At 40.5% G+C, this 72,089-nt stretch overlaps 1 protein-coding gene and 2 long non-coding RNA genes across 3 annotated transcripts in view; all 3 read right to left on the reverse strand.

The window, feature by feature from the left end:
• LOC111855298 (uncharacterized) overlaps positions 1 to 4,316 on the reverse strand; it is a 12,510-nt gene extending 8,194 nt beyond the window's left edge. The window contains exons 1-4 of the mRNA XM_072702380.1: positions 4,248 to 4,316; positions 1,365 to 1,389; positions 1,158 to 1,201; positions 1 to 523 (exon numbers count right to left, since the gene is read on the reverse strand). The exon at positions 1 to 523 is cut by the window's left edge and continues 704 nt beyond it. Of these exons, the coding sequence (XP_072558481.1) occupies positions 1 to 523 (523 nt within the window). The 5' untranslated portion in view covers positions 1,158 to 1,201; positions 1,365 to 1,389; positions 4,248 to 4,316. The remainder of the gene's footprint in view (positions 524 to 1,157; positions 1,202 to 1,364; positions 1,390 to 4,247) is intronic.
• Positions 4,317 to 32,133: 27,817 nt separating this feature from the next.
• Positions 32,134 to 33,167, reverse strand: LOC140579392 (uncharacterized). Its single transcript, XR_011983455.1, has 4 exons — positions 33,108 to 33,167; positions 32,805 to 32,913; positions 32,385 to 32,643; positions 32,134 to 32,282 (listed from the first exon to the last, which is right to left on the reverse strand). It is a non-coding gene; the product is annotated as an uncharacterized lncRNA (long non-coding RNA).
• A 7,882-nt stretch (positions 33,168 to 41,049) lies between these two features.
• Positions 41,050 to 42,773, reverse strand: LOC140579762 (uncharacterized). The gene is made up of 3 exons (XR_011983626.1): positions 42,722 to 42,773; positions 42,515 to 42,558; positions 41,050 to 41,918 (listed from the first exon to the last, which is right to left on the reverse strand). It is a non-coding gene; the product is annotated as an uncharacterized lncRNA (long non-coding RNA).
• Between the last annotated feature and the right edge of the window lie 29,316 nt (positions 42,774 to 72,089).

A 72,089-nucleotide genomic window follows, 5' to 3' on the forward strand; every position in this document is an offset into this window, starting at 1 on the left:
GCAAAACCTCGTCATCAGTCAAAGCCTTTTCTTTATAAAGAGAAGGCACAAACAACTCGTCATCAGTCCTACAAATGGCACCCAGGGTGGGAACCCGGTGGTCATGGCTTATCGGGAGAGTCACAGTCAGGATCTTTTTGGTATTCCAGTAGGGGGGAAAAGACGTAACCCCGTCATCAGTCGCAGCCATGACAGACACAGGCCGCAGCTGTGCGGCCTGGTCGGGTTGTTGGTCGTGGCTAGTCGGGAAAGTCACAGTCGGGATCTTTTTGCTATTCCGGTAGGGGGGAAAAGACATAACCCCGTCATCAGTCATAGCCACGACATGGAGGGCAGCAGCAGCGGGGTCAGGCTGTTGGTTGTGGCTCGTCAGATTAGTCACGGTCAGCTCCTTTTTGGGTTGGGGAATAGAAGTAACCCCGTCAACAGTCTCAGCCACAACATCACCAGCAGTAGCTCGACGCCTATCCATTAGCCTCTTCTTCGCTGCTGCTGAACGGCGGGATGCCTTGGTGCGAGGCATCTGCAGATGAACAGGAGGGAGAAAAAAAAAGAAGAAAAAATACAAAACACCTCATTCCAACTTTACTTTGCAGTCATAATGTCAAATGCATATACATGGATGTGTTTTGTCAGGAGCGGTTCCAATGGTGGTCTTCTGTGAGACTCTACACCAACAACGTTCTGCCCTGTTTACACTCCTTAACCTATAATACATCTGTCTCACATGACTTGATTTTTTAAAACAGAGACAGTAAACACTACAACAGGTAAGTCACACTGCCAAACATCCATATCACACACATCAGCAAGTTTTGCCTCAACACCCAGTGACCTAAATGTTTCACATGTATGCCGATTTGTCCCGTCAGTCTAATAGAATTTATTGAAAGACCTACAGATTTCTAATCCCATCGATACAAATACACTTTGGCTGCTTAAAATTAGTATTGTGGCCATTTCTCATATTGTGTGACAGCTTCTCTCTCACTACACATCCAATGTCTATGCAACACACAATGGCACAGCTGTTTCGTGTTAAGCAGTAAGATAATTACCATTAGAATAATACATTTCTACTGCTATAGCAAATCTATGCAGTTAAATAGTATGACATGAACAAGCAATGCAGGGTTCTCCAAGTGGACAAAGCATACCGCCTATCACTTTGTCTTCTCTAGTGTGTTAGTCCACCAGAAATCTGCAGAGAAAAAAAGACAACCAAGTTTCTTTGCGTCAACATTTCCCAACAGTCATCTTTGTTGAAAACATGTAAACTTGATATGCCTTTTAAGGTCATTCAAGCTGATTGACCTAAGCTAAAACATAATTGGTGATAAAGACATAGGCTTCAAAATATTCACCTTTGATGCGACAGCTCTTCAAAGTCTACAAAGACAACATGCATCAGTTAATGACTGACGTGCATTTATTGTACAAGCATTTCATTAGTATACGCAGCAGTGTGATAAACTTCACATACACATACAGAAACATTTTCCACTGTAACAATCATAGCCGTGTGGTTGGTATGAACTTTATCAACTTGCATAACTAGTAACAAAAATAAAAAAAGGATAAATTAGGTTCTCACTTTAAGATCCAGCCACAGCAGTCAAATTGACAAAAATACAGTGAAAAAACATGGCTGGGACGTTATGCAGCCACACAGATTTGTTTCATGCTGGTTAGGGTTGCACAATATTGCAGGGGAAAGAAAAAAAAACACATTACAATATTTATTATTTCTGCGATGTATATTGCGACACTATGATAAAAAAAAAAATCTAATTAGTTCAACAGCTCTTTTGGTGTGATTAACCATTATAGAAAGATTTAACTGATTTTGCCCAAATATAATGGTAATAACCGAATCAGTACTAAAAGCGCGAGCATTAAACTAAGGAAGCTTATTGCATATAGGAGTTAACATAAGTGACAAATTAGATCAAACAGAACATTTTAATGTCCAATTAAACCTTTTTTATAGCCATGGTGAACATAATGGTCATTCCATGTCAAATCATCAGACATTCGGACCTTGTCGTCACTGATTTCAACGACACTTGGCATGGTGATTTGGTCAGATAATCAAGTCATGAAACTGAAATTGGGCATGTCTTTGATCAATATTGAGGGACAGAAAGTTTTAACTTTGCTCTCTGTATTGTGCATGGCGGACTTCTGCTCTGATGCGCACGCACAGACACATGCGCGGACATACACAAGCACATTCCCACCAGCGGACAGAGAGCGCACATCGGAAAATATGTTGCATCAACCACCTGAAAAGCAGACAAACATATCTCATAAAATAAATGTTCTGGTGATTAGTTCAGTTGTTATATTGACTGCTGTCCATGAACACCATGAATCCTGACGGTGTCCCACCCCCCAAAGCTAACAGCATTGTGAGGAATTGTGGTTTTGATACACATTTCAGATAAGTAATCGTATCTCAGCAACAACTCAAAATCCAAATTTTTTTATGAGCTAACTGTAGGAAAAAAATAACCACTTTTGAAATAGAAATTCAACACCAAAAAAACCTACCATTTTAATCAGTTATTACACAGCAATTATTCATATGGGGATGGCATATAAATTTGTTCAATCTATACAGCTGGACAATAGCTTTAAAACAATATGAGTACCATTTCTGTGCAGCTTACATTAAGGTAAATATATGCAGTCATACTCCACCGCCCCCCCCACAAAAAAGTTAAAACTGTTTGCTTAAATCTCCCTCCCTCTGATCTAAGACACGCTAAATTTCAGTTTCATGAGTTACTCATCTGACCAAATCAGCATTCATTACAATCCGTGATGAGGTGGTCCAAAACTGATGATTTGACATGGAATGACCAATAACAAAGAATAAACAACTTAAAAATACAAACTTAAAAATTATCACCAAATAATGACCATTGTTCCACACACTTAAATTAACTTTTACATATGTTCATTTTGGAAAACATACTTGCAAAACAAGCAACCAGTATGTCTCAAATAAAAAATACAGACGTTTAGCATGATAATTTAATTAATGAAGTTAATGAAACTGCCATTTTCAGAAAACCAGTCTATTTCCACTCATGTCTATATGCAAGTCTTTATGCACTTCAATAAATACAGATATTTCAAAAGCAGGCTAATGTCGACACATCTGCATTCAGTACTATTTTCTCTTTTAAAGTAAGAATAAAACACACAAAAAAAACTTGACTGTAAGATGCGTTTACTGTTGGTCACAAACCAACAACTTGTACCAAGAATGCGTATCTAACACATATTTCCCAACGGTAGTCGCTTATGCATCTCAGCAACTATCGCATTTATAAATCTACCACTGATAAGGTGACCACCCAATCCATGTCATGAGGGACACTACGAGCTATGACAGGATTTGCAAACTACCATTTTAACCATTTCAATTAAAAAGACCTGGATCTCAGTTAAGCACCGAGTTCTTGCTGTGTGTTGATTGGTCAGTCTCCTATAATCATGCATGTGTCACTAATGTTAAAGTGAAACAGCTGGATGAGTCTTTCAATCAAAGAAACCAACTAGTAAAAGTACAAGGCAAACCAAACAATTTAGCATAGTAGGGGGAGCCTTTCATTAAAGTAGTTATCCTTAATATGGATACATGTAGGGTGACCACCTAATCCATGTCAGGAGAGAAAGTAGGAGCCAATTCAGGTTTTAAAAACTACTTCAATATAATACGTCTACCGTAGTTATAAATGTTAAAAACATAAAACTACGACATGCCACAGACACACAGCGTTTAAAACACACTCTGCGCTTCTGCACCAAAATTAATTTGGTCACTTGCACGTGATTTACTGCTGCCAAATCCATCGGCTGCATTACAAAATATATTACTTTAAAACATAGGCCTATATGAACAGGGATAATGTAAAGCGCCTTCAGACAATTTAAAATTCTGACAGTGCGCTATACAAACAAAATTAAACTGAATAAAAGTATATTTTACTGAAAGACCGTATATGTGAAGATGCTTAGCAAATACAAGACACCTAAAATGGCTGCCACAGCTCTTCGTGGCGCATTTAACACTACAGAAACAAACGCTTACATTAGTGCTCAAACACTACTGCCTAAGACCGAACTAAAAATATTTTTTTAAAACCTTACCACAAAATAAACCAACTACAATTAAAAACCAGCAAAGCATCAACAAACGAATAAAAACATAACATTACACATATGTAGCTTCTTACCTGTTGCAAGACTAGAAGTCAAATGTGAGGCAGGAGCCTTCCTATGACTGAGACCTGGGAGTGGTCACGTACGTCAGCCAATCAAAACTGTAAATACAGCTCCCTGCCTATTTGTCAACCTACCTCAGAGAAACCAAGAAACAAAATGGCCGCCACTAAAACGCCTCTTCACGGCTATTCTGAATTAATGCTTAATCAGCTTACCACTTTATGAAATTATTTCTTTACGCTAAATTATACAGACCTAACTATTGAAACATACAGCAGCAAACCTTCAACATACAATTAAAAACAAATTTCGCTGACAAAAAACTTAACCAAACTCTTAAAATGTAAAGTAATGAATTACTACAGTGACACTGACTAATTAGTATAACAGTAATCTTTTGTTCCCCGAAACGCTTTTTTTAATGTTAAAAATTGTCAAATTTTAACAGAAGCATTTCAAGCATCAGCTGCCTCTTTCAAAAGATCGTTTTCACAGAGGTCAACATATAACATACATAGTCTTTAGAAACTTTAGTGAATAAATCTTGTTACTATTAAGGGTCCAAAGCACGTAGTGCTATGGAACCTTATTGTTTTTAAGGTTATTTTTTTTATTATTAAGGGTCCAAAGCACATAGTGCTATGGAACCTTATTGTTTTTGTTAAGATTATTATTGTTATTAAGGGTCCAAAGCACATAGTGCTATGGAACCTTATTGTTTTTGTTAATTAAGGGTCCAAAGCACGTAGTGCTATGGAACCTTATTGTTTTTGTAAATTAAGGGTCCAAAGCATGTAGTGCTTTGTAACCTTATTGTTTTTGTTAAGATTATTAAGGGTCCAAAGCAGCCACTGGTTATATATGTCTAAGACCAACCTAGGCTAATTCAGCTAAAACGAGTTACCAGATCAGGTAGCAAGGTGTCTACCGATCCCACCAATCTTACCCAAAGCAGCGTGTGGTGCAGTGGGTTAAGTCCATGTGCCTGTAATCAGAGGGTCGCCGGTTCAAACCCAGCTTCGGTGGGTACTTGAGCTAGGCAGCCCGATGTGCACAGCATGCTCTCCGTAAAGCAAGCTGTGGAGATGTAAAGGCGTTTTCCACATGACGGTCAATGAAGCTTCAATTTTTGTTATTAACCAAGCCATTCAGATGGGCTCAGGCACTCCTCCGGAGGGTTCGATTATAATTATTTTTCTTCCATAAAACTGAATGCCCAGCCTAAACCGTAAGTCCTAGGCCGACCAAATTTGGCAGTAAGATTCCTATTGCTACCCACTACTCAGCCTCTCCGACCCATCCCAGTCAGTCAGAGGGGGGCGCCGTTGCGCCCCACAACACGTTTTGGTCGATATCTCCTGTCCTACTTGTCCTACACTTAAATTTTATTGCCAGTCAAATTCACTATGTCGTGCCAAATCCAGTAACATATATAGTCATATCTCATTAGACCTACGCTGATTATGCATCCTGTTATGGCTGACTAATTCTGTCTAAATTTCTACTACCATGGCCGCCGGATCTCTGCCCTTATTCCTCTACTGTCCTACCAGTCCGATTGTCCTACGCTTTGGACCCTTTAGTAACTGCTTGCAGTTTCTAGTTATTATTATTTTTCTGCCCTAAAACTGAATGCCCAGCCTAAACCGTAAGTCCTAGGCCTACCAAATTTGGTAGGATGATTGGAATTCCTACCCACTACTCAGCGTGTCCGACGCGTCCGACTCAGCCAGAGGGGGGCGCCGTAGGGCCCCCCAACACGTTTTGGACGATATCTCCTGTCCAATTTGTCCTACCTTCGAAATTCTTTTTTCTCCTGATACAGACAGCCATGCCCTACCAAAAAGTCAATGGGACCATGAAGCTCCGCCTACTTAGATTTTTTGCTAATTTGCATAATTTGCAAATCCTACTTTTTCCTTCAAGTCCTGGCTTGTCCTACCAAATCAGACAAATGAGGTGTCAGACGAATCAGAATTCTCAGCTGATCAAGAATCATTAAGAAAATTCAGACATTTTTATATCCTATGGCCATTAGCCACGCCCAAACAATGTCCAAATTTGGCCCGTTTTGGTCTGACGGCTATAACTTGGCCGTGCCTTGGCCTACCTTGACCAAATTTGAAATGCTACCTCCCTACACCATTCTGGGGACACGGTCCGAGGCGGGCCGCATTTCGCCCATAGGGGGCGCTACAACTAAAAACTGGCAATATCTCCTGACTGCCTTGGCCAATCTGACTGAAATTTGGTAGATATGTGCTTGGACCCAGCCTGAGGTCAGCCACATACAATGGCAGTCATTAGTCCTTAGATCGTGGCCGCCATCGGCCAATCAAGATCAAGCAGCCATTTGACAGTCTTATCAATGACCAATCTAGACCAAATTTTGGTGGTATATTTGTCCTCCGACCCCCAGCCCAACATGCAAAGGACACCTCACTCGGCCACATGGGGGCGCTACAGTGACAACTTTTGTGTTTCTGCCTATTTCTCGAGAACGGTGAAGCCTACAATCGACATTTATTGCCAGGTCAATTCAGTACGACATGCCAAATCAAACAACATGTAGAACTTGCTTATGCATCTTTGCGTTTTTGCATAATTGTTATTGTTCTGAAAACAAGACATTTCATTAACCTCCTATGATTTTCACCAAACCTACCCAAATCTGATATCATTTAAATCAGGAGACAGTCATAATAAATAATTCATAAAAAAATCATAAACTTTCCATGAGGTATAGTCAACAGCCACACACAAACCATACAGGTGCCATGCCCAATTCAATCAGACAGCTATATCTCAGGCCTGCCTCAGCCAATCATCACCAAACTTTAATATATCCTGTAGAATAGTAGTCCGGAAGGGCCCTCCAAATTTGGTGCCGATCAATCAAACGGGGGCGCTACAACAATATAACATGTCTGTATAAACCTTGAAAATCAGTTCAACTTACATTTATCTCATTTCTGTTCTAGTGACATATTACTGGTTAAAATATTTTGTACTGCCAGTTCTGTGAGTCATGCCAAATCAAGACACATGCAATGCCGAATGATAGTAATTTTCATTCCCTTGTGATGTTTAAAAACTTAATAAATAACATATTACTGTAACTTCTACAATGTCCAGCCCAAGTAGGTCATTCTGGTAGTACATCAATCAGGACATTGCCCTTATGGATAATTCATAAAAATATTTTGACGTGTATGCTATGGCCACCAGCTACAACAAACCTGCACCATATCCATGCTGATTTCAATCAACCATCTAAATCTCAGCCGTGCTTCAGCCAATCCTCATCAAATTTGACGGCCTAATGTAGTAAGGGACCTCAGACAGACCCTCCAATTTTGGTGCCAATCGGTCAAACGGGGGCGCTACAGCCACTGTCCATATATGTCTAAGACCAACCTTAGCAAATTGAGCTGAAATGTCCTTTTTTCTCATAAAACCTTGAAATAATTGGTACCTTTCCCTTCACCTCAGTCCATATTTTTTTATTAACTTTCATTTTTCACCGATTTAACTCATACATCATTATCAGACTTAATTTACACATAATAAGGCCTGAAAGTATTCAATACAATTTCTAAAATGGAGCGCTGACTCCACCTGCTGGCCACACTATTTCCATGCCCATTTCATTCAAATAGCTATATCTCTGGCATGCTTCATCCAATCCTCACAAAATTTGACGCACATCTGTGTTACTAGACTTCAGAAAGACCTTCCAAGTTTGGTGGCAATCGGTCAAACGGGGGCACTACAGCCACTGTCATAATATGTCTAAGACCACCCTTGGTTAATGCAGCTGAAATCTGCTTATTGTTTATTTAAAAATTAAAATATTAATCACCTTTCCCTTCATCTAAGTCCATATATTTAATCTGCTTATATTTTCCTGCAATTTGACTTTTACAAATCTTTCAAACTTCAATCTTTCTTCAGGCTGTGTACACTGCAGCAATTACAATTTTATAATAAATTGGCCAGCAGGTGGAGTCAGCGCTCCATTTCAATAATGCCTTCAATACTTTTAGCCTTTCTCCTGTCTAAATGTATAACCTAGAATATGATACAGCATGATATTCCTGCTGGTACATGTCACACTATGCAACTCAGCACTTTGTTAAGAATATGCAACACAGCCTGTTTACACAGGCAGTATAAAAAAGCAACTCTGTAATATCTAGACTTACCAGACCAGGTATGAAGGTCCCTAAATCTACCAACTAGTCAGGCCATCTGACCAAAACCATGCATTCAGTCAGGCTAAGGCACTACACCACAGGGTTCTACATTCTGTCCTACATTTGCTGACCTGTTAGTCCGATACTAACTAATCTATATCATGATTTCTACCTACTACTCAGACCATCTGACCAAAACAATGCATTCAGTCAGGTTCAGGCACTACACCACAGGGTTCTACATTATGTCCTACATTTACTGACCTGTTAGACCGACACTAAACAATCTGCATCCTGATTTCTACCTTCTACTAAAACCATCTGACCTGAACAAGTTCTGTTCTGTCTGACATCTGCTGACCTGTAGTTCTGTCTGACTTGTTAGTACCCTCCTCTACGGTTTGCCCTACATCTCCTGTCGCATTAGAGCTACGCTAAATCTTCATCCTGTTATGGCAGTCTAATTTTGTCTGACTTTCTACTACCCTGGCCGCTGGTTCTCTGCCGTTATTCCTCTACTGTCCTACCAGTCCGATCGTCCTACGCTTTGGACCCTTTCGTAACTGCTTGCAGTTTCTAGTTAAGGGTCCAAAGGACGAAGTCCTTATGGACCATTATTGTTTTTCTTAGGATTATTATTATTATTATTATTATTATTATTTTTCTGCCCTAAAACTGAATGTACAGCCTAAACTGTAAGAGCTAGACCAACCAAACTTGGTCAGATGATGTCAATTCCTACCCACTACTCAGGTTGTCCTACCCAGTCCTGCCAGCCAGATGGGGGCGCCTTAGCGCCCCCCAACACGTTTCGGTCGATATCTCCTGTCCTGTTAGACCTACAATCGAAATTCTTTGTTCTACATATACAGACAGCAAAGCCCTACCAACTTGCCATTTGGACTATGAAGCTCCGCCTACTTAGATTTTTTGCTAATTTGCATAATTTGCCAATCCTACTTTTTCCTTAAAGTCCTGGCTTGTCCTACCAAATCAGACAAATGAGGTGTCAGACGAATCAGAATTCTCTGCTGATCAAGAATTATCCACAAAATTCAGACATTTTTATATCCTACGGCCATTAGCCACGCCCAAACAATGTCCAAATTTGGCCCGTTTTGGTCTGACGGCTATAACTTGGCCGTGCCTTGGCCTACCTTGACCAAATTTGAAATGCTACCTCCCTACACCATTCTGGGGACACGGTCCGAGGCGGGCCGCATTTCGTCAATAGGGGGCGCTACAACTAAAAACTGGCAATATCTCCTGACTGCCTTTGCCAATCTAACTGAAATTTGGTAGATATGTACTAGGAAGCAGCCTGTGGTCAGTCACCTACAATGGCAGTAATTATTCCTTAAAGAGTGGCCGCCATCAGCCAATCAAAATCAAGCAGGCATTTCACAGGCTTCTCAATGACCAATCTAAATCAAATTTGGGTGATACATTTGTGCTCTGACCCTCTGCCTAAACTGTAAAGGACACCTCACTCGGCCAGATGGGGGCGCAACAGTGACAACTTTTGCATTTCTGCCTATTTCTCGAGAACGGTGAAGCCTACAATCGACATTTCTTGCCAGGTCAATTCAGTACGACATGCCAAATCAAACAACATGTAGAACTTGCTTCTGCATCTTTGCGTTTTTGCATAATTCATATTGGTCTGAAAACAAGACATTTCGTTAACCTCCTAGGATTTTCACCAAACCTACACAAATCTGGTATCATTTAAATCAGGAGACAGTCATAATAAATAATTCATAAAAAAATCATAAACTTTCCATGAGGTATAGTCACCAGCCACACACAAACCATACAGGTGCCATGCCCAATTCAATCAGACAGCTATATCTCAGGCCTGCCTCAGCCAATCATCACCAAACTTTAATATATCCTGTAGAATAGTAGTCCGGAAGGGCCCTCCAAATTTGGTGCCGATCGGTCAAACGGGGGCGCTACAACAACATAACATGTCTGTATAAACCTTGAAAATCAGTTCAACTTACATTTATCTCATTTCTGTTCTAGTGACATGTTACTGGTTAAAATATTTTGTACTGCCAGTTCTGTGAGTCATGCCAAATCAAGACATATGCAATGCCCAATGATAGTCATTTTCATTCCCTTGTGATGTTTAAAAACTTAATAAATAACATATTACTGTAACTTCTACAATGTTCAGCCCAAGTAGGTCATTCTGGTAGTACATCAATCAGGACATTGCCCTTATGGATAATTCATAAAAATATCTTGACCTGTACGCTATGGCCACCAGCTACAACAAACCTGCACCATATCCATGCTCATTTCAATCAACCATCTAAAGCTCAGCTGTGCTTCAGCCAATCCTCATCAAATTTGACGGCCTAATGTAGTAAGGGACCTCAGACAGACCCTCCAATTTTGGTTCCAATCGGTCAAATGGGGGCGCTACAGCCACTGTCCATATATTTCTAAGACCCACCTTAGCAAATTCAGCTGAAATGTCCTTATTTCTCATAAAACCTTGAAAGAATTGTTACCTTTCCCTTCACCTGAGTCCATATTTCTTATTCACTTTCATTTTTCACCGATTTGCCTCATAGAACATTATCAGACTTAATTTACACATAAGAAGGCCTGAAAGTATTGAATACAATTTCTAAAATGGAGCGCTGACTCCACCTGCTGGCCACACTGTTTCCATGCCCATTTTATTAAAATAGCTATATCTCTGGCATGCTTCATCCAATCCTCACAAAATTTGACGCACATCTGTGTTACTAGACTTCAGAAAGACCTTCCAAGTTTGGTGGCAATCGGTCAAACGGGGGCACTACAGCCACTGTCCTAATATGTCTAAGACCAACCTTGGTTAATGCAGCTGAAATCTGCTTATCGTTTATTTAAAAATTAAAAAATTAATCACCTTTCCCTTCATCTAAGTCCATATTTTTAATCTGCTTATATTTTCCTGCCATTTGACTTTTACAAATCTTTCAAACTTCAATCTTTCTTCAGGCTGTGTACACTGCAGCAATTACAATTTTATAATAAATTGGCCAGCAGGTGGAGTCAGCGCTCCATTTCAATAATGCCTTCAATACTTTTAGCCTTTCTCCTGTCTAAATGTATAACCTAGAATATGATACAGCATGATATTACTGCTGTTACATGTCACAATACGCAACTCAGCACTTTGTTAAGAATATGCAACACAGCCTATGTTTACACAGGCAGTATAAAAAAGAAAACTCTGTAATATCTAGACTTACCAGACCAGGTATGAAGGTCCCTAAATCTACCAACTAGTCAGGCCATCTGACCCAAACCATGCATTCAGTCAGGCTAAGGCACTCCACCACAGGGTTCTACATTCTGTCCTACATTTGCTGACCTGTTAGACCGATACTAACTAATCTATATCCTGATTTCTACCTACTACTGAGACCATCTGACCAAAACAATGCATTCAGTCAGGTTCAGGCACTACACCACAGGGTTCTACATTCTGTCCTACATTTCCTGACCTGTTAGACCGACACTCAACAATCTACATCATGATTTCTACCTTCTACTCAAACCATCTGACCTAAACAAGTTCTGTTCTGTCTGACATCTGCTGACCTGTAGTTCTGTCTGACTTTTTAGTATCCTCCTCTACGGTTTGCCCTACATCTCCTGTCACATTAGAGCTACGCTAAATCTCCATCCTGTTATGGCAGTCTAATTGTTGCCCGGTCAATTAAGTACGACATGCCAAATCAAACAACATGTAGAACTTGCTTCTGCATCTTTGCGTTTTTGCATAATTCATATTGGTCTGAAAACAAGACATTTCGTTAACCTCCTAGGATTTTCACCAAACCTACACAAATCTGGTATCATTTAAATCAGGAGACAGTCATAATAAATAATTCATAAAAAAATCATAAACTTTCCATGAGGTATAGTCACCAGCCACACACAAACCATACAGGTGCCATGCCCAATTCAATCAGACAGCTATATCTCAGGCCTGCCTCAGCCAATCATCACCAAACTTTAATATATCCTGTAGAATAGTAGTCCGGAAGGGCCCTCCAAATTTGGTGCCGATCGGTCAAACGGGGGCGCTACAACAATATAACATGTCTGTATAAACCTTGAAAATCAGTTCAACTTACATTTATCTCATTTCTGTTCTAGTGACATATTACTGGTTAAAATATTTTGTACTGCCAGTTCTGTGAGTCATGCCAAATCAAGACATATGCAATGCCCAATGATAGTCATTTTCATTCCCTTGTGATGTTTAATAACTTAATAAATAACATATTACTGTAACTTCTACAATATCCAGCCCAAGTAGGTCATACTGGTAGTACATCAATCAGGACATTGCCCTTATGGATAATTCATAAAAATATCTTGACCTGTATGCTATGGCCACCAGCTACAACAAACCTGCACCATATCCATGCTCATTTCAATCAACCATCTAAATCTCAGCCGTGCTTCAGCCAATCCTCATCAAATTTGACAGCCTAATGTAGTAAGGGACCTCAGACAGACCCTCCAATATTGGTGCCAATCGGTCAAACAGGGGCGCTACAGCCACTGTCCATATATGTCTAAGACCCACCTTAGCAAATTCAGCTGAAATGTCCTTATTTCTCATAAAACCTTGAAAGAATTGTTACCTTTCCCTTCACCTGAGTCCATATTTTTTATTCACTTTCATTTTTCACCAATTTGCCTCATAGAACATTATCAGACTTAATTTACACATAAGAAGGCCTGAAAGTATTGAATACAATTTCTAAAATGGAGCGCTGACTCCACCTGCTGGCCACACTGTTTCCATGCCTATTTCATTCAAATAGCTATATCTCTGGCATGCTTCATCCAATCCTCACAAAATTTGATGCACGGCTGTGTTACTAGACTGCCTCAGCCAAGCTGCAAAAGACCTTCCAAGTTTGGTGGCAATCAGTCAAACGGGGGCACTACAGCCACTGTCATAATATGTCTAAGACCAACCTTGGTTAATGCAGCTGAAATCTGCTTATTGTTTATTTAAAAATTAAAATATTAATCACCTTTCCCTTCATCTAAGTCCATATTTTTAATCTGCTTATATTCTCCTGCCATTTGACTTTTACAAATCTTTCAAACTTTAATCTTTCTTCAGGCTGTGTACACTACAGCAATTACAATTTTATAATAAATTGGCCAGCAGGTGGAGTCAGCGCTCCATTTCAATAATGCCTTCAATACTTTTAGCCTTTCTCCTGTCTAAATATACATCCTAGAATAGCATACAGCATGATATTACTGCTGTTACATGTCACACTCCCGCAACTCAGCACTTTGTTAAGAATATGCAACACAGCCTATGTTTACACAGGCAGTATAAAAAAGCAACTATGTAATATCTACACTTACCAGACCAGGTATGAAGGTCCCTAAATCTACCAACTAGTCAGGCCATCTGACCCAAAACATGTATTAAGTCAGGCTAAGGCACTCCACCACAGGGTTCTACATTCTGTCCTGCATTTGCTGACCTGTTAGACCGATACTAACTAGTCTATATCCTGATTTCTACCTACTACTCAGACTATCTCACCAAAACATTGCATTCAGTCAGGTTCAGGCACTACACCACAGGGTCCTACATTCTGTCCTACATTTCCTGACCTGTTAGACGGACACTCAACAATCTCCATCCTGATTTCTACCTTCTACTCAAACCATCTGTTGTCCTACCTGTCCTACCTGTCCTACTTGTCATACCCTTTGGACCCTTCAGTAACTGCCTGCAGTTTCTAGTTATTATTATTATTATTATTATTTTTCTGCCCTAAAACTGAATGTACAGCCTAAACTGTAAGAGCTAGACCAACCAAACTTGGTCAGATGATGTCAATTCCTACCCACTACTCAGGTTGTCCTACCCAGTCCTGCCAGCCAGATGGGGGCGCCTTAGCGCCCCCCAACACGTTTCGGTCGATATCTCCTGTCCTGTTAGACCTACAATCGAAATTCTTTGTTCTACATATACAGACAGCAAAGCCCTACCAACTTGCCATTTGGACTATGAAGCTCCGCCTACTTAGATTTTTTGCTAATTTGCATAATTTGCCAATCCTACTTTTTCCTTAAAGTCCTGGCTTGTCCTACCAAATCAGACAAATGAGGTGTCAGACGAATCAGAATTCTCTGCTGATCAAGAATTATCCACAAAATTCAGACATTTTTATATCCTACGGCCATTAGCCACGCCCAAACAATGTCCAAATTTGGCCCGTTTTGGTCTGACGGCTATAACTTGGCCGTGCCTTGGCCTACCTTGACCAAATTTGAAATGCTACCTCCCTACACCATTCTGGGGACACGGTCCGAGGCGGGCCGCATTTCGTCAATAGGGGGCGCTACAACTAAAAACTGGCAATATCTCCTGACTGCCTTTGCCAATCTAACTGAAATTTGGTAGATATGTACTAGGAAGCAGCCTGTGGTCAGTCACCTACAATGGCAGTAATTATTCCTTAAAGAGTGGCCGCCATCAGCCAATCAAAATCAAGCAGGCATTTCACAGGCTTCTCAATGACCAATCTAAATCAAATTTGGGTGATACATTTGTGCTCTGACCCTCTGCCTAAACTGTAAAGGACACCTCACTCGGCCAGATGGGGGCGCAACAGTGACAACTTTTGCATTTCTGCCTATTTCTCGAGAACGGTGAAGCCTACAATCGACATTTCTTGCCAGGTCAATTCAGTACGACATGCCAAATCAAACAACATGTAGAACTTGCTTCTGCATCTTTGCGTTTTTGCATAATTCATATTGGTCTGAAAACAAGACATTTCGTTAACCTCCTAGGATTTTCACCAAACCTACACAAATCTGGTATCATTTAAATCAGGAGACAGTCATAATAAATAATTCATAAAAAAATCATAAACTTTCCATGAGGTATAGTCACCAGCCACACACAAACCATACAGGTGCCATGCCCAATTCAATCAGACAGCTATATCTCAGGCCTGCCTCAGCCAATCATCACCAAACTTTAATATATCCTGTAGAATAGTAGTCCGGAAGGGCCCTCCAAATTTGGTGCCGATCGGTCAAACGGGGGCGCTACAACAACATAACATGTCTGTATAAACCTTGAAAATCAGTTCAACTTACATTTATCTCATTTCTGTTCTAGTGACATGTTACTGGTTAAAATATTTTGTACTGCCAGTTCTGTGAGTCATGCCAAATCAAGACATACAGTATGCAATGCCCAATGATAGTCATTTTCATTCCCTTGTGATGTTTAAAAACTTAATAAATAACATATTACTGTAACTTCTACAATGTTCAGCCCAAGTAGGTCATTCTGGTAGTACATCAATCAGGACATTGCCATTATGGATAATTCATAAAAATATCTTAACCTGTACGCTATGGCCACCAGCTACAACAAACCTGCACCATATCCATGCTCATTTCAATCAACCATCTAAAGCTCAGCTGTGCTTCAGCCAATCCTCATCAAATTTGACGGCCTAATGTAGTAAGGGACCTCAGACAGACCCTCCAATTTTGGTTCCAATCGGTCAAATGGGGGCGCTACAGCCACTGTCCATATATTTCTAAGACCCACCTTAGCAAATTCAGCTGAAATGTCCTTATTTCTCATAAAACCTTGAAAGAATTGTTACCTTTCCCTTCACCTGAGTCCATATTTCTTATTCACTTTCATTTTTCACCGATTTGCCTCATAGAACATTATCAGACTTAATTTACACATAAGAAGGCCTGAAAATATTGAATAAAATTTCTAAAATGGAGCGCTGACTCCACCTGCTGGCCACACTGTTTCCATGCCCATTTTATTAAAATAGCTATATCTCTGGCATGCTTCATCCTATCCTCACAAAATTTGACGCACATCTGTGTTACTAGACTTCAGAAAGACCTTCCAAGTTTGGTGGCAATCGGTCAAACGGGGGCACTACAGCCACTGTCCTAATATGTCTAAGACCAACCTTGGTTAATGCAGCTGAAATCTGCTTATCGTTTATTTAAAAATTAAAAAATTAATCACCTTTCCCTTCATCTAAGTCCATATTTTTAATCTGCTTATATTTTCCTGCCATTTGACTTTTACAAATCTTTCAAACTTCAATCTTTCTTCAGGCTGTGTACACTGCAGCAATTACAATTTTATAATAAATTGGCCAGCAGGTGGAGTCAGCGCTCCATTTCAATAATGCCTTCAATACTTTTAGCCTTTCTCCTGTCTAAATGTATAACCTAGAATATGATACAGCATGATATTACTGCTGTTACATGTCACAATACGCAACTCAGCACTTTGTTAAGAATATGCAACACAGCCTATGTTTACACAGGCAGTATAAAAAAGAAAACTCTGTAATATCTAGACTTACCAGACCAGGTATGAAGGTCCCTAAATCTACCAACTAGTCAGGCCATCTGACCCAAACCATGCATTCAGTCAGGCTAAGGCACTCCACCACAGGGTTCTACATTCTGTCCTACATTTGCTGACCTGTTAGACCGATACTAACTAATCTATATCCTGATTTCTACCTACTACTGAGACCATCTGACCAAAACAATGCATTCAGTCAGGTTCAGGCACTACACCACAGGGTTCTACATTCTGTCCTACATTTCCTGACCTGTTAGACCGACACTCAACAATCTACATCATGATTTCTACCTTCTACTCAAACCATCTGACCTAAACAAGTTCTGTTCTGTCTGACATCTGCTGACCTGTAGTTCTGTCTGACTTTTTAGTATCCTCCTCTACGGTTTGCCCTACATCTCCTGTCACATTAGAGCTACGCTAAATCTCCATCCTGTTATGGCAGTCTAATTGTTGCCCGGTCAATTAAGTACGACATGCCAAATCAAACAACATGTAGAACTTGCTTCTGCATCTTTGCGTTTTTGCATAATTCATATTGGTCTGAAAACAAGACATTTCGTTAACCTCCTAGGATTTTCACCAAACCTACACAAATCTGGTATCATTTAAATCAGGAGACAGTCATAATAAATAATTCATAAAAAAATCATAAACTTTCCATGAGGTATAGTCACCAGCCACACACAAACCATACAGGTGCCATGCCCAATTCAATCAGACAGCTATATCTCAGGCCTGCCTCAGCCAATCATCACCAAACTTTAATATATCCTGTAGAATAGTAGTCCGGAAGGGCCCTCCAAATTTGGTGCCGATCGGTCAAACGGGGGCGCTACAACAATATAACATGTCTGTATAAACCTTGAAAATCAGTTCAACTTACATTTATCTCATTTCTGTTCTAGTGACATATTACTGGTTAAAATATTTTGTACTGCCAGTTCTGTGAGTCATGCCAAATCAAGACATATGCAATGCCCAATGATAGTCATTTTCATTCCCTTGTGATGTTTAATAACTTAATAAATAACATATTACTGTAACTTCTACAATATCCAGCCCAAGTAGGTCATTCTGGTAGTACATCAATCAGGACATTGCCCTTATGGATAATTCATAAAAATATCTTGACCTGTATGCTATGGCCACCAGCTACAACAAACCTGCACCATATCCATGCTCATTTCAATCAACCATCTAAATCTCAGCCGTGCTTCAGCCAATCCTCATCAAATTTGACGGCCTAATGTAGTAAGGGACCTCAGACAGACCCTCCAATATTGGTGCCAATCGGTCAAACAGGGGCGCTACAGCCACTCCATATATGTCTAAGACCCACCTTAGCAAATTCAGCTGAAATGTCCTTATTTCTCATAAAACCTTGAAAGAATTGTTACCTTTCCCTTCACCTGAGTCCATATTTTTTATTCACTTTCATTTTTCACCAATTTGCCTCATAGAACATTATCAGACTTAATTTACACATAAGAAGGCCTGAAAATATTGAATAAAATTTCTAAAATGGAGCGCTGACTCCACCTGCTGGCCACACTGTTTCCATGCCCATTTTATTAAAATAGCTATATCTCTGGCATGCTTCATCCTATCCTCACAAAATTTGACGCACATCTGTGTTACTAGACTTCAGAAAGACCTTCCAAGTTTGGTGGCAATCGGTCAAACGGGGGCACTACAGCCACTGTCCTAATATGTCTAAGACCAACCTTGGTTAATGCAGCTGAAATCTGCTTATCGTTTATTTAAAAATTAAAAAATTAATCACCTTTCCCTTCATCTAAGTCCATATTTTTAATCTGCTTATATTTTCCTGCCATTTGACTTTTACAAATCTTTCAAACTTCAATCTTTCTTCAGGCTGTGTACACTGCAGCAATTACAATTTTATAATAAATTGGCCAGCAGGTGGAGTCAGCGCTCCATTTCAATAATGCCTTCAATACTTTTAGCCTTTCTCCTGTCTAAATGTATAACCTAGAATATGATACAGCATGATATTACTGCTGTTACATGTCACAATACGCAACTCAGCACTTTGTTAAGAATATGCAACACAGCCTATGTTTACACAGGCAGTATAAAAAAGAAAACTCTGTAATATCTAGACTTACCAGACCAGGTATGAAGGTCCCTAAATCTACCAACTAGTCAGGCCATCTGACCCAAACCATGCATTCAGTCAGGCTAAGGCACTCCACCACAGGGTTCTACATTCTGTCCTACATTTGCTGACCTGTTAGACCGATACTAACTAATCTATATCCTGATTTCTACCTACTACTGAGACCATCTGACCAAAACAATGCATTCAGTCAGGTTCAGGCACTACACCACAGGGTTCTACATTCTGTCCTACATTTCCTGACCTGTTAGACCGACACTCAACAATCTACATCATGATTTCTACCTTCTACTCAAACCATCTGACCTAAACAAGTTCTGTTCTGTCTGACATCTGCTGACCTGTAGTTCTGTCTGACTTTTTAGTATCCTCCTCTACGGTTTGCCCTACATCTCCTGTCACATTAGAGCTACGCTAAATCTCCATCCTGTTATGGCAGTCTAATTGTTGCCCGGTCAATTAAGTACGACATGCCAAATCAAACAACATGTAGAACTTGCTTCTGCATCTTTGCGTTTTTGCATAATTCATATTGGTCTGAAAACAAGACATTTCGTTAACCTCCTAGGATTTTCACCAAACCTACACAAATCTGGTATCATTTAAATCAGGAGACAGTCATAATAAATAATTCATAAAAAAATCATAAACTTTCCATGAGGTATAGTCACCAGCCACACACAAACCATACAGGTGCCATGCCCAATTCAATCAGACAGCTATATCTCAGGCCTGCCTCAGCCAATCATCACCAAACTTTAATATATCCTGTAGAATAGTAGTCCGGAAGGGCCCTCCAAATTTGGTGCCGATCGGTCAAACGGGGGCGCTACAACAATATAACATGTCTGTATAAACCTTGAAAATCAGTTCAACTTACATTTATCTCATTTCTGTTCTAGTGACATATTACTGGTTAAAATATTTTGTACTGCCAGTTCTGTGAGTCATGCCAAATCAAGACATATGCAATGCCCAATGATAGTCATTTTCATTCCCTTGTGATGTTTAATAACTTAATAAATAACATATTACTGTAACTTCTACAATATCCAGCCCAAGTAGGTCATTCTGGTAGTACATCAATCAGGACATTGCCCTTATGGATAATTCATAAAAATATCTTGACCTGTATGCTATGGCCACCAGCTACAACAAACCTGCACCATATCCATGCTCATTTCAATCAACCATCTAAATCTCAGCCGTGCTTCAGCCAATCCTCATCAAATTTGACGGCCTAATGTAGTAAGGGACCTCAGACAGACCCTCCAATATTGGTGCCAATCGGTCAAACAGGGGCGCTACAGCCACTCCATATATGTCTAAGACCCACCTTAGCAAATTCAGCTGAAATGTCCTTATTTCTCATAAAACCTTGAAAGAATTGTTACCTTTCCCTTCACCTGAGTCCATATTTTTTATTCACTTTCATTTTTCACCAATTTGCCTCATAGAACATTATCAGACTTAATTTACACATAAGAAGGCCTGAAAGTATTGAATACAATTTCTAAAATGGAGCGCTGACTCCACCTGCTGGCCACACTGTTTCCATGCCTATTTCATTCAAATAGCTATATCTCTGGCATGCTTCATCCAATCCTCACAAAATTTGATGCACGGCTGTGTTACTAGACTGCCTCAGCCAAGCTGCAAAAGACCTTCCAAGTTTGGTGGCAATCAGTCAAACGGGGGCACTACAGCCACTGTCATAATATGTCTAAGACCAACCTTGGTTAATGCAGCTGAAATCTGCTTATTGTTTATTTAAAAATTAAAATATTAATCACCTTTCCCTTCATCTAAGTCCATATTTTTAATCTGCTTATATTCTCCTGCCATTTGACTTTTACAAATCTTTCAAACTTTAATCTTTCTTCAGGCTGTGTACACTACAGCAATTACAATTTTATAATAAATTGGCCAGCAGGTGGAGTCAGCGCTCCATTTCAATAATGCCTTCAATACTTTTAGCCTTTCTCCTGTCTAAATATACATCCTAGAATAGCATACAGCATGATATTACTGCTGTTACATGTCACACTCCCGCAACTCAGCACTTTGTTAAGAATATGCAACACAGCCTATGTTTACACAGGCAGTATAAAAAAGCAACTATGTAATATCTACACTTACCAGACCAGGTATGAAGGTCCCTAAATCTACCAACTAGTCAGGCCATCTGACCCAAAACATGTATTAAGTCAGGCTAAGGCACTCCACCACAGGGTTCTACATTCTGTCCTGCATTTGCTGACCTGTTAGACCGATACTAACTAGTCTATATCCTGATTTCTACCTACTACTCAGACTATCTCACCAAAACATTGCATTCAGTCAGGTTCAGGCACTACACCACAGGGTCCTACATTCTGTCCTACATTTCCTGACCTGTTAGACGGACACTCAACAATCTCCATCCTGATTTCTACCTTCTACTCAAACCATCTGTTGTCCTACCTGTCCTACCTGTCCTACTTGTCATACCCTTTGGACCCTTCAGTAACTGCCTGCAGTTTCTAGTTATTATTATTATTATTATTTTTCTGCCCTAAAACTGAATGTACAGCCTAAACTGTAAGAGCTAGACCAACCAAACTTGGTCAGATGATGTCAATTCCTACCCACTACTCAGGTTGTCCTACCCAGTCCTGCCAGCCAGATGGGGGCGCCTTAGCGCCCCCCAACACGTTTCGGTCGATATCTCCTGTCCTGTTAGACCTACAATCGAAATTCTTTGTTCTACATATACAGACAGCAAAGCCCTACCAACTTGCCATTTGGACTATGAAGCTCCGCCTACTTAGATTTTTTGCTAATTTGCATAATTTGCCAATCCTACTTTTTCCTTAAAGTCCTGGCTTGTCCTACCAAATCAGACAACTGAGGTGTCAGACGAATCAGAATTCTCTGCTGATCAAGAATTATCCACAAAATTCAGACATTTTTATATCCTACGGCCATTAGCCACGCCCAAACAATGTCCAAATTTGGCCCGTTTTGGTCTGACGGCTATAACTTGGCCGTGCCTTGGCCTACCTTGACCAAATTTGAAATGCTACCTCCCTACACCATTCTGGGGACACGGTCCGAGGCGGGCCGCATTTCGTCAATAGGGGGCGCTACAACTAAAAACTGGCAATATCTCCTGACTGCCTTTGCCAATCTAACTGAAATTTGGTAGATATGTACTAGGAAGCAGCCTGTGGTCAGTCACCTACAATGGCAGTAATTATTCCTTAAAGAGTGGCCGCCATCAGCCAATCAAAATCAAGCAGGCATTTCACAGGCTTCTCAATGACCAATCTAAATCAAATTTGGGTGATACATTTGTGCTCTGACCCTCTGCCTAAACTGTAAAGGACACCTCACTCGGCCAGATGGGGGCGCAACAGTGACAACTTTTGCATTTCTGCCTATTTCTCGAGAACGGTGAAGCCTACAATCGACATTTCTTGCCAGGTCAATTCAGTACGACATGCCAAATCAAACAACATGTAGAACTTGCTTCTGCATCTTTGCGTTTTTGCATAATTCATATTGGTCTGAAAACAAGACATTTCGTTAACCTCCTAGGATTTTCACCAAACCTACACAAATCTGGTATCATTTAAATCAGGAGACAGTCATAATAAATAATTCATAAAAAAATCATAAACTTTCCATGAGGTATAGTCACCAGCCACACACAAACCATACAGGTGCCATGCCCAATTCAATCAGACAGCTATATCTCAGGCCTGCCTCAGCCAATCATCACCAAACTTTAATATATCCTGTAGAATAGTAGTCCGGAAGGGCCCTCCAAATTTGGTGCCGATCGGTCAAACGGGGGCGCTACAACAACATAACATGTCTGTATAAACCTTGAAAATCAGTTCAACTTACATTTATCTCATTTCTGTTCTAGTGACATGTTACTGGTTAAAATATTTTGTACTGCCAGTTCTGTGAGTCATGCCAAATCAAGACATATGCAATGCCCAATGATAGTCATTTTCATTCCCTTGTGATGTTTAAAAACTTAATAAATAACATATTACTGTAACTTCTACAATGTTCAGCCCAAGTAGGTCATTCTGGTAGTACATCAATCAGGACATTGCCATTATGGATAATTCATAAAAATATCTTAACCTGTACGCTATGGCCACCAGCTACAACAAACCTGCACCATATCCATGCTCATTTCAATCAACCATCTAAAGCTCAGCTGTGCTTCAGCCAATCCTCATCAAATTTGACGGCCTAATGTAGTAAGGGACCTCAGACAGACCCTCCAATTTTGGTTCCAATCGGTCAAATGGGGGCGCTACAGCCACTGTCCATATATTTCTAAGACCCACCTTAGCAAATTCAGCTGAAATGTCCTTATTTCTCATAAAACCTTGAAAGAATTGTTACCTTTCCCTTCACCTGAGTCCATATTTCTTATTCACTTTCATTTTTCACCGATTTGCCTCATAGAACATTATCAGACTTAATTTACACATAAGAAGGCCTGAAAGTATTGAATACAATTTCTAAAATGGAGCGCTGACTCCACCTGCTGGCCACACTGTTTCCATGCCCATTTTATTAAAATAGCTATATCTCTGGCATGCTTCATCCAATCCTCACAAAATTTGACGCACATCTGTGTTACTAGACTTCAGAAAGACCTTCCAAGTTTGGTGGCAATCGGTCAAACGGGGGCACTACAGCCACTGTCCTAATATGTCTAAGACCAACCTTGGTTAATGCAGCTGAAATCTGCTTATCGTTTATTTAAAAATTAAAAAATTAATCACCTTTCCCTTCATCTAAGTCCATATTTTTAATCTGCTTATATTTTCCTGCCATTTGACTTTTACAAATCTTTCAAACTTCAATCTTTCTTCAGGCTGTGTACACTGCAGCAATTACAATTTTATAATAAATTGGCCAGCAGGTGGAGTCAGCGCTCCATTTCAATAATGCCTTCAATACTTTTAGCCTTTCTCCTGTCTAAATGTATAACCTAGAATATGATACAGCATGATATTACTGCTGTTACATGTCACAATACGCAACTCAGCACTTTGTTAAGAATATGCAACACAGCCTATGTTTACACAGGCAGTATAAAAAAGAAAACTCTGTAATATCTAGACTTACCAGACCAGGTATGAAGGTCCCTAAATCTACCAACTAGTCAGGCCATCTGACCCAAACCATGCATTCAGTCAGGCTAAGGCACTCCACCACAGGGTTCTACATTCTGTCCTACATTTGCTGACCTGTTAGACCGATACTAACTAATCTATATCCTGATTTCTACCTACTACTGAGACCATCTGACCAAAACAATGCATTCAGTCAGGTTCAGGCACTACACCACAGGGTTCTACATTCTGTCCTACATTTCCTGACTTGTTAGACCGACACTCAACAATCTACATCATGATTTCTACCTTCTACTCAAACCATCTGACCTAAACAAGTTCTGTTCTGTCTGACATCTGCTGACCTGTAGTTCTGTCTGACTTTTTAGTATCCTCCTCTACGGTTTGCCCTACATCTCCTGTCACATTAGAGCTACGCTAAATCTCCATCCTGTTATGGCAGTCTAATTGTTGCCCGGTCAATTAAGTACGACATGCCAAATCAAACAACATGTAGAACTTGCTTCTGCATCTTTGCGTTTTTGCATAATTCATATTGGTCTGAAAACAAGACATTTCGTTAACCTCCTAGGATTTTCACCAAACCTACACAAATCTGGTATCATTTAAATCAGGAGACAGTCATAATAAATAATTCATAAAAAAATCATAAACTTTCCATGAGGTATAGTCACCAGCCACACACAAACCATACAGGTGCCATGCCCAATTCAATCAGACAGCTATATCTCAGGCCTGCCTCAGCCAATCATCACCAAACTTTAATATATCCTGTAGAATAGTAGTCCGGAAGGGCCCTCCAAATTTGGTGCCGATCGGTCAAACGGGGGCGCTACAACAATATAACATGTCTGTATAAACCTTGAAAATCAGTTCAACTTACATTTATCTCATTTCTGTTCTAGTGACATATTACTGGTTAAAATATTTTGTACTGCCAGTTCTGTGAGTCATGCCAAATCAAGACATATGCAATGCCCAATGATAGTCATTTTCATTCCCTTGTGATGTTTAATAACTTAATAAATAACATATTACTGTAACTTCTACAATATCCAGCCCAAGTAGGTCATTCTGGTAGTACATCAATCAGGACATTGCCCTTATGGATAATTCATAAAAATATCTTGACCTGTATGCTATGGCCACCAGCTACAACAAACCTGCACCATATCCATGCTCATTTCAATCAACCATCTAAATCTCAGCCGTGCTTCAGCCAATCCTCATCAAATTTGACGGCCTAATGTAGTAAGGGACCTCAGACAGACCCTCCAATATTGGTGCCAATCGGTCAAACAGGGGCGCTACAGCCACTGTCCATATATGTCTAAGACCCACCTTAGCAAATTCAGCTGAAATGTCCTTATTTCTCATAAAACCTTGAAAGAATTGTTACCTTTCCCTTCACCTGAGTCCATATTTTTTATTCACTTTCATTTTTCACCAATTTGCCTCATAGAACATTATCAGACTTAATTTACACATAAGAAGGCCTGAAAGTATTGAATACAATTTCTAAAATGGAGCGCTGACTCCACCTGCTGGCCACACTGTTTCCATGCCTATTTCATTCAAATAGCTATATCTCTGGCATGCTTCATCCAATCCTCACAAAATTTGATGCACGGCTGTGTTACTAGACTGCCTCAGCCAAGCTGCAAAAGACCTTCCAAGTTTGGTGGCAATCAGTCAAACGGGGGCACTACAGCCACTGTCATAATATGTCTAAGACCAACCTTGGTTAATGCAGCTGAAATCTGCTTATTGTTTATTTAAAAATTAAAATATTAATCACCTTTCCCTTCATCTAAGTCCATATTTTTAATCTGCTTATATTTATTTAAGGGTCCAAAGGACGAAGTCCTTATGGACCATTATTGTTTTTCTTAGGATTATTATTAAGGGTCCAAAGCACGTAGTGCTATGGAACCTTATTGTTTTTGTTAAGATTATTATTATTATTATTATTCCCTAAAACTGAATGCCCAGCCTAAACCGTAAGTCCTAGGCCGACCAAATTTGGTAGGATGGTTGGAATTCCTACCCACTACTCAGTTTGTCCGACCCATCCAACTCAGCCAATGGGGGGCGCCGTAGCGCCCCCCAACACGTTTCGGTCGATATCTCCTGTCCTGTTTGTCCTACAACCGAAATTATTTTTTCTGCTGATACAGATGGCCATGCCCTACCAAAAAGTCAATGGGACCATGAAGCTCCGCCTACTTAGATTTTTTGCTAATTTGCATATTTTGCAAATACTACTTATCTTTTAAAGTCCTAGCTTGTCCTACCAAATCAGACATATGAAGTGTCAAACGAATCAGAACTCTGAGCTGATCAAGAATCATCCACAAATTTCAGACTTTTCTATGTCCTACGGCCATTAGCCACGCCCAGACAATGTCCAAATTTGACCAGTTGTGGTCTGACTGCTATAACTTGGCCGTGCCTTGGCCTACCTTGTCCAAATTTGAAATCTTACCTCCCTACACCATTCTGGGGACACGGTCCAAGGCGGGCCACATTTCATCCATAGGGGGCGCTACAACTAAAAACTGCCAATATCTTCTGACTGCCTCGGCCAATCCAACTGAAATTTGGAAGGTATGTACTAGGATGCAGCCTGAGGTCAGTCACGTACAATGGTAGTCATGAGTCCTGAAACAGTGGCCGCCATCGGCCAATCAAAATCAAGCAGCAATTTGACTGGCTTAATGATGACCAATCTAAATCAAATTTAACTGGTACATTTGTCCTCTGACCCTTAGCCCACCCTGTAAAGGACATCTCATTAGGCCAGATGGGGGCGTGACAGCACCCCCATCTGCATTTCTGCCTATTTCTCCAGAACTGCCAAGCCTACACTTAAATTTTATTGCCAGTCCAATTTACTATGTCCTGAAGAATCCAACTGCATATAGAACTTGGTTCTCCATCTTTGCGTTTTTACATGATTTATATTTCTCTGAAAACAGGTCATTTCATTCACCTCCTAGGATTTTCACCACACCTACATAAGTTTGTTGTCATTTAAATTAAGAGACAGTCCTTTTAAAGACTTAGGGAAAAAACATAAACTTTCAGTAAGTCACGGCCACCAGGCACACCCTGACTGTACTGCTGCCTTTCCCATTTCGATCAGACAGCTATATCTTAGGGATGCTTCAGCCAATCATTACCAAATATCTCTCATTAATAAAGGGCTGTACCGCAGAGATACCCTCCAAATTTCGTGTCGATCGGTCAAATGGGTGTGCTACTTTCACTGTCTATATGTGTCTAAGACTCACCTATGCTTATTGAGCTAAAATGAGTAACCAGATCAGGTAGGAAGGTGTCTACCAATCTCACCCAATTTAACCACAGCAACGGGTGGCTCAGTGGGCTAAACTTGTATGCATGTAATCAGAGGGTCGCAGGTTCGAACCCAGCTTTGGTGGGTACTCGAGCTAGGCAGCCCGATGTGCACAGCATACCATCCGTGAAGTGAGCTGGGGAGATGTGAAGCCGTCTTCCCCACAATGATCAACGAAGCTTCTATTATTGTTAATTTAGACGTGCTCAGGCAGTACTTCAGAGGGTTGAACAATAATTATTCTTCCCTAAAACTGAATGCCCAGCCTAAACCGTAAGTCCTAGACTGACCAAATTTGGCAACAAGATTCCTATTCCTACCCACTACTCAGTCCCACTGACCCATCCCAGTCAGTCAGATGGGGGCGCTACAGCACCCCGACTTGCATTTCTGCCTATATCTCCAGACCTGTCAAGCCTACAGTTGACATTTATTGTCAGTCCAATTCACTATGTCATGACGAATTTCAACTGCATATAGAACTTGGTTCTCCATCTTTGCCTTTTTGCATGATTTGTAGTTGTTTGAAAACAGGTTATTTTGTTAACCTCCTAAGATTTTCGCCAAACATACATAAATCTGTTGTCATTCAAATCAGGAGACAGTCCTTTTAAAGATTTAGAGAAAAAACTTAAACTTTCGGTAAGATACAGCCTCCAGCCACACCCTGACTGTACTGGTGCCTCGCCCATTTCAATCAGACAGATATATCTCAGGGCTGCTTCAGTGAATCATTACCAAATTTGGCTCACTGATGTAGGACTGTACCCCAGAGATACCCTCCAAATTTTGTGTCGATCGGTCAATCGGGAGCGCTATGCCACTGTCTATATACATCTAAGACCAACCTAGGCTCATTGAGGTAAAATGAGTTACCACATCAGGTAGGAAGGTGCCTACCAATCTCAGCCATTTTGTGCACAGCAATGGGTGGCTCAGTGGGCTAAACTTGTATGCTTGTAATCAGAGGGTCGCAGGTTCGAACCCAGCTTTGGTGGGTACTTGAGCTAGGCAGCCCGATGTGCACAGCATACCCTCTGTGAAGTGGGCTGCGGAGACGTAAAGGTGTTTTCCCCATGAGGATCAATGAGGCCTCTATTATTATTATTATTATTATTAAACGAGCCATTCAGACGTGCTCAGGCACTTCTCTAGAGGGTTGAACAATAATTATTTTTCTTCCCTAAAACTGAATGCCCAGCCTAACCCGTAAGTCTTAGGCTGACCAAATTTGGCAACAAGATTCCTATTCCTACCGACTACTCAGTCCCACTGACCTGTCCCACTCAGTCTGATGGGGGCGCTACAGCACCCCGATTTGCATTTATGCCTATATCTACAGAACTGTCAAGCCTTCAGTTGAAATTTATTGCGATTCCAATTCACTATGTCATGATGAATCCAGCTGCATATAGAACTTGGTTCTCCCTCTTTGCCTTCTTGCATGATTTATAGTTGTTTGAAAACAGGTTATTTTGTTAACCTCCTAGGATTTTCGCCCAACATACATTAATCTGTTGTCATTCAAATCAGGAGACAGTCCTTTTAAAGATTTAGAGAAAAACTTAAACTTTCGGTAAGATACACCCACCAGCCACACCCTGACTCTACTGGTGTCTCGCCCATTTCAATCAGACAGCTATATCTCAGGGATGCTTCAGCCAATCATTACCAAATTTGGCTCACTGATGTCGGACTGTACCCCAGAGAGACCCTCCAAATTTTGTGTCGATCGGTGAAACGGGAACGCTACAGCCACTGTCTATATGTGTCTAAGACCGACCTATGCTCATTCAGCTAAAACGAGTTACCAGATCAGGTAGGAAGGTCTCTACCAATCTCCCCCATCTTGTCCATGGCAGTTGGTGGCTTATTGGGCTAAGCCTGTGTGTCTGTAATCAGAGGGTCACCGGTTCAAAACCAGCTTCGATGGGTACTTGACCTAGGCTTCCCAACAGTTGTCTGCCCTTCGTGCACAGTGTACTCTCCGCAAAGCAAGTTCAGCGAGACGTAAAGGCATTTTCCCCATGAGGATCAGTGAAGTACCTTTATTATTTTTCTTCCCTAGAACTCAATGCCCAGTCTAAACTGGAAGTCTTCGGCCGACTATAATTGGCACAAAGATGCCTATTCCTACCCATTACTCAGATTGTCCGACCTGTCCGACAGCCACTTTTTGGTTGATATCTCTTGTCCTGTTTGTCCTACAATCGAAATTATTTTTTCTGCTGATACAGACAGCCATGCCCTACCAGACAGCTATATCTCAGGTATGCTTCAGCCAATCATTGCCAAATTTCTCTCACTAATGTAGCACTATACCACAGGCAGACCTTCCAAATTTCCTGTTGATCATTCAAATGGGGGTGCTATGGCCACTGTCCTTATATGTCTAACACCCACCTTGGCTAATTCAGCTGAAATGTCCTTATTTCTCATAAAACTTTCAAAGAATTACCTTTCTCTTCGTCTGCCTCCAGGTTTTTAATTGACTGTTATTATACTGTCATTTCACTCTTAGAAATTTATCAGACTTCAATGATGCTTCAGCTTGTGTGGACTAGAACAATTTCAATGTTTAATATGATATTACTACTGTTGCATGCAGCAGTTTCTCAACTTGACACTGTTGTTAAGAATATGCAACACAGCCTATGTTCACACAGCCAGTACAAACAAACTTTAACTTGTAAGATCTAAACTTTCCAAATCAGGTAGGAAGGCGCCTATTTCTACCAACTACTTAGACCATCAGACCAAAACCAAACATTCAGTTAGGCTCAAGTACTCCACCAGACAATCTCCATCCTCATTCCTACCTACTCCTCAGGCTATCATACCAAAACCAGACATTCAGTCAGGCTCAGATACTGCACCACACAGTTCTACATTCTCTCCTACTACCTTCAACTGACCTGTTAGACCAAGACTCAACAATCTCCATCCTGTTTTCTACCTACTACTCAGACCATCACACCCAAACCAGACATTCCGTTGGACTGCATGACACCACAGATGTCTACATATGGTCCTATATCTCCTGACTTGATATGCCTAGACTTCTCAATCTCCATTCTGTCCCAGAAGTGCTTAGTATTGTTTGACTTTTCCATACATTGGCGGGTGGCTCAGACGTGTAGTCAGCAATCCATTTTTTGTGCTTTCAAAAACACCATTACATAGTCATACACTTTCCTTTTGATTTTTTCTACTATAAATGTAGGTTTGTTTTTTAACATGATGCATCACATGGATGTGCTCTGTTCCATCTTTTCCATGAAGTCCTTCATGATGTACAGACAGTGCAATTAATCCTGGGATTTTGTGTGAATTATATAGTTTTGGCTCTTGCTACTCTTACACTACATCGCCATGTCTGCTAGCATTTTTAAACATAGGACTACTTTTGCTAATGGGACTAGTCAATCTGAAACACCAGACTGCAAGTATATTGCAGGCTAGAATAAGTTGCAGCTACTTACCGTCAATTGTCATTATAGTCCAGTGGGTCTTTTTCTTAATGTTGATCACAGCATTGAAATACTTGTCATATGTGAATCATCTTACTATGCATGCATGTTGAAATGGAGGAACCAGACTGGACCTACCCTGGTTGAAAAGCATTCTCAGTTTCATAGGTGTACTAATCATGCTTAAGAATGACAACAATAATACTGGTTATCATACTTATTCTTTATGAAAGGCAAACCACATAACACATAATAAACATCAGAAAATTTCAAGAGACTACATTGGTCTTACAAATCCATGCTTGTGCTATTGTTTGTGGGGTCTCCTGAGGTACGTCATAGTCACAACAGTGGATGCAGCACAGCTGAGATAAAATATTGCATGTATGAGGATAAAATCATTACTAAATGAACGGTCTACAAATATAGTGCAATTGTGCCATTCTGCAACATGGCGATGTTCTTCCAAATATACAAGTGACCTTACTACACGTTAGTGCAAGTAAACACAGAAATTCTGCAATATGTCCCCAAGTAGAAACATCTTAGGAGACATGACTAATGCTTTGGTATTGCAGAGTAAAAGTGAAAAGAAATAAATGAATACACGATGAAACTGATAGATATATGATAGATGGAACATTGACATATAAAACATTGATATGATTTTTATCTATTTAGAAAATGACATACACATTGAAATTGTAATATTGTCTCGCCAACATTTCATAGTGTCAAAGCGCTTTTCAGCATCCCTGCCAAAAGCCCACAGTGAGCAAGCCGGAGGCAACAGTGGCAAGGAAAAACTCCCTAGAAGGAAGAAACCTTAGGAGGAACCAGACTCAGAGGGGGAGCCCATGCTCCTGGGGGTGGCAGGGAAAGTCAGTCATAATTCACATTTTCCCACGCTTCACATTTGAGATGCAAGCAGAGAGCAGGCAGTTGATGGTAGGCAAGTGCTGGAGCTGTTCCAGATGGCGGGGCAAACAGTAGTATGGCAGCAGGGCAGAGGGGGAAGACATCACAGGCAGAAGGGCAGAAGAATAGAAGCACAAGAAATAAAACTGGCACACCATAACAAGAAACATATAGGAGCATGACACATTATAATCAAGGTAGCCTGGGCATCATTCTATAATGTTTGGAGATTATGTGTGGCAGGGTTCACTACAGGTATCAGTGCTCAATTGAGGAGGTTTGTGCGCACTGCACACTAGGCCTGAGTCCTCCACACATGGCTTGGCTTATTGGCAGAAAGGGCGAAGGGAGACTTGATGCAGTGGCCATGAGGTCAGTGACATCGACAGCAGGCACTGGAAAAAACAGGAAACATGCATGTCAGTGAACAAGAGACTGACAGTTGCCAAGTCAAACTACCTCAGAGAAGAAGTAGCCTTGGAAAGAGGAAAACTCACAAGGGCAAGCAATCTTCTGGTCAGGTAGCAGGGAGTGCAATGTGTTACGGGAACTTCATGTAGTGGGCATGGAGTCAGCAACAACAGTAGCATGCGACGTGAAACTGGCTCAGAAAGAACAGTGGATAATGCAGTAGCCTACAGGCTGCATAGACAGATGAGCGGCAGCAGGCAGAGATTGAGATACGCAAGCGACATTTATACAAAGGTCCCTTGGGTTGATCTTCATGGTGGTAGATGATGATTTTGCAATGGTGACCTGAGGAGATTCGTAGAAAAAGTCAGGTTAAAGATCTGGAACGCCAGGATATAGCAGATAATTTTGACAATGTTCAGCTGGCTAATGTCTCAGCTTTTGTACCATCAACTGTAGTGGAATAACTACGACAATGATGTTAAGGGAGACACTGAATCACGCACCTTTGCTATGCCCACACGGTCATGCACAGCCACTGCGTCTAGATGAATATTCTTGGCAACACACTGCACAGCTTTTCCAGGTATGTTCCTCGCTCATCCATATGTATGACTACAAGCAAGTAACATGGAATGCAGCTTTATCAACTGTAGAACAGAAACACAAACAAAATGAAGTCCAGCCTAGAGATTGCATCACATACTTTATGACAAAACAGGAAAAGCAGACCTACATCCAATGTTTCCTTCCATAGCCTGAAACTTTTCTGTAAGACACTACACAGACAGATGACTATAAGAGCTTACCGTGGCCTACAGATGTCTGTGGTCATTTGCCCTTGAAGGCTCCAGACAAGGTCTGCCTTATTAGCACAAGCCATGGGGTGAGTGATGTAAGCAGCAGGCACTGGAAAAAGAGAAAAACCAGAAATTTGCATGACAGTTAGGCAAATATTAACAGTGGCCAAGTAAAAGTGCCTCAAAGAGGAAGAAACCTTCGGAAGAGGCAAACTCACATGTCCAGCCCAGCATACTCTGGCCAGGTTGCAGGCAGTATGATGCGTTACTGTCCCAATCTGATGCTATAAGAAGTGCAGGGGGTGATCTGGCTTAGGGTGGGGAGCATACAAAGACGGCTGGTGGCAGGCAGAGGTGGACATAGGTAGGGAACATGCATGCAAACGTGCACACAAGGTCCCTTAGCTTGATCCTCAGAGTGCCACATGGTAATTGTACATTGGTAGTCTTGGGTAATTAGTAGGAAGAGAGACAACAAAAATGGTTTGAACAAAAATGGTTGCGGCTGGGGCTGGGTCGGGGGGGAGAGGAATGCAGCATTCTATTTATGTTGGAGGTCAGAACTGGAAATGTCAGGCTGCTTTACACATAAAACTTTGTAGTGACCACAGATAAGTTGTGCATGTTGTCACTTCCAGCTTCAGTCCTCAGAAAACGACTCAGAAAGAGTTCTGACAGCAAATGGAACGCACTACAACAGGGGTGTCAAACTCTAGTCCTGGAGGGCCGGAGCTCTGTCTAGCTTAGTTGTTTCTGTTCCACCACAGATGATTCAGTTCAAGAGTGACGTGTTAATTAGCACAAGGAGTTGAATCAGGTGTGTTAAATGAGAGGAAACTCAAAAATGTGCAGGGCTTCGGCCCTCCAGGACTGAAGTTTGACACCCCTGCAGTAGAACATTAACACAAATGATGATGATGTCCCCCCAGACCCAGCCCCCTAACCTCACCCCTGTGCCAGCCACCCCAAGCTTAGTCCCAGCCCCAGTAGACCCCTCCCCAGAAGACTCAGTCCATCACAAATTTTATTATCAGTTTGCATACAATTTTACAGACAATGTAGGATAACACATTCATGGTGGCTAAAATACGTTGGCATTACAGAAACACAGATACCGTTTTTGACAATGTCCTTCGCATACACATGATCAATCAAAGTGCCATTCCCAGTGGTCACATCTTTCACAAGTTGAGCATAGCCATGTTCCTCCATAAAAGTGGCGATCGTACTTCCCGTGAAAAGATTTTCATTAAAATCTCCCATGATGATTTTTCCTCCTTCCATGCTGTCCATGAGAGCGATCAACTGCATCAGATTCTTCTGAAAGATTGACAAAGTATACGAGGATGGTCTGTATAGTACAGAGACTGTTGTTTTCAGTAGGCCCACATTGAACTGGAGAAACTCAATGTTGACACACTGCAAATCAACAACGCTACAGTTGGTATGTTCTTTATAATACACGCCCACACCACCATGCTGTTGGTTCTTCAGTTCGGCAAAGATTGAATCGTCACCGTCGTACGCGAGATGTCTCGGTTTCCCATAGAATGAAAATCCATTCAGGTGCATCTCCTCTGTGTCTTCCTTTGAATTTAACCACGTCTCTGTCAAGCAGATGATATCGGCTTCCATATACCTTCTGTCTTGCTTTACGTCATCCAGGTGACATGCGAGTCCTTGAACATTGTGGAGGAGAATTCGGCATAATGATGGCACTTCAGTGACAGGTTCAATAAAAGCAGGCATGCTTTGCATTGCACTCTCAATGTCCTGTTTTGCATATATAACACTTTCCTTGAAGTCTTCTATTATGAGGCCTTCCAGAGAAGTCACACGGCTTAATGCTACGTATGCCTGTCCAGCTGCAAATATCTTCTTCAGCGATACAACAGCCTTATCCACAGTCAGACCTTGTACTTTGTGTACTGTGCAAGCCCATGCTAATTTCAATGGAAACTGACGTCGTGCTGCACCGCTGTTACCCACTCTCTCCTCCTCTGGTTTGATTCGTGTCGCACTGTCCAACCCTTCGATTAAGCACGGCTTCTTTGCTCTGAGTGACTTACCAGCTGCTTCATTGTCAAACGTGACGTATATTTCGGATGGGAAATCGTCCTCAGTACCAAAGCACACCTCACTTACCGTACCAAATGCACCATTTACCAGGCCGTCTGAAACGTCGATGTTTTTCAGCAGCATTACCCGTGCGTTAACACCTACGTGAAGTGTTTCTGACAGACACGTCTTGTAAACTTGTGCGTGATGTCCAGCTTTCTTTTGCAGTCGGCCAGTTGCAGCGACCCTTTCAAAGTCCTGAGCGTGAATGATGACAGGGTCTGAGCATACCTTCTGCAGCATGCGATGGTTATGCAGATCGGCTTCATCATTAGTCGCATACATATGAAGAGCAGTGCTGTCTTGTCCTTGGCCTGTCACACGTCGTTTCAGCATAGCAATGTCTTCCTGTAGCATTGCATCACCCCTTTTGCGTTTCCTTAGCCGATTCAGCAACTGTGCAAAATCCATATCTTTCTGTCTCATGATGTCCGTCAGCTCCACTGAAGCAAAATGATTCTGCCATAGATTGACACCTTTAGTCTCAGCATACAAAGGTTTCCCTTTCACGGGACAAAGCTGGTAGAAATCTCCAACGGCAACTATTGAGACGTTACCAAAAGCAGAATAATCTCCAGTTTGCTTGATTTGCCTCAATCTGCCATGAATATATGAAAGCAGTTTGTGATCTACCATTGAAATCTCATCTATAATCAATATCTGCAGGTTTCCCAGTTCAGCTCTCAATGAATTTATCTTCTCATCTCCAAGTGGTTGATAAGGCAACTTCACATCCGTTGCAATGTGGAAACAGGCGTGTATTGTCGCAGCACTGATGTTGTAGGCACTAACCCCAGTCGGAGCAGTCAGCAGCACGTGCCTCTCATCCGGGTTATCTGACAACTTTGACAAGATACAAGATGCCTCATAATGTATGGCTTTGATCAAGACAGACTTGCCCACACCTCCGGGTCCAGATATAAATACATGAAATGGTTCTGGATTTTCACCACGTGTCTTCTGTAAACACCAGCTTCTTATTTTGTAAAAGATCTCAGACTGCTTCTTGTTCAGTGAGCGAAGCAAAGCCAGAGCTTCCTGCCTTGACATACCACAAGGATTGTCCTGGAACATATGGCGACCTGGTCTCGGTAACAAATCTGGTATCTCATCACGGTGTTCACTCATTTCTGGCGTTACACTGGATTGGCTGGCGAGGCACTCCAACCGTTCACGTTCAGTCTCTGGACAGATCAGTGCCCATGCATCCTCCATTACACCATGCAACTGTAGATCTTCCTCAGCTTTGTCGATCACATCCGCTTCCTTTTCAAAACTTGCCATATTGGAGTCGACGACCCGTTTCACTGAATGTAATTCATCATCGAAAAACTTCACATAGCCAGTCTCGTAGAAGTCCTGGTAACTGCCAAAAGGTGGTGGTTTTAGTTGGCAATCCAAATAATGTGGTAGGAACAGCTGCAAAATGCTTTGATGGTATTTCTCTGGGTCCTTTGTGGGTGAAAACCGAGCATACCGAACAACAGCTGCATCTGTGCGTGTCCTTTTCTTCATGAATCCTAATTTCCTGTCCAACTCTATACTGCCAGCAGATGAGCTCTCAGATTTTGATAAAATTCTGTATTCAGAAGCAAATCTTGCCAAGCACATTTCTGAAAAGTTTTCTATTTTTGGTCTGCCTTTATATCTGTCAGTGATACTGTTCATCCAAATGTCCTGGTCATTCTCACACTCCGCTTTTTTCCGTATGACATGTAGAGGAAGACTCATTCTCACCACATGTTCTCCAGTTGGGATGAACTGCACCTTGCGTGATCCCTCTTTCAACCTCATGTTAGTCAGGCGATACACACTTTCCTGAGCTGAAACTTCACGATTATGCAGAAACACACTACCAAGTTGTCGAAGAGCTTCTTTCACATCAAGGTTGCCTTGCTGGGAGGCCTCTTTCTGAGCATTTGCCAGGAGCAGTCCCATCTCTCTCTCAGCTTTGGAAATGTAGGATATGATGTATACAATACATGAATATGCATCAACCACAAACTGAATGTCCATGTTTGCATTCCAACAGCGTAGAAGGTCTCTGTTATATTGGTTCACCCAGACTTCACATGGTCTTCTCTTCAGAACAATGCTAGTGTTCTTTGTTAGTCTTGAGTAAGCAGCTTCAAATACTTCTTGATTTAGATGAATTGCATCAAACAAAGAATCAACAGAGTCATAGTTGGCCTCAGTGTTCAGCAGAGAGTGCTTCACTTTCTTCATGATGGCCACTGCTGCTACTTTTGTGAGGCGCTGTCCATCTGTCTCAGCATTTCCAAGTTTGCGTGATGACACAAATGTCCTGTTACTTGGTGGACGTGGGAAATTGAATCTACAAGTTGTCCCTTTTTTCTTGCATGATTTCGAGTGTCTCTTACTATGTTGCTGTACACTACATACGATTTCATGCATTTCGTCATCATCCTCGGGCATTTCACAAGTCACATATCGATCAATGAAAGCTGCTACTTCATCATCCTCATCTTTACCAACCTTTGGTGCATCTTCCACCCAGAACAAACAGTGAGTGTGAGGTGATCCTCGTTGCTGAAATTCTACTCTGTAGAAGTAGTCAACTATTTTGCCGATGGGTTGTGCTTCTGACATGATCACATCTTTCAGGAAGCAGTGAAATCGATGGTCAAACATTCTAGCGGCCATCACGGGATTATTCTTCAACAAGGCACATCTTTCTGACCACTCCAGCTCGGTACTTTGTGCATCAATACCATCTTGTTTGAAGATTGCCGTCATCAGTTCCGTCCAGCGTAAATCGGCAGAGGAGAAGGAGCAAAACCATGTGGGAATACCCAGCTGTCTTACCATCGCAAACAAATCTTTCTGAACACTTTGCCAAAAAACAGGGGTGCCTCTGATGGGTCTCAGAAATTTGTAGCCTTCATCAAAATTCAGCATCCTTCGCAGAGACTCCGTGTTTGTCAAAGTTTCTGATGTGATGGTGCTTTTGTCCCAGACATCATACCCTTTTCTCACAGCAATGGACACATTTGACACAACTTGCTGAAGCTCAGACAAATACTGCCCATAAAAAATATAGTCCAAGTTTTTTGCAAAACGTCCATCTGCATTAAGGATCCTTGTATTTAAATATCTAGACAATGTCAGTTTCTCATTCCTCCTCTCGTGAAAAGTGCCTGTGCCTTTTGGGAAAAGAACTGGAAAACATTTAGCCTCATTAGACTCATCAGTTAAAAGCCTCACTGGATTGTTTCCTTCTGCAGGTGCCACAGACATTATTCCGTCAAAGTGCTGATCCAGGATCTCTTGTGCTATGTCAACAGGTTGAAGGCACGTATCCATATACATGCCATGTTGTTGTCTATCATGCAAAGTTTCATCGAAGTCCTCATCTTCATTATTTTCAGCAGGCTCATCATGTATGTCACTTACATCAGCAGGGACTTCTTCAGTTCTCTGCAGTGGATTAATCCAATCATTGTTAAACTGTACATCACTGTAAAATTTGTTATGCTCTCTAAGATACACTAAGGCCTTCTTTATCTTTTCTGGGTGCACAAATTCATATTTGTAGTGTCCTTTGTAAGTTAGCTTCCTCTTCAGCTTCACGCGAATCATAAGATCATCGTTGTTCACTCTCGGTAAAGCTTGGGCTACATTTGGAACGCTAGATGGGATGCAAGTCACCGGACCATGAACACCATTTTGTCCACCTTTTGGCAAAGACACAATCCTCATGAAAGGAATATGCATACCAATCAGATGCTGTTCCAGTGAATTTAAACATTGCAACTCAGTAGGGACTGGTTGTAGGGCTAGGTTGTTTGTGACACTCTCAGCTGGAATTCTCCCATGAAGAATCTTTCTGTGACACGTGTAGCAAATCCACAATGAACCTGCAGGGCCCCTCAGATCACTACAATTTTCAGAACAGGCATCTACACATTTGTGCAAGTATGTATCTGTGATACAATGCAAGGCCACTAAAGCAACCGCTTCTGATTTTCTCAAGTATTCATCTTTCCTGCATATAACAACTTGATGTTTAAACAGCATTCGATGACACACTGAACAAATGTGCACAGGTCCTCTATTAATTTTCTCTCTAAACTGTTCAATCACATACCCAATATCTTTTCTCTTGTCCTTCTCTTTCACCTGTTTTTCAATATTTCTGCTTTTTACTGCAGTAGCAAAATTGGTGTTCGTTTTGTATTTATCAATACTCGACTGCTTGACACGTTCCCTGTGTTCAATGTCTGCGGCATATTTATTCACACTTGACTGTCTCACACATTGCCTATGCTCAGCGTCTGTGGCATACTTACTAACACTTGATTGCATCACACGTTTGCGGTGCTCTGCGTCTGTGGCATACTTACAGATGCTTGACTGCTTCACATGATCTCTGTATACTTCATTCTCACGGTAGCACTTTGCGCTTCTCTCAAGTTGTTCCTCCCTGTACACCTTACTTACTTCATACCGTCTTTTCTGTCGTTCCAGTCTCCGACGACACGATGAAGGCACATCAGAAGTGGCAATCTGAGAGCAGGTCGCAGCACAACCATCAGCATCACACCTTTTCACACAAGTTACAGCCTCATAATGTGACTCATTACAATGTTTCAGGTATATACCCATCTGATCACCATCACAACCAAGACATGTGGAGTACTTTAACCATCTGTCATCAGAGTATGTGAAAATATGCACACCAAGCAGATCGGCGGCAGCTTGAATCTCTACCTCAGATGCCCAAGTACCAACATACTTCATCCGTGATGCGGCGACATACTGAGTGACAGAAGAGTGACCTTCTCTCAGACAAGCGGCATACCTGGATTCATCTCTTAGTATGTGGGCAACAACAGCGCACCTGATTTTCCTGTGTTCTCTCTCGCTTCCAGTTATAGCAAAAGCCACAGACCTGAAAAAGCAGTTACCATCACCAGTGATAGGCATCGTTCTGCAAGGATCACCCATTGGAAACTCTGCAGTCACATCTACATGACCATGCTCGACGTACACCACACCTAGTTTACAGGACAGGCGTCTTTGCTGCTGCGTTGTCAAAGGACTGAAGGAAAACTGCTCACTGTGCAGCTCACCGATAAAGACCACATCAGCTTCATTACCAGCATAGACATCATCCTCACATGCTTCATCATCTGTCACATTCAGCCTTGCCGTACCATATCCAGTCTCTGGTGTGCTGGTCAACTGGTCGAGTCTGGTGACTGATGAGGAGTTACCTTCTGAATGCTGCTGCGGGATGCTTTTGGTGGATACACTCACAGCTGTAATCTCAAACTGCTCCCCTGTTGCATCTAAAGACAGGCCCAGGATAGCAATGTGGTTCAACAAAGAGTCTAGGCTAGAGTGGTAAGCCAGTATGCTTCTGCCCAACGCTTCGCTTGTGCCATCTTCCCGTCGGGAATGCGAGTCGATCACCACATACCATGACCCTTGCTTAATGAGAGCACAGGTATTGACTTTTATGGTAAAAAGACATGCATCAAACCGTGAGAATACTCTTCTTACCGCTTCATCAGGCGACATAAGAACATCACGCATATCTCCATACTCACTCACACCAAACAATCCAACAAACATGTCATTGTGGTACTTTATTTCAAATGTAACGCCATTCAATGTGTACTCTGTCGGTAGATCTCTGACAAACAGATACCCAGAAGCATCTCGAATTCTCCCAGCGTCTCTGATGGTAGTGTAGAGATTGTCTCCATTCAGCAGCACTTGATCAAGGTCTGTGACCAACCAGCTTAAGACATTCTTTATTTTACACATCAGCATAGCCATCAAACTATTAGCCACACACTGTTTGTTGCCATTGACTCCAAATCGTCGGTCTCCTTGATGGAATGAGCCTCTCACTGTAGATGCCTGAGGAAAATGAGGGGATACAGGTACAGTTACAGGGTTCACATGCTGCTGTTGATCCGGGGGATCTGGAGGCAAGATAGACACCATTTTGCATGGCTTAATGGACTGTGTCAGATTAGAAGGCATAATAGACTGTGTCGGATTAGAAGGCATAATAGACTGTGTCGGATTAGAAGGCATAATAGACTGTGTCGGATTAGAAGGCATAATGAAATGAGGCATTCTGGATGCCAGTATGGATGGTCGGATGGATGGTCGTAAAGCAGCAGCCCTTCTTTTTTGAGGCGGCTGCAAAACCTCGTCATCAGTCAAAGCCTTCTCTTTATAAAGAGAAGGCACAAACAACTTGTCATCAGTCCTACAAATGGCACCCAGGGTGGGAACCCGGTGGTCATGGCTTATCGGGAGAGTCACAGTCAGGATCTTTTTGGTATTCCAGTAGGGGGGAAAAGACGTAACCCCGTCATCAGTCGCAGCCATGACAGACACAGGCCGCGGCTGTGCGGCCTGGTCGGGTTGTTGGTCGTGGCTAGTCGGGAAAGTCACAGTCGGGATCTTTTTGCTATTCCGGTAGGGGGGAAAAGACATAACCCCGTCATCAGTCATAGCCACGACATGGAGGGCAGCAGCAGCGGGGTCAGGCTGTTGGTTGTGGCTCGTCATATTAGTCACGGTCAGCTCCTTTTTGGGTTGGGGAATAGAAGTAACCCCGTCAACAGTCTCAGCCACAACATCGCCAGCAGTAGCTCGACGCCTATCCATTAGCCTCTTCTTCGCTGCTGCTGAACGGCGGGATGCCTTGGTGCGAGGCATCTACAGATTAACAGGAGGGAGAAAAAAAAAGAAGAAAAAATACAAAACACCTCATTCCAACTTTACTTTGCAGTCATAATGTCAAATGCATATACATGGATGTGTTTTGTCAGGAGCGGTTCCAATGGTGGTCTTCTGTGAGACTGTACACCAACAACGTTCTGCCCTGTTTACACTCCTTAACCTATAATACATCTGTCTCACATGACTTGATTTTTTAAAACAGAGACAGAAAACACTACAACAGGTAAGTCACACTGCCAAACATCCATATCACACACATCAGCAAGTTTTGCCTCAACACCCAGTGACCTAAATGTTTCACATGTATGCCGATTTGTCCCGTCAGTCTAATAGAATTCATTGAAAGACCTACAGATTTCTAATCACATCGATACAAATACACTTTGGCTGCTTAACATTAGTATTGTGGCCATTTCTCATATTGTGTGACAGCTTCTCTCTCACTACACATCCAATGTCTATGCAACACACAATGGCACAGCTGTTTCGTGTTAAGCATATAGCAAATCTATGCAGTTAAATAGTATGACATGAACAAGCAATGCAGGGTTCTCCAAGTGGACAAAGCATACCGCCTATCACTTTGTCTTCTCTAGTGTGTTAGTCCACCAGAAATCTGCAGAGAAAAAAAGACAACCAAGTTTCTTTGCGTCAACATTTCCCAACAGTCATCTTTGTTGAAAACATGTAAACTTGATATGCCTTTTAAGGTCATTCAAGCTGATTGACCTAAGCTAAAACATAATTGGTGATAAAGACATCGGCTTCAAAATATTCACCTTTGATGCGACAGCTCTTCAAAGTCTACAAAGACAACATGCATCAGTTAATGACTGATGTGCATTTATTGTACAAGCATTTCATTAGTATACGCAGCAGTGTGATAAACTTCACATACACATACAGAAACATTTTCCACTGTAACAATCATAGCCGTGTGGTTGGTATGAACTTTATCAACTTGCATAACTAGTAATAAAAATAAAAAAAGGATAAATTAGGTTCTCACTTTAAGATCCAGCCACAGCAGTCAAATTGACAAAAGTGCAGTGAAAAAACATGGCTGGGACGTTATGCAGCCACACAGATTTGTTTCATGCTGGTTAGGGTTGCACAATATTGCAGGGGAAAGAAAAAAAAAAAAACACTATTTATTATTTCTGCGATGTATATTGCGACATTATGATTAAAAAAAAAATCTAATTAGTTCAACAGCTCTTTTGGTGTGATTAACCATTATAGAAAGATTTAACTGATTTTGCCTAAATATAATGGTAATAACCGAATCAGTACTAAAAGCACGAGCATTAAACTAAGGAAGCTTATTGCATATAGGAGTTAACATAAGTGACAAATTAGATCAAACAGAACATTTTAATGTCCAATTAACCTTTTTTATAGCCACGGTGAACATAATGGTCATTCCTTGTCAAATCATGAGACTTTCGGACCTTGTCGTCACTGATTTCAACGACACTTGGCATGGTGATTTGGTCAGATAATCAAGTCATGAAACTGAAATTGGGCATGTCTTTGATCAATATTGAGGGACAGAAAGTTTTAACTTTGCTCTCTGTATTGTGCATGGCGGACTTCTGCTCTGATGCGCACGCACAGACACATGCGTGGACATACACAAGCACATTCCCACCAGCGGACAGAGAGCGCACATCGGAAAATATGTTTCATCAACCACCTGAAAAGCAGACAAACATATCTCATAAAATAAATGTTCTGGTGATTAGTTCAGTTGTTATATTGACTGCTGTCCATAAACACCATGAATCCTGACGGTGTCCCACCCCCCAAAGCTAACAGCATTGTGAGGAATTGTGGTTTTGATACACATTTCAGATAAGTAATCGTATCTCAGCAACAACTCAAAATCCAAATTTTCTTATGAGCTAACTGTAGGGAAAAAAATAACCACTTTTGAAATAGAAATTCAACACCAAAAAAACCTACCATTTTAATCAGTTATTACACCGCAATTATTCATATGGGGATGGCATATAAATTTGTTCAATCTATACAGCTGGACAATAGCTTTAAAACAATATGAGTACCATTTCTGTGCAGCTTACATTAAGGTAAATATATGCAGTCATACTCCGCCGCCCCCCCCACAAAAAAGTTAAAACTGTTTGCTTAAATCTCCCTCCCTCTGATCTAAGACACGCTTAATTTCAGTTTCATGAGTTACTCATCTGACCAAATCAGCATTCATTACAATCCATGATGAGGTGGTCCAAAACTGATGATTTGACATAAAATGACCAATAACAAACAATACACAACTTAAAAATACAAACTTAAAAATTATCACCAAATAATGACCATTGCTCCACACACTTAAATTAACTTTTACATATGTTCACTTTGGAAAACATACTTGCAAAACAAGCAACCAGTATGTCTCACATGAACAATACAGATGTTTAGCATGATAATTTAAATTAATGAAGTTAATGAAACTGCCATTTTCGGAAAACCAGTCTATTTCCACTCATGTCTATATGCAAGTCTTTATGCACTTCAATAAATACAGATATTTCAAAAGCAGGCTAACGTCGACACGTCTGCATTAAGTACTACTTTCTCTCTTAAAGTAAAAATAAAATACACAAAAAAAACTTGACTGTAAGATGCGTTTACTGTTGGTCACAAACCAACAACTTGTACCAAGAATGCGTATCTAACACATATTTCCCAACGGTAGTCGCTTATGCATCTCAGCAACTATCGCATTTATAAATCTACCACTGATAAGGTGACCACCCAATCCATGTCATGAGGGACACTACGAGCTATGACAGGATTTGCAAACTACCATTTTAACCATTTCAATTAAAAAGACCTGGATCTCAGTTAAGCACCGAGTTCTTGCTGTGTGTTGATTGGTCAGTCTCCTATAATCATGCATGTGTCACTAATGTTAAAGTGAAACAGCTGGATTAGTCTTTCAATCAAAGAAACCAACTAGTAAAAGTACAAGGCAAACCAAACAATTTAGCATAGTACGGGGAGCCTTTCATTAAAGTAGTTATCCTTAATATGGATACATGTAGGGTGACCACCTAATCCATGTCAGGAGAGAAAGTAGGAGCCAATTCAGGTTTTAAAAGCTACTTCAATATAATACGTCTACCGTAATTATAAATGTTAAAAACATAAAACTACGACATGCCACAGACACACAGCGTTTAAAACACACTCTGTGCTTCTGCACCAAAATTAATTTGGTCACTTGCACGTGATTTACTGCTGCCAAATCCTTATCGGCTGCATTACAAAATATATTACTTTAAAACATAGGCCTATATGAACGGGGATAATGTAAAGCGCCTTCAGACAATTTAATATTCTGACAGTGCGCTATACAAACAAAATGAAACTGAATAAAAGTATATTTTACTGAAAGACCGTATATGTGAAGATGCTTAGCAAATACAAGACACCTAAAATGGCTGCCACAGCTCTTTGTGGCGCATTTAACACTACAGAAACAAACGCTTACATTAGTGCTCAAACACTACTGCCTAAGACCGAACTAAAAATATTTTTTTAAAACCTTACCACAAAATAAACCACCTACAATTAAAAAACAGCAAAGCATCAACAAACTAATAAAAACATAACATTACACATATGTAGCTTCTTACCTGTTGCAAGACTAGAAGTCAAATGTGAGGCAGGAGCCTTCCTATGACTGAGACCTGGGAGTGGTCACGTACATCAGCCAATCAAAACTGTAAATACAGCTCCCTGCCTATTTGTCAACCTACCTCAGAGAAACCAAGAAACAAAATGGCCGCCACTAAAACGCCTCTTCACGGCTATTATGAATTAATGCTTAATCAGCTTACCACTTTATGAAATTATTTCTTTACGCTAAATTATACACACCTAACTATTGAAACATACAGCAGCAAACCTTCAACATACAATTAAAAACAAATTTTGCTGACAAAAAACTTAACCAAACTCTTAAAATGTAAAGTAATGAATTACTACGGTGACACTGACTAATTATTATAACAGTAATCATTTGCGCCCCGAAACGCTTTTTTTAATGTTAAAAATTGTCAAATTTTAACAGAAGCATTTCAAGCATCAGCTGCCTCTTTCAAAAGATCGTTTTCACAGAGGTCAACATAGAACATACATAGTCTTTAGAAACTTTAGTGAATAAATCTTGTTATTATTAAGGGTCCAAAGCACATAGTGCTATGGAACCTTATTGTTTTTGTTAAGATTATTTTTTTTATTATTAAAGGTCCAAAGCACATAGTGCTATGGAACCTTATTGTTTTTGTTAAGATTATTATTATTATTAATGGTCCAAAGCACATAGTGCTATGGAACCTTATTGTTTTTGTTAATTAAGGGTCCAAAGCACGTAGTGCAATGGAACCTTATTGTTTTTGTTAAGATTATTAAGGGTCCAAAGCAGCCACTGGTTATATGTGTCTAAGACCAACCTAGGCTAATTCAGCTAAAATGAGTTACCAGATCAGGTAGCAAGGTGTCTACCGATCCCACCGATCCCACCAATCTTACCCAAAGCAGCGTGTGGTGCAGTGGGTTAAGTCCATGTGCCTGTAATCAGAGGGTCGCCGGTTCGAACCCAGCTTAGGTTGATATTTCAGCTAGGTATCCTGATGTGCACAATGTACTCTCTGATGTTGACTGACCTGTTACATCTGCACTAAAAGCATCTCCATCATAATGCCTGCCTACTACTGAGACCGTGCTGCTCTGTCCTACATCTCCTATCCTGTTATGGCAGTCAATTTCTGTCTGACTTTCTACTACCATGGCCGCCGGTTCTCTGCCGTTATTCCTCTACTGTCCTACCAGTCCGATCGTCCTACGCTTTGGACCCTTTCGTAACTGCTTGCAGTTTCTAGTTATTATTATTAAGGGTCCAAAGGACGAAGTCCTTATGGACCATTATTGTTTTTCTTAGGATTATTATTATTATTATTATTATTATTATTTTTCTGCCCTAAAACTGAATGTACAGCCTAAACTGTAAGAGCTAGACCAACCAAACTTGGTCAGATGATGTCAATTCCTACCCACTACTCAGGTTGTCCTACCCAGTCCTGCCAGCCAGATGGGGGCGCCTTAGCGCCCCCCAACACGTTTCGGTCGATATCTCCTGTCCTGTTAGACCTACAATCGAAATTCTTTGTTCTACATATACAGACAGCAAAGCCCTACCAACTTGCCATTTGGACTATGAAGCTCCGCCTACTTAGATTTTTTGCTAATTTGCATAATTTGCCAATCCTACTTTTTCCTTAAAGTCCTGGCTTGTCCTACCAAATCAGACAAATGAGGTGTCAGACGAATCAGAATTCTCTGCTGATCAAGAATTATCCACAAAATTCAGACATTTTTATATCCTACGGCCATTAGCCACGCCCAAACAATGTCCAAATTTGGCCCGTTTTGGTCTGACGGCTATAACTTGGCCGTGCCTTGGCCTACCTTGACCAAATTTGAAATGCTACCTCCCTACACCATTCTGGGGACACGGTCCGAGGCGGGCCGCATTTCGTCAATAGGGGGCGCTACAACTAAAAACTGGCAATATCTCCTGACTGCCTTTGCCAATCTAACTGAAATTTGGTAGATATGTACTAGGAAGCAGCCTGTGGTCAGTCACCTACAATGGCAGTAATTATTCCTTAAAGAGTGGCCGCCATCAGCCAATCAAAATCAAGCAGGCATTTCACAGGCTTCTCAATGACCAATCTAAATCAAATTTGGGTGATACATTTGTGCTCTGACCCTCTGCCTAAACTGTAAAGGACACCTCACTCGGCCAGATGGGGGCGCAACAGTGACAACTTTTGCATTTCTGCCTATTTCTCGAGAACGGTGAAGCCTACAATCGACATTTCTTGCCAGGTCAATTCAGTACGACATGCCAAATCAAACAACATGTAGAACTTGCTTCTGCATCTTTGTGTTTTTGCATAATTCATATTGGTCTGAAAACAAGACATTTCGTTAACCTCCTAGGATTTTCACCAAACCTACACAAATCTGGTATCATTTAAATCAGGAGACAGTCATAATAAATAATTCATAAAAAAATCATAAACTTTCCATGAGGTATAGTCACCAGCCACACACAAACCATACAGGTGCCATGCCCAATTCAATCAGACAGCTATATCTCAGGCCTGCCTCAGCCAATCATCACCAAACTTTAATATATCCTGTAGAATAGTAGTCCGGAAGGGCCCTCCAAATTTGGTGCCGATCGGTCAAACGGGGGCGCTACAACAACATAACATGTCTGTATAAACCTTGAAAATCAGTTCAACTTACATTTATCTCATTTCTGTTCTAGTGACATGTTACTGGTTAAAATATTTTGTACTGCCAGTTCTGTGAGTCATGCCAAATCAAGACGTATGCAATGCCCAATGATAGTCATTTTCATTCCCTTGTGATGTTTAAAAACTTAATAAATAACATATTACTGTAACTTCTACAATGTTCAGCCCAAGTAGGTCATTCTGGTAGTACATCAATCAGGACATTGCCATTATGGATAATTCATAAAAATATCTTAACCTGTACGCTATGGCCACCAGCTACAACAAACCTGCACCATATCCATGCTCATTTCAATCAACCATCTAAAGCTCAGCTGTGCTTCAGCCAATCCTCATCAAATTTGACGGCCTAATGTAGTAAGGGACCTCAGACAGACCCTCCAATTTTGGTTCCAATCGGTCAAATGGGGGCGCTACAGCCACTGTCCATATATTTCTAAGACCCACCTTAGCAAATTCAGCTGAAATGTCCTTATTTCTCATAAAACCTTGAAAGAATTGTTACCTTTCCCTTCACCTGAGTCCATATTTCTTATTCACTTTCATTTTTCACCGATTTGCCTCATAGAACATTATCAGACTTAATTTACACATAAGAAGGCCTGAAAGTATTGAATACAATTTCTAAAATGGAGCGCTGACTCCACCTGCTGGCCACACTGTTTCCATGCCCATTTTATTAAAATAGCTATATCTCTGGCATGCTTCATCCAATCCTCACAAAATTTGACGCACATCTGTGTTACTAGACTTCAGAAAGACCTTCCAAGTTTGGTGGCAATCGGTCAAACGGGGGCACTACAGCCACTGTCCTAATATGTCTAAGACCAACCTTGGTTAATGCAGCTGAAATCTGCTTATCGTTTATTTAAAAATTAAAAAATTAATCACCTTTCCCTTCATCTAAGTCCATATTTTTAATCTGCTTATATTTTCCTGCCATTTGACTTTTACAAATCTTTCAAACTTCAATCTTTCTTCAGGCTGTGTACACTGCAGCAATTACAATTTTATAATAAATTGGCCAGCAGGTGGAGTCAGCGCTCCATTTCAATAATGCCTTCAATACTTTTAGCCTTTCTCCTGTCTAAATGTATAACCTAGAATATGATACAGCATGATATTACTGCTGTTACATGTCACAATACGCAACTCAGCACTTTGTTAAGAATATGCAACACAGCCTATGTTTACACAGGCAGTATAAAAAAGAAAACTCTGTAATATCTAGACTTACCAGACCAGGTATGAAGGTCCCTAAATCTACCAACTAGTCAGGCCATCTGACCCAAACCATGCATTCAGTCAGGCTAAGGCACTCCACCACAGGGTTCTACATTCTGTCCTACATTTGCTGACCTGTTAGACCGATACTAACTAATCTATATCCTGATTTCTACCTACTACTGAGACCATCTGACCAAAACAATGCATTCAGTCAGGTTCAGGCACTACACCACAGGGTTCTACATTCTGTCCTACATTTCCTGACCTGTTAGACCGACACTCAACAATCTACATCATGATTTCTACCTTCTACTCAAACCATCTGACCTAAACAAGTTCTGTTCTGTCTGACATCTGCTGACCTGTAGTTCTGTCTGACTTTTTAGTATCCTCCTCTACGGTTTGCCCTACATCTCCTGTCACATTAGAGCTACGCTAAATCTCCATCCTGTTATGGCAGTCTAATTGTTGCCCGGTCAATTAAGTACGACATGCCAAATCAAACAACATGTAGAACTTGCTTCTGCATCTTTGCGTTTTTGCATAATTCATATTGGTCTGAAAACAAGACATTTCGTTAACCTCCTAGGATTTTCACCAAACCTACACAAATCTGGTATCATTTAAATCAGGAGACAGTCATAATAAATAATTCATAAAAAAATCATAAACTTTCCATGAGGTATAGTCACCAGCCACACACAAACCATACAGGTGCCATGCCCAATTCAATCAGACAGCTATATCTCAGGCCTGCCTCAGCCAATCATCACCAAACTTTAATATATCCTGTAGAATAGTAGTCCGGAAGGGCCCTCCAAATTTGGTGCCGATCGGTCAAACGGGGGCGCTACAACAACATAACATGTCTGTATAAACCTTGAAAATCAGTTCAACTTACATTTATCTCATTTCTGTTCTAGTGACATGTTACTGGTTAAAATATTTTGTACTGCCAGTTCTGTGAGTCATGCCAAATCAAGACGTATGCAATGCCCAATGATAGTCATTTTCATTCCCTTGTGATGTTTAAAAACTTAATAAATAACATATTACTGTAACTTCTACAATGTTCAGCCCAAGTAGGTCATTCTGGTAGTACATCAATCAGGACATTGCCATTATGGATAATTCATAAAAATATCTTAACCTGTACGCTATGGCCACCAGCTACAACAAACCTGCACCATATCCATGCTCATTTCAATCAACCATCTAAAGCTCAGCTGTGCTTCAGCCAATCCTCATCAAATTTGACGGCCTAATGTAGTAAGGGACCTCAGACAGACCCTCCAATTTTGGTTCCAATCGGTCAAATGGGGGCGCTACAGCCACTGTCCATATATTTCTAAGACCCACCTTAGCAAATTCAGCTGAAATGTCCTTATTTCTCATAAAACCTTGAAAGAATTGTTACCTTTCCCTTCACCTGAGTCCATATTTCTTATTCACTTTCATTTTTCACCGATTTGCCTCATAGAACATTATCAGACTTAATTTACACATAAGAAGGCCTGAAAGTATTGAATACAATTTCTAAAATGGAGCGCTGACTCCACCTGCTGGCCACACTGTTTCCATGCCCATTTTATTAAAATAGCTATATCTCTGGCATGCTTCATCCAATCCTCACAAAATTTGACGCACATCTGTGTTACTAGACTTCAGAAAGACCTTCCAAGTTTGGTGGCAATCGGTCAAACGGGGGCACTACAGCCACTGTCCTAATATGTCTAAGACCAACCTTGGTTAATGCAGCTGAAATCTGCTTATCGTTTATTTAAAAATTAAAAAATTAATCACCTTTCCCTTCATCTAAGTCCATATTTTTAATCTGCTTATATTTTCCTGCCATTTGACTTTTACAAATCTTTCAAACTTCAATCTTTCTTCAGGCTGTGTACACTGCAGCAATTACAATTTTATAATAAATTGGCCAGCAGGTGGAGTCAGCGCTCCATTTCAATAATGCCTTCAATACTTTTAGCCTTTCTCCTGTCTAAATGTATAACCTAGAATATGATACAGCATGATATTACTGCTGTTACATGTCACAATACGCAACTCAGCACTTTGTTAAGAATATGCAACACAGCCTATGTTTACACAGGCAGTATAAAAAAGAAAACTCTGTAATATCTAGACTTACCAGACCAGGTATGAAGGTCCCTAAATCTACCAACTAGTCAGGCCATCTGACCCAAACCATGCATTCAGTCAGGCTAAGGCACTCCACCACAGGGTTCTACATTCTGTCCTACATTTGCTGACCTGTTAGACCGATACTAACTAATCTATATCCTGATTTCTACCTACTACTGAGACCATCTGACCAAAACAATGCATTCAGTCAGGTTCAGGCACTACACCACAGGGTTCTACATTCTGTCCTACATTTCCTGACCTGTTAGACCGACACTCAACAATCTACATCATGATTTCTACCTTCTACTCAAACCATCTGACCTAAACAAGTTCTGTTCTGTCTGACATCTGCTGACCTGTAGTTCTGTCTGACTTTTTAGTATCCTCCTCTACGGTTTGCCCTACATCTCCTGTCACATTAGAGCTACGCTAAATCTCCATCCTGTTATGGCAGTCTAATTGTTGCCCGGTCAATTAAGTACGACATGCCAAATCAAACAACATGTAGAACTTGCTTCTGCATCTTTGCGTTTTTGCATAATTCATATTGGTCTGAAAACAAGACATTTCGTTAACCTCCTAGGATTTTCACCAAACCTACACAAATCTGGTATCATTTAAATCAGGAGACAGTCATAATAAATAATTCATAAAAAAATCATAAACTTTCCATGAGGTATAGTCACCAGCCACACACAAACCATACAGGTGCCATGCCCAATTCAATCAGACAGCTATATCTCAGGCCTGCCTCAGCCAATCATCACCAAACTTTAATATATCCTGTAGAATAGTAGTCCGGAAGGGCCCTCCAAATTTGGTGCCGATCGGTCAAACGGGGGCGCTACAACAATATAACATGTCTGTATAAACCTTGAAAATCAGTTCAACTTACATTTATCTCATTTCTGTTCTAGTGACATATTACTGGTTAAAATATTTTGTACTGCCAGTTCTGTGAGTCATGCCAAATCAAGACATATGCAATGCCCAATGATAGTCATTTTCATTCCCTTGTGATGTTTAATAACTTAATAAATAACATATTACTGTAACTTCTACAATATCCAGCCCAAGTAGGTCATTCTGGTAGTACATCAATCAGGACATTGCCCTTATGGATAATTCATAAAAATATCTTGACCTGTATGCTATGGCCACCAGCTACAACAAACCTGCACCATATCCATGCTCATTTCAATCAACCATCTAAATCTCAGCCGTGCTTCAGCCAATCCTCATCAAATTTGACGGCCTAATGTAGTAAGGGACCTCAGACAGACCCTCCAATATTGGTGCCAATCGGTCAAACAGGGGCGCTACAGCCACTGTCCATATATGTCTAAGACCCACCTTAGCAAATTCAGCTGAAATGTCCTTATTTCTCATAAAACCTTGAAAGAATTGTTACCTTTCCCTTCACCTGAGTCCATATTTTTTATTCACTTTCATTTTTCACCAATTTGCCTCATAGAACATTATCAGACTTAATTTACACATAAGAAGGCCTGAAAGTATTGAATATAATTTCTAAAATGGAGCGCTGACTCCATCTGCTGGCCACACTATTTCCATGCCCATTTCATTCAAATAGCTATATCTCTGGCATGCTTCATCCAATCCTCACAAAATTTGACGCACATCTGTGTTACAAGACTTCAGAAAGACCTTCCAAGTTTGGTGGCAATCGGTCAAACGGGGGCACTACAGCCACTGTCCTAATATGTCTAAGACCAACCTTGGTTAATGCAGCTGAAATCTGCTTATTGTTTATTTAAAAATTAAAATATTCATCACCTTTCCCTTCATCTAAGTCCATATTTTTACTCTGCTTATATTTTCCTGCCATTTGACTTTTACAAATCTTTCAAACTTCAATCTTTCTTCAGGCTGTGTACACTGCAGCAATTACAATTTTATAATAAATTGGCCAGCAGGTGGAGTCAGCGCTCCATTTCAATAATGCCTTCAATACTTTTAGCCTTTCTCCTGTCTAAATATACAACCTAGAATTGGATACAGCATGATATTTACTGCTGTTACATGTCACACTACCTCAACTCAGCACTTTGTTAAGAATATGCAACACAGCCTATGTTTACACAGGTAGTATAAAAAAGCAACTCTGTAATATCTAGATTTACCAGACCAGGTTTGAAGGTGCCTAAATCTACCAACTAGTCAGGCCATCTGACCAAAACCATGCATTAAGTCAGGCTAAGGCACTCCACCACAGGGTTCTACATTCTGTCCTGCATTTGCTGACCTGTTAGACCGATACTAACTAGTCTATATCCTGATTTCTACCTACTACTCAGACTATCTCACCAAAACATTGCATTCAGTCAGGTTCAGGCACTACACCACAGGGTCCTACATTCTGTCCTACATTTCCTGACCTGTTAGACGGACACTCAACAATCTCCATCCTGATTTCTACCTTCTACTCAAACCATCTGTTGTCCTACCTGTCCTACCTGTCCTACTTGTCATACCCTTTGGACCCTTCAGTAACTGCCTGCAGTTTCTAGTTATTATTATTATTTTTCTGCCCTAAAACTGAATGTACAGCCTAAACTGTAAGAGCTAGACCAACCAAACTTGGTCAGATGATGTCAATTCCTACCCACTACTCAGGTTGTCCTACCCAGTCCTGCCAGCCAGATGGGGGCGCCTTAGCGCCCCCCAACACGTTTCGGTCGATATCTCCTGTCCTGTTAGACCTACAATCGAAATTCTTTGTTCTACATATACAGACAGCAAAGCCCTACCAACTTGCCATTTGGACTATGAAGCTCCGCCTACTTAGATTTTTTGCTAATTTGCATAATTTGCCAATCCTACTTTTTCCTTAAAGTCCTGGCTTGTCCTACCAAATCAGACAAATGAGGTGTCAGACGAATCAGAATTCTCTGCTGATCAAGAATTATCCACAAAATTCAGACATTTTTATATCCTACGGCCATTAGCCACGCCCAAACAATGTCCAAATTTGGCCCGTTTTGGTCTGACGGCTATAACTTGGCCGTGCCTTGGCCTACCTTGACCAAATTTGAAATGCTACCTCCCTACACCATTCTGGGGACACGGTCCGAGGCGGGCCGCATTTCGTCAATAGGGGGCGCTACAACTAAAAACTGGCAATATCTCCTGACTGCCTTTGCCAATCTAACTGAAATTTGGTAGATATGTACTAGGAAGCAGCCTGTGGTCAGTCACCTACAATGGCAGTAATTATTCCTTAAAGAGTGGCCGCCATCAGCCAATCAAAATCAAGCAGGCATTTCACAGGCTTCTCAATGACCAATCTAAATCAAATTTGGGTGATACATTTGTGCTCTGACCCTCTGCCTAAACTGTAAAGGACACCTCACTCGGCCAGATGGGGGCGCAACAGTGACAACTTTTGCATTTCTGCCTATTTCTCGAGAACGGTGAAGCCTACAATCGACATTTCTTGCCAGGTCAATTCAGTACGACATGCCAAATCAAACAACATGTAGAACTTGCTTCTGCATCTTTGCGTTTTTGCATAATTCATATTGGTCTGAAAACAAGACATTTCGTTAACCTCCTAGGATTTTCACCAAACCTACACAAATCTGGTATCATTTAAATCAGGAGACAGTCATAATAAATAATTCATAAAAAAATCATAAACTTTCCATGAGGTATAGTCACCAGCCACACACAAACCATACAGGTGCCATGCCCAATTCAATCAGACAGCTATATCTCAGGCCTGCCTCAGCCAATCATCACCAAACTTTAATATATCCTGTAGAATAGTAGTCCGGAAGGGCCCTCCAAATTTGGTGCCGATCGGTCAAACGGGGGCGCTACAACAACATAACATGTCTGTATAAACCTTGAAAATCAGTTCAACTTACATTTATCTCATTTCTGTTCTAGTGACATGTTACTGGTTAAAATATTTTGTACTGCCAGTTCTGTGAGTCATGCCAAATCAAGACATATGCAATGCCCAATGATAGTCATTTTCATTCCCTTGTGATGTTTAAAAACTTAATAAATAACATATTACTGTAACTTCTACAATGTTCAGCCCAAGTAGGTCATTCTGGTAGTACATCAATCAGGACATTGCCATTATGGATAATTCATAAAAATATCTTAACCTGTACGCTATGGCCACCAGCTACAACAAACCTGCACCATATCCATGCTCATTTCAATCAACCATCTAAAGCTCAGCTGTGCTTCAGCCAATCCTCATCAAATTTGACGGCCTAATGTAGTAAGGGACCTCAGACAGACCCTCCAATTTTGGTTCCAATCGGTCAAATGGGGGCGCTACAGCCACTGTCCATATATTTCTAAGACCCACCTTAGCAAATTCAGCTGAAATGTCCTTATTTCTCATAAAACCTTGAAAGAATTGTTACCTTTCCCTTCACCTGAGTCCATATTTCTTATTCACTTTCATTTTTCACCGATTTGCCTCATAGAACATTATCAGACTTAATTTACACATAAGAAGGCCTGAAAGTATTGAATACAATTTCTAAAATGGAGCGCTGACTCCACCTGCTGGCCACACTGTTTCCATGCCCATTTCATTAAAATAGCTATATCTCTGGCATGCTTCATCCAATCCTCACAAAATTTGACGCACATCTGTGTTACTAGACTTCAGAAAGACCTTCCAAGTTTGGTGGCAATCGGTCAAACGGGGGCACTACAGCCACTGTCCTAATATGTCTAAGACCAACCTTGGTTAATGCAGCTGAAATCTGCTTATCGTTTATTTAAAAATTAAAAAATTAATCACCTTTCCCTTCATCTAAGTCCATATTTTTAATCTGCTTATATTTTCCTGCCATTTGACTTTTACAAATCTTTCAAACTTTAATCTTTCTTCAGGCTGTGTACACTGCAGCAATTACAATTTTATAATAAATTGGCCAGCAGGTGGAGTCAGCGCTCCATTTCAATAATGCCTTCAATACTTTTAGCCTTTCTCCTGTCTAAATGTATAACCTAGAATATGATACAGCATGATATTACTGCTGTTACATGTCACAATACGCAACTCAGCACTTTGTTAAGAATATGCAACACAGCCTATGTTTACACAGGCAGTATAAAAAAGAAAACTCTGTAATATCTAGACTTACCAGACCAGGTATGAAGGTCCCTAAATCTACCAACTAGTCAGGCCATCTGACCCAAACCATGCATTCAGTCAGGCTAAGGCACTCCACCACAGGGTTCTACATTCTGTCCTACATTTGCTGACCTGTTAGACCGATACTAACTAATCTATATCCTGATTTCTACCTACTACTGAGACCATCTGACCAAAACAATGCATTCAGTCAGGTTCAGGCACTACACCACAGGGTTCTACATTCTGTCCTACATTTCCTGACCTGTTAGACCGACACTCAACAATCTACATCATGATTTCTACCTTCTACTCAAACCATCTGACCTAAACAAGTTCTGTTCTGTCTGACATCTGCTGACCTGTAGTTCTGTCTGACTTTTTAGTATCCTCCTCTACGGTTTGCCCTACATCTCCTGTCACATTAGAGCTACGCTAAATCTCCATCCTGTTATGGCAGTCTAATTGTTGCCCGGTCAATTAAGTACGACATGCCAAATCAAACAACATGTAGAACTTGCTTCTGCATCTTTGCGTTTTTGCATAATTCATATTGGTCTGAAAACAAGACATTTCGTTAACCTCCTAGGATTTTCACCAAACCTACACAAATCTGGTATCATTTAAATCAGGAGACAGTCATAATAAATAATTCATAAAAAAATCATAAACTTTCCATGAGGTATAGTCACCAGCCACACACAAACCATACAGGTGCCATGCCCAATTCAATCAGACAGCTATATCTCAGGCCTGCCTCAGCCAATCATCACCAAACTTTAATATATCCTGTAGAATAGTAGTCCGGAAGGGCCCTCCAAATTTGGTGCCGATCGGTCAAACGGGGGCGCTACAACAATATAACATGTCTGTATAAACCTTGAAAATCAGTTCAACTTACATTTATCTCATTTCTGTTCTAGTGACATATTACTGGTTAAAATATTTTGTACTGCCAGTTCTGTGAGTCATGCCAAATCAAGACATATGCAATGCCCAATGATAGTCATTTTCATTCCCTTGTGATGTTTAATAACTTAATAAATAACATATTACTGTAACTTCTACAATATCCAGCCCAAGTAGGTCATTCTGGTAGTACATCAATCAGGACATTGCCCTTATGGATAATTCATAAAAATATCTTGACCTGTATGCTATGGCCACCAGCTACAACAAACCTGCACCATATCCATGCTCATTTCAATCAACCATCTAAATCTCAGCCGTGCTTCAGCCAATCCTCATCAAATTTGACGGCCTAATGTAGTAAGGGACCTCAGACAGACCCTCCAATATTGGTGCCAATCGGTCAAACAGGGGCGCTACAGCCACTGTCCATATATGTCTAAGACCCACCTTAGCAAATTCAGCTGAAATGTCCTTATTTCTCATAAAACCTTGAAAGAATTGTTACCTTTCCCTTCACCTGAGTCCATATTTTTTATTCACTTTCATTTTTCACCAATTTGCCTCATAGAACATTATCAGACTTAATTTACACATAAGAAGGCCTGAAAGTATTGAATACAATTTCTAAAATGGAGCGCTGACTCCACCTGCTGGCCACACTGTTTCCATGCCTATTTCATTCAAATAGCTATATCTCTGGCATGCTTCATCCAATCCTCACAAAATTTGATGCACGGCTGTGTTACTAGACTGCCTCAGCCAAGCTGCAAAAGACCTTCCAAGTTTGGTGGCAATCAGTCAAACGGGGGCACTACAGCCACTGTCATAATATGTCTAAGACCAACCTTGGTTAATGCAGCTGAAATCTGCTTATTGTTTATTTAAAAATTAAAATATTAATCACCTTTCCCTTCATCTAAGTCCATATTTTTAATCTGCTTATATTCTCCTGCCATTTGACTTTTACAAATCTTTCAAACTTTAATCTTTCTTCAGGCTGTGTACACTACAGCAATTACAATTTTATAATAAATTGGCCAGCAGGTGGAGTCAGCGCTCCATTTCAATAATGCCTTCAATACTTTTAGCCTTTCTCCTGTCTAAATATACATCCTAGAATAGCATACAGCATGATATTACTGCTGTTACATGTCACACTCCCGCAACTCAGCACTTTGTTAAGAATATGCAACACAGCCTATGTTTACACAGGCAGTATAAAAAAGCAACTATGTAATATCTACACTTACCAGACCAGGTATGAAGGTCCCTAAATCTACCAACTAGTCAGGCCATCTGACCCAAAACATGTATTAAGTCAGGCTAAGGCACTCCACCACAGGGTTCTACATTCTGTCCTGCATTTGCTGACCTGTTAGACCGATACTAACTAGTCTATATCCTGATTTCTACCTACTACTCAGACTATCTCACCAAAACATTGCATTCAGTCAGGTTCAGGCACTACACCACAGGGTCCTACATTCTGTCCTACATTTCCTGACCTGTTAGACGGACACTCAACAATCTCCATCCTGATTTCTACCTTCTACTCAAACCATCTGTTGTCCTACCTGTCCTACCTGTCCTACTTGTCATACCCTTTGGACCCTTCAGTAACTGCCTGCAGTTTCTAGTTATTATTATTTTTTTCCTGCCGTAAAACTGAATGTACAGCCTAAACCGTAAGAGCTAGACCAACCAAACTTGGTAAGATGATGTCAATTCTTACCCGCTACTCAGATTCTCTGACCCAGTCTTGTCAGCCAGATGGGGGCGCTCTAGCGCCCCCCAAGGCGTTTCAGTCCATATCTCCTGTCCTATTAGTCCTACAATTGAAATTCTTTTTTCTGCTGATACAGACAGCCATTCCCTACCAACTTGCCATTTGGACTATGAAGCTCCGCCTACTTAGATTTTTTGCTAATTTGCATAATTTGCAAATCCTACTTTTCCCTTCAAGTCCTAGCTTGTTCTACCAAATCAGACAAATGAGGTGTCAAACGAATCAGAACTCTGAGCTGATCAAGAATCATCAACAAAATTCCGACATTTTTATATCCTACGGCCATTAGCCACGCCCAAACAATGGCCAAATTTCGCCCATTTTGGTCTGACGGCTATAACTTGGCAATTCCTTGGCCTACCTTGACCAAATTTGAAATCCTACCTCGCAACACCATCCTGGGGACACGGTCCAAGGCGGGCCGCATTTCGTCAATAGGGGGCGCTACAACTAAAAACTGGCAGTATCTCCTGACTGCCTTGGCCAATCTAACTGAAATTTGGCAGATATGTACTAGGACGCAGCCTGTGGTCAGTCACATACAATGGCAGTAATTCGTCCTTAAAGAGTGGCCGCCATCATCCAATCAAAATCAAGCAGCCATTTGACAGGCTTATCAATGACCAATCTAAATCAAATTTGGGTGATACATTTGTGCTCTCACCCTCTGCCTACCCTGTAAAGGACACCTCACTCGGCCAGATGGGGGCGCTACAGTGACAACTTTTGCGTTTCTGCCTATTTCTCGAGAATGGTGAAGCCTACAATCAACATTTACTGCCAGGTCAATTCAGTACGACATGCCAAATCAAACAACATGTAGAACTTGCTTCTGCACCTTAGCATTTTTACATAATTCATATTGGTCTGAAAACAAGACATTTCGTTAGCCTCCTAGGATTTTCACCAAACCTACATAAATCTGGTATCATTTAAATCAGGAGACAGTCATAATAAATAAATATTAAAAAAATCCTAAACTTTCCATGAGGTTGGGCCACCAGCCACACCCAAACCATACAGGTGCCATGGCCATTTCAGTCAGACAGCTATATCTCAGGCATGCCTCAGCCAATCATCACCAAACTTTAATATGTTGTGTAGGATACTACTCCGGAAGGCCCCTCCAAATTTGGTGCCAATCAGTCAAACGGGGGCGCTACAGCAATATAACATGTCTGTATAAACCTGAAAAATCAATTCAACTTACATTTATCTCATTTTTGATCAATTGACATATTACTGGTTAAAATCATTTGTGCTGCAATTTCTTTGTGTCATGTCAAATCAAGATATATGCAATGCTCAATGATAGTCATTTGCATTGACTTGTGATGTTTAAAAACCTAATAAATGACATATTACTGTAACTCCTACAATGTCCAGCCCAAGTAGCTCATTCTGGTAGTAGATCAATCAGCACACTGCACTTATGTATGATTCATAAAAATATCTTGACCTACCTGTATGCTATGGCCACCAGCTACACCCAACCTGCACCATTTCCATGTTCATTTCAATCAACCATCTAAATCTCAGCCGTGCTTCAACCAATCCTCACTAAATTTGACCGCTTAATATAGCACTGCACCCCAGAGAGACCCTCCAACTTTAGTGCCAAACGGTCAAATGGGGGCACTACAGCCACTGTCCATATATTTCTAAGACCCACCTTAGCAACTTCAGCTGAAATGTACTTATTTCTCATCAAACATTAAATCTGTTGTTCCCATTCCCTTTACCTAGGTCCATATTTTAAATTTCCTTTCATTTTCCACCGATTTGCCTCACAGAACATTATCAGAATTCATTTACACATGAGAAGGCCTAAAAGTATTAAATAGCCTTTCTAAAATGGAGCGTTGACTCCACCTGCTGGCCACACCATTTCCATTTCCATTTCATTCAAACAGCTAAATCTCAGGCATGCTTCACGCAATCCTCACAAAATTTGACTCACTCCTGCAGCACTGGACTACAGACAGACCTTCTAAGTTTGGTGGTGATCAGTCAAACGGGGGCACTACAGCCAATGTTATATTATGTCTAAGAGCCACCTTAGCAGATTCAGCTGAAATGTCCTTCTTTCTCATAAAACCTTCAAAGAATTGTTACCTTTCCCTTCACCTTAGTCCATATTTTTAATTTCCTTTCATTTTTCACCAATTTGCCTCATACAACATTATGAGACTTCATTTACACATGAGAAGGCCTGAAATTATTAAATAGTATTTCTAAAATGGAGTGCTGACTCAACCTGCTGGCCAAACCATTTCCATGCCCATTTCAATCAAACAGTTATATCTCTGGCATGCTTCATCCAATCCTCTCAAAAATTGACCGACTGATTTATCTCTGGCCCACAGACAGACCCTCCACCTTTTGTGCTGATTGGTCAAAGGGGGGCGCTACAGCTACTCTCTAAATATGTCTAAGACCAACATTGGCTAAAGCAGCTGAAATTACCTTATTTCTCATCAAATATTTAAAGATTAATCACCATTACCTTGATCTCAGTTAATATTTTTAAATTGCTTTAATTTTCCTGCCATTAGACTTTTAGAAATGTATCAAACTTCAGTGATACTTCAGGCTCTGTACATTGCAGCAATTGCAATTTCTTTGAACAGCTAGTCACCACATTTCCCTTCTGTTTCTCATCTACCGATTTCCATTTATTGTACCTTAATCAACATTTCTACGGTAATGTTCAAATGTCAGGTATCATCTCATAGTAGCATTTCCTATTTTCTGCTGATTTAAATGCATTGCTCATCAATTACAGTCTGTACTTCATTTCAAATAATTAGTGAACTTCTAATTTTATGCCATTCACTTCTTTCCTCTTCATTGCTTCTTTCCATTAGCTTTGGACCCGATTGTCACTGCTTGCAGTTATCTTTATTATTATTATTATTATTTTTCTGCCCTAAAACTGAATGTACAGCCTAAACTGTAAGAGCTAGACCAACCAAACTTGGTCAGATGATGTCAATTCCTACCCACTACTCAGGTTGTCCTACCCAGTCCTGCCAGCCAGATGGGGGCGCCTTAGCGCCCCCCAACACGTTTCGGTCGATATCTCCTGTCCTGTTAGACCTACAATCGAAATTCTTTGTTCTACATATACAGACAGCAAAGCCCTACCAACTTGCCATTTGGACTATGAAGCTCCGCCTACTTAGATTTTTTGCTAATTTGCATAATTTGCCAATCCTACTTTTTCCTTAAAGTCCTGGCTTGTCCTACCAAATCAGACAAATGAGGTGTCAGACGAATCAGAATTCTCTGCTGATCAAGAATTATCCACAAAATTCAGACATTTTTATATCCTACGGCCATTAGCCACGCCCAAACAATGTCCAAATTTGGCCCGTTTTGGTCTGACGGCTATAACTTGGCCGTGCCTTGGCCTACCTTGACCAAATTTGAAATGCTACCTCCCTACACCATTCTGGGGACACGGTCCGAGGCGGGCCGCATTTCGTCAATAGGGGGCGCTACAACTAAAAACTGGCAATATCTCCTGACTGCCTTTGCCAATCTAACTGAAATTTGGTAGATATGTACTAGGAAGCAGCCTGTGGTCAGTCACCTACAATGGCAGTAATTATTCCTTAAAGAGTGGCCGCCATCAGCCAATCAAAATCAAGCAGGCATTTCACAGGCTTCTCAATGACCAATCTAAATCAAATTTGGGTGATACATTTGTGCTCTGACCCTCTGCCTAAACTGTAAAGGACACCTCACTCGGCCAGATGGGGGCGCAACAGTGACAACTTTTGCATTTCTGCCTATTTCTCGAGAACGGTGAAGCCTACAATCGACATTTCTTGCCAGGTCAATTCAGTACGACATGCCAAATCAAACAACATGTAGAACTTGCTTCTGCATCTTTGCGTTTTTGCATAATTCATATTGGTCTGAAAACAAGACATTTCGTTAACCTCCTAGGATTTTCACCAAACCTACACAAATCTGGTATCATTTAAATCAGGAGACAGTCATAATAAATAATTCATAAAAAAATCATAAACTTTCCATGAGGTATAGTCACCAGCCACACACAAACCATACAGGTGCCATGCCCAATTCAATCAGACAGCTATATCTCAGGCCTGCCTCAGCCAATCATCACCAAACTTTAATATATCCTGTAGAATAGTAGTCCGGAAGGGCCCTCCAAATTTGGTGCCGATCGGTCAAACGGGGGCGCTACAACAACATAACATGTCTGTATAAACCTTGAAAATCAGTTCAACTTACATTTATCTCATTTCTGTTCTAGTGACATGTTACTGGTTAAAATATTTTGTACTGCCAGTTCTGTGAGTCATGCCAAATCAAGACATATGCAATGCCCAATGATAGTCATTTTCATTCCCTTGTGATGTTTAAAAACTTAATAAATAACATATTACTGTAACTTCTACAATGTTCAGCCCAAGTAGGTCATTCTGGTAGTACATCAATCAGGACATTGCCATTATGGATAATTCATAAAAATATCTTAACCTGTACGCTATGGCCACCAGCTACAACAAACCTGCACCATATCCATGCTCATTTCAATCAACCATCTAAAGCTCAGCTGTGCTTCAGCCAATCCTCATCAAATTTGACGGCCTAATGTAGTAAGGGACCTCAGACAGACCCTCCAATTTTGGTTCCAATCGGTCAAATGGGGGCGCTACAGCCACTGTCCATATATTTCTAAGACCCACCTTAGCAAATTCAGCTGAAATGTCCTTATTTCTCATAAAACCTTGAAAGAATTGTTACCTTTCCCTTCACCTGAGTCCATATTTCTTATTCACTTTCATTTTTCACCGATTTGCCTCATAGAACATTATCAGACTTAATTTACACATAAGAAGGCCTGAAAGTATTGAATACAATTTCTAAAATGGAGCGCTGACTCCACCTGCTGGCCACACTGTTTCCATGCCCATTTCATTAAAATAGCTATATCTCTGGCATGCTTCATCCAATCCTCACAAAATTTGACGCACATCTGTGTTACTAGACTTCAGAAAGACCTTCCAAGTTTGGTGGCAATCGGTCAAACGGGGGCACTACAGCCACTGTCGTAATATGTCTAAGACCAACCTTGGTTAATGCAGCTGAAATCTGCTTATCGTTTATTTAAAAATTAAAAAATTAATCACCTTTCCCTTCATCTAAGTCCATATTTTTAATCTGCTTATATTTTCCTGCCATTTGACTTTTACAAATCTTTCAAACTTCAATCTTTCTTCAGGCTGTGTACACTGCAGCAATTACAATTTTATAATAAATTGGCCAGCAGGTGGAGTCAGCGCTCCATTTCAATAATGCCTTCAATACTTTTAGCCTTTCTCCTGTCTAAATGTATAACCTAGAATATGATACAGCATGATATTACTGCTGTTACATGTCACAATACGCAACTCAGCACTTTGTTAAGAATATGCAACACAGCCTATGTTTACACAGGCAGTATAAAAAAGAAAACTCTGTAATATCTAGACTTACCAGACCAGGTATGAAGGTCCCTAAATCTACCAACTAGTCAGGCCATCTGACCCAAACCATGCATTCAGTCAGGCTAAGGCACTCCACCACAGGGTTCTACATTCTGTCCTACATTTGCTGACCTGTTAGACCGATACTAACTAATCTATATCCTGATTTCTACCTACTACTGAGACCATCTGACCAAAACAATGCATTCAGTCAGGTTCAGGCACTACACCACAGGGTTCTACATTCTGTCCTACATTTCCTGACCTGTTAGACCGACACTCAACAATCTACATCATGATTTCTACCTTCTACTCAAACCATCTGACCTAAACAAGTTCTGTTCTGTCTGACATCTGCTGACCTGTAGTTCTGTCTGACTTTTTAGTATCCTCCTCTACGGTTTGCCCTACATCTCCTGTCACATTAGAGCTACGCTAAATCTCCATCCTGTTATGGCAGTCTAATTGTTGCCCGGTCAATTAAGTACGACATGCCAAATCAAACAACATGTAGAACTTGCTTCTGCATCTTTGCGTTTTTGCATAATTCATATTGGTCTGAAAACAAGACATTTCGTTAACCTCCTAGGATTTTCACCAAACCTACACAAATCTGGTATCATTTAAATCAGGAGACAGTCATAATAAATAATTCATAAAAAAATCATAAACTTTCCATGAGGTATAGTCACCAGCCACACACAAACCATACAGGTGCCATGCCCAATTCAATCAGACAGCTATATCTCAGGCCTGCCTCAGCCAATCATCACCAAACTTTAATATATCCTGTAGAATAGTAGTCCGGAAGGGCCCTCCAAATTTGGTGCCGATCGGTCAAACGGGGGCGCTACAACAATATAACATGTCTGTATAAACCTTGAAAATCAGTTCAACTTACATTTATCTCATTTCTGTTCTAGTGACATATTACTGGTTAAAATATTTTGTACTGCCAGTTCTGTGAGTCATGCCAAATCAAGACATATGCAATGCCCAATGATAGTCATTTTCATTCCCTTGTGATGTTTAATAACTTAATAAATAACATATTACTGTAACTTCTACAATATCCAGCCCAAGTAGGTCATTCTGGTAGTACATCAATCAGGACATTGCCCTTATGGATAATTCATAAAAATATCTTGACCTGTATGCTATGGCCACCAGCTACAACAAACCTGCACCATATCCATGCTCATTTCAATCAACCATCTAAATCTCAGCCGTGCTTCAGCCAATCCTCATCAAATTTGACGGCCTAATGTAGTAAGGGACCTCAGACAGACCCTCCAATATTGGTGCCAATCGGTCAAACAGGGGCGCTACAGCCACTGTCCATATATGTCTAAGACCCACCTTAGCAAATTCAGCTGAAATGTCCTTATTTCTCATAAAACCTTGAAAGAATTGTTACCTTTCCCTTCACCTGAGTCCATATTTTTTATTCACTTTCATTTTTCACCAATTTGCCTCATAGAACATTATCAGACTTAATTTACACATAAGAAGGCCTGAAAGTATTGAATACAATTTCTAAAATGGAGCGCTGACTCCACCTGCTGGCCACACTGTTTCCATGCCTATTTCATTCAAATAGCTATATCTCTGGCATGCTTCATCCAATCCTCACAAAATTTGATGCACGGCTGTGTTACTAGACTGCCTCAGCCAAGCTGCAAAAGACCTTCCAAGTTTGGTGGCAATCAGTCAAACGGGGGCACTACAGCCACTGTCATAATATGTCTAAGACCAACCTTGGTTAATGCAGCTGAAATCTGCTTATTGTTTATTTAAAAATTAAAATATTAATCACCTTTCCCTTCATCTAAGTCCATATTTTTAATCTGCTTATATTCTCCTGCCATTTGACTTTTACAAATCTTTCAAACTTTAATCTTTCTTCAGGCTGTGTACACTACAGCAATTACAATTTTATAATAAATTGGCCAGCAGGTGGAGTCAGCGCTCCATTTCAATAATGCCTTCAATACTTTTAGCCTTTCTCCTGTCTAAATATACATCCTAGAATAGCATACAGCATGATATTACTGCTGTTACATGTCACACTCCCGCAACTCAGCACTTTGTTAAGAATATGCAACACAGCCTATGTTTACACAGGCAGTATAAAAAAGCAACTATGTAATATCTACACTTACCAGACCAGGTATGAAGGTCCCTAAATCTACCAACTAGTCAGGCCATCTGACCCAAAACATGTATTAAGTCAGGCTAAGGCACTCCACCACAGGGTTCTACATTCTGTCCTGCATTTGCTGACCTGTTAGACCGATACTAACTAGTCTATATCCTGATTTCTACCTACTACTCAGACTATCTCACCAAAACATTGCATTCAGTCAGGTTCAGGCACTACACCACAGGGTCCTACATTCTGTCCTACATTTCCTGACCTGTTAGACGGACACTCAACAATCTCCATCCTGATTTCTACCTTCTACTCAAACCATCTGTTGTCCTACCTGTCCTACCTGTCCTACTTGTCATACCCTTTGGACCCTTCAGTAACTGCCTGCAGTTTCTAGTTATTAAGGGTCCAAAGGACGAAGTCCTTATGGACCATTATTGTTTTTCTTAGGATTATTAAGGGTCCAAAGGACGAAGTCCTTATGGACCATTATTGTTTTTCTTAGGATTTTTCTCTTTTATTATTATTATTATTATTATTATTATTATTATTTTTCGCGCCCTAAAACTGAATGCACAGCCTAAACCGTAAGTGCTAGACCAACCAAATTTGGTAATATGATGTCAATTCCTACCCGCTACTCAGATTCTCTGACCCAGGCCTGTCAGCCAGATGGGGGCGCTCTAGCGCCCCCCAACGCGTTTCAGTCCATAGCTCCTGTCCTATTAGTCCTATAATTGAAATTATTTTTTCTGCTGATACAGACAGCTTTGCTCTACCAACTGGCTATTTGGACTATGAAGCTCCGCCTACTTAGATTTTTTGCTAATTTGCATAATTTGTGAAACTGACTTCTGCCTTCAAGTCCTACAATATTGGACCAAATCAGACAAATGAGGTGTCAAACCGATCAGTCCACTTAGCTGATCAAAATAGATTCAAGAAAGTCTGACATTTGTCTATTTTATGGCCACTAGCCATGCCCAAATCCCACCTAAATTTGGCCTATTTCAGTCTGAATGCTATAACTTCTCCATACCTTAGCCTACCTGAACCAAACTTACAATCCAGCCTCCCTGCTCTATTATGGGGTCAACATACAATGCGGCCCACATTTCGTCAATAGGGGGCGCTACAACTAATAACTGCCAATATTTCCTGACTGCCTTAACCAATCTAATTGAAATTTGGCAGATATGTACTATGTACAAGCCTGAGGTCAGAGAAGTAAAATGGCAGTCATTAGTTGTAAAATCCTGGCCACCATTAGCCAATCAAAATCAAGCAGCCATTTGACCAGCTAAACAATGAGCAATCCAAACCAAATTTGGCTTATACATTTGTATTCTGACCCTGAGCCCACCCTGTAAAGGACATGTCAGTCTGCCATATGGGGGCGCTACAGCACATTTCTGCCTATTTCTCCTGGACTGTTAATTATAAAATTGACAATTGTTGCTTAAGCTATCCACTAGCTCATGACAAATTTAATGGTATAAAGAACTTCATCATATCTCTTGCCATTTTTGCCTATTTTGTAAAAGTCTTAAAACAGTACTTTTTCTTATCCTCCTAGGATTTTCACCAAACCTACACAAATCTGGTATCATTTAAATCAGGAGACAGTCCCTATATAAAATTATTAAAAAAATCATAAACTTTCCATGAGGTATGGCCACCAGCCACACCCAAACCATAGTGGTGCCACACCCATTTCAATCAGACAGCTATGTCTCAGGCCTGCCTCAACCAATCATCATCAAACTTAAATATATAATGTAGGATATTACTGGAGAAGGGCGCTCCAAATTTGGTGCCGATCAGTTAAACGGGGGTGCTACAGCAATATAACATCACTGTATAAACTGCAAAATCAGCTGAACTTACATTTATCTCATTTTTGATCCAGTGACATATTACTGGTTAAAATCTTTTGCCCTGCAAGTTCTGTGAGTCATGTCAAATCAAGAAATATGCAATGTCCCATGATAGTCATTTGCATTCCCTTGTCATATTTAAAAACTTAATTAATAACATATTACTGTAACTACTGCAATGTCCAGCCTAAGTAGGTCAATCTGGTAGTAGAAAAATCAGGACACTGCCCATATGTATAATTTATAAAGATAACTTCACTTGCCTGTACAGTATAGCCACCAGCCACACTGAACCTACAGCATTTCCATGATCATTTCAATGAAACAGCTAAATCAGAGGCATACTTCATCTGATCATCACCAAATTTGACCCACTAATGTAGCACTGCACCTCAGACAGACCCTGCAAATTTGGTGCCGATCGGTCAAATGGGGGCGTGACAGCCACTGTCCATATATGTGTAAGACCCACCTTAGCAGATTCAGCTGAAATGTCCTTATTCCTCATGAAATCTTCAAATAGTTGTTACCTTTCCCTTCAGCTGAGTCCATATTTTTAATTTCCTTTCATTTTTCACCAATTTGCCTTATACAACATTATCAGACTTCATTTACAAATGAGAAGGTCAGAAAGCATTTAATATCTTTTCTAAAATGGAGCGCTGACTCCACCTGCTGGCCACAACATTTCCATTCCCATTTCATTCAAACAGCTAAATCTCAGGCATGCTTCATCTGATTCTTACAAAATTTGATTCACTTCTGTATGACTGGACTACAGACAGATCTTCCAAGTTTGGTGGTGATCAGTCAATCTGGAGCGGTACAGCCACTGTCCTAGTATGTCTAATACCTACCTTGGCTAATTCAGCTGAAATATCCATCATAATACTTTCAAGGAATTAACTTTCCCTTCACCTCAGTCCATATTTTTAAGCTCCTTTCATTTTTCTGCTATTTGACTTATAGAAAATTATCAGATTTTATTTATAAGCCAGGCAGTATATTTGCAGATTTTTCACTTTTTTGTATTAAATTGCCCAGTAGGTGGAGATGGTGCTCTATTTATATTGCACTTTTTTTTATTTTTTTTTATCGATTCGCCAGCAGGTGCAGTTCGTCCTCTATTTCATTAATACCATTAAATTCTTTCAGGGCTTCTTATGTCTAGAAGAATACTTTACAAATGTAGTAAGCCACTGTTGTTTTCAATATACAAGACGGCATGTGTTCACTGAGGTAGTATAAAGTAAGCTTAACTTGTATCATCCAAACTTAAAATATTAGGTATGCAGGTGCCTATTTCTACCGACTACTTAGACCATCTGACACAAACCACACATTCTTTTGGGCTGAGGCACTTCACCAAATGGTTCTATATTATATCTTATATTGTTGTACTAAGGCTGCTTCTGCTAATGGCAGTAGTCAAACTGCCACACCAGGGACTGCATGCTACCATTTATCAAATGTAGTGCTAACTGCACCTGCTGGCCACAATATTTCAATACCGAATTCATTTACTATGCTAAATCTCATTAATACTTCATCAAATTCTCATAAAATTTGACTGACTTCTATAGCACTGGACTACGAATAGACCATCAAACTTTGGTGACATTCGGTTAAACGGGTGCCCTACTGCCACTGTCAAAATATGTCTAAAACTAATAGTTAATGCAGCTGAAATTTCTTTATTTTTCATCAAACCTTCAAAGATTAAACACATATTAATTTACTTTCATTTTCCTGCCATTTCACTTTTAGAAATGTATGAAAGTTCAGTGATACTTCAGGCTGTGTACACTGCAGCAATTGCAATTTCTTTGAACAGTTAGTCACCACATCTCCCTTATGTTTCTCATCTACCGTATTCCCTTTATCGTACCTTAATCAACATTTCTACGGTGATGTTAAAATGTCAGATATCATCTTATCATAGTACCATTTCTTACTTTCTGACTATTTAAATGCATTGGCCATCAGTTACAGTCTGTACTTCATTTGCAATTTAGCCACTGTCGTAATATGTCTAAGACCAACCTTGGTTAATGCTGCTGACATCTAATTATTGTTTATTTAAATATTTAAATATTAATCACCTTTCCCTTCATCTAAGTCAATATTTTTAATCTGCTTTTATAATCATGCCATTTGACTTTTAGAAATCTATTAAACTTCAATGTTACTTTAGCCTGTGTACACTGCAGCAATTTCAATATTTCTCCAACAGCTAGACACCACATTTTCCTTGTTTCTCATCTACCGTTTTCCTACTTTCTGACTATTTAAATGCATTGGCCATCAGTTACAGTCTGTACGTAATTTCCAATTTAGCCACTGTCCTAATTTGTCTAAGACCAACCTTGGTTAATGCAGCTGACATCTCCTTATTGTTTATTTAGACATTTAAATATTAATCACCTTTCCCTTCATCTAAGTCAATATTTTTTATCTGCTTATATATTACTACCATTTCACATTTAGAAATCTAACAACCTTCAATGTTACTTCAGCCTGTGTACACTGCAGCAATTACAATATTTCTCCAACAGCTAGTCACCACATTTCCCTTCCGTTTCTCATCTACCTTTTTTCCTTTATTATACTTTGATAAACATTTCTACGGTAATGTTAAAATGTTAGGTTTCATATTTTCTGACTATTTAAATGCATTGCTCATCAATTACAGTCTGTACTTCATTTACAATAATTAGTGAACTTCTAATTTTATGCCATTTACTTCATTCCAGTTCATTACTTCTTTCCATTTGCTTTGGACCCGATTGTCACTGCTTGCAGTTATCTTTATTATTATTATTATTATTATTATTATTATTTTTTTCCTGCCCTAAAACTGAATGTACAGCCTAAACCGTAAGAGCTAGACCAACCAAACTTGGTAAGATGATGTCAATTCCTACCCGCTACTCAGATTCTCTGACCCAGTCCTGTCAGCCAGATGGGGGCGCTCTAGCGCCCCTCAACGCTTTTCAGTCCATATCTCCTGTCCTATTAGTCCTACAATTGAATTTATTTTTTCTGCTGATACAGACAGCT

This window comes from Paramormyrops kingsleyae, chromosome 18 (genome assembly GCF_048594095.1).
Source record: "Paramormyrops kingsleyae isolate MSU_618 chromosome 18, PKINGS_0.4, whole genome shotgun sequence".
Classification (NCBI taxonomy): domain Eukaryota; kingdom Metazoa; phylum Chordata; class Actinopteri; order Osteoglossiformes; family Mormyridae; genus Paramormyrops; species Paramormyrops kingsleyae.